General features: G+C 35.1%; 3 protein-coding genes across 4 annotated transcripts; all 3 read left to right on the top strand.

Annotated features, from left to right (window-relative positions):
• The first annotated feature begins 41828 nt into the window (after window positions 1-41828).
• On the top strand, window positions 41829-48863 carry LOC112720537 (protein MRG1). 2 transcript variants are annotated; one of them, XM_025771502.3, is made up of 11 exons: window positions 41911-42328; window positions 42992-43045; window positions 43249-43262; window positions 43735-43880; window positions 45076-45111; window positions 46168-46208; window positions 46565-46666; window positions 47142-47221; window positions 47337-47506; window positions 47949-48033; window positions 48609-48863. In XM_025771502.3, exons 1-11 carry the CDS (start codon window positions 42191-42193, stop codon window positions 48697-48699), a joined length of 957 nt encoding a protein of 318 aa, XP_025627287.1. In that variant the 5' UTR covers window positions 41911-42190; the 3' UTR covers window positions 48700-48863. The 2 variants fall into 2 exon arrangements, with proteins under 2 accessions (XP_072062691.1, XP_025627287.1); XM_072206590.1 differs by lacking the exon at window positions 43249-43262 and having other exon boundaries at window positions 41829-42328.
• Window positions 48864-58657: 9794 nt separating this feature from the next.
• LOC112720535 (probable cadmium/zinc-transporting ATPase HMA1, chloroplastic) lies at window positions 58658-68329 on the top strand. The gene is made up of 13 exons (XM_025771500.2): window positions 58658-59508; window positions 59602-59752; window positions 59866-60050; window positions 60807-60953; window positions 61882-62077; window positions 63439-63551; window positions 64962-65203; window positions 65545-65650; window positions 66346-66510; window positions 66668-66884; window positions 67324-67511; window positions 67599-67685; window positions 67939-68329. The coding sequence occupies exons 1-13, from the start codon at window positions 58987-58989 to the stop codon at window positions 68116-68118; spliced, it is 2499 nt and encodes an 832-aa protein (XP_025627285.1). The 5' UTR covers window positions 58658-58986; the 3' UTR covers window positions 68119-68329.
• Window positions 68330-71212: 2883 nt separating this feature from the next.
• On the top strand, window positions 71213-72034 carry LOC112721133 (uncharacterized). The gene has a single exon (XM_025772203.1). The coding sequence runs from the start codon at window positions 71213-71215 to the stop codon at window positions 72032-72034; it is 822 nt and encodes a 273-aa protein (XP_025627988.1).
• Window positions 72035-72089: the final 55 nt, after the last annotated feature.

The following is a 72089-nucleotide window of genomic DNA, read 5'->3' as shown; positions in this document are numbered from 1 at the left end:
AATTAAAAATAAAAAAGAGATTAACAAAATCAATTAACAAAATTCTTATCTTAGGTCACCAGATCATTTAAAAAATCAATTAACAAAGTTTTTATATTGCTACATTTGTTGTGTGTCGAACTAATAATTAATAAAAATAATATTATCCAATGTAAAATAGATTACAAATAAAAAAAAAGAAGTAAACAAAATATGTGTGAGAATTTTTCATTCTACTGATAGGTGTAGGCTTTTTTTTATCTGTTATATGTTAATTATGTGACAAACAAATAATATAAAATTAACTAATTTTTTTGCAATACAATTTAGAAAATTAATAAATGTCAACCATAGTACTCTATATAATTAAATATCAAATCCAGTACTCTACATAATTAATAGCTTAGATAGTTTAGAAAATTAACATATTAATGTTTTTAACGAATCTTTCATGGGTGCGAATTTTCTTGCGTCCTATATATATATATATATATATGCCAATCATATAACTTAGCCAATATGCAAAATAAATAATATTATGGTAGACAAAATTAATAATTTAATTTATTTTCAAAGTAAATATTTATGTATTCAAATTTTGAACATAATATTCTACATAATTAATATTTTAAAAAGTTTAAAAAATATTATTACAAAGTAATTTAAAAAAAATAAGTTAACAAAATATTTATGAAACTCTTTCATTCAATTAGTGATAGGTAAGGACATATAAAAAATAGAAAACACATATCAAATAAAAAGAAACTGTTTTCTTTCTGCATCAAATTGATAAGACAAAAAAAATATTTCTTTCTACATTAAATGGATAAAAAAAAAGACATAGTAATATTTTCATACGTCAAAAGTTGAGAATAAATTAAAAAGGTAGAGGAATGATTGAAAATATAGATTAGATAAGTAAACTAAAGAGAAGAAAAGATATAAGTGGATGTTATATGTGAAAGTAGTAACCGCTGTAAAACTGAATGAAATTAACAACTGCAGTTGATGAAGGCAATAAAAGAAGACGAAGGCGAGAGTGTTGAAGAAAGGAGAATAACAGAATAGAAAGAAAAATACAAAAAAATAAAAACTAAACTACTGAAAGGATAACGTACTCAAAACAAAAGGATATAAATTAAAATTAATATAAAATTAAACAAAATATGAACATGATAAAGAATGCGAAGACATTGACAGAACAAACTATATAAACTAAAACTAACATAGAATTAAACAAAGCATGAAGATATTGATAGAACAAACGATATAAACTAAAACTAACGTAGAATTAAACAAAGCATGAAGATGATGAAGAATGTGAAGATATTGATATTCATATCAGTTCATTTTCTTTTTATTTATTAGCAATTTGCAGACTGTCTTACATTTTTTAAAACTGTCATTTTAGTAGGAAGTTATTGGATTTTTCAAAACAAATTTTATGTCTATTTTGTCCTTATAATTTAGTTTCCAAAATAGTTTATTGTAGGATTAATATAGTCCAAAAAATTAGACACCAAAATCATAGTCAATTCTCTGTATTGACTCTATATATTGTTGTTAGATGTATAATATATATGAAAAATAATAAATTAAAACTTACATGGCTCATGAGATAGAAAAATAAAGAGAAGAAAATAATCATAAAGATTAAAACAATAAAAAATGTATAACATAGTTCTTATCTTGCCACATTTAAATGTTATATATCAATCTAATAAATTGATAAAAATAAAAAGAGATACAGTACTGTTTTCATACGTCAAAAGTTGGGAATAAATTAAAAAAGCAGAGAAATAACTGAAAATATAGATTAGATAAGTAAACTAAAGAGAAGAAGAGATATAAATGAATGTTATGCGTAAAAGTAGTAACTGAATAAAATTTGTAACTGCAGTGGATGAATGCAATGGAAGAGGATGGAGGCGAGAGTGTTGAAGGAAGGAGAGGAACCAAACAGCAAGAAAAATATAGAAAAGTAAAATCCAAACTGCAGTGGATGGAGGCAATAGAAGATGTGTTGTTATATTTATAGAAGTAACAGAACTGTTTTCATTTTAGTGGGAAGTTAATAGAAGTAACAAAACTGTTTTCATTTTAGTGGGTAGTTATTTGACTTTTTTGTGGGTTAATGATTTTTAATTAAAAACAAAAATGTATTTTTACTATTTTGTCCATAATTTTAGTTTGTAAAATAAATTATTTGAGGGTAAATGATGTCTATCAAAATTGGACACCAAACTCTGGTATTGCCTTTATATATTGGTATAGATATATAATAATTATCAAGTACGTCGGTAAAAAAATCACTAAGCGGCAAAAGGGAGATTCTCAAAGTCTCTCTAATCTAATTCCGTTCCATCTTACAATAATTCGTATAAAACTTATTTCACTTATATTTACAGATAATAAAAAGTTAAACTTTAATCTGTTTTTGCATATATCCATTCTGCTTCTATCCATCTCTATAATTATTAAAATTCAATAAATAAAATAAAATTTTAAAATTTATATAACTATCATTATATATATAATATAAATTAAAATAAAAATTTAAATATAATATAATATTATTAATTATTTTACTAATTATTTTATATATATTATATATATACCGAGATTGGTAAAAATAAATATTATCTAAATTCGATTTCGTTTAAGATTTTGCCTTATAAAAAACCTATTTTAAATGAATAGAAATGGAATAAATATTTGTGAGTTTGAATAGTGTTGTCATCCTTACTATTATGCAGGGAGGATGCAAGAAAGCTTGCGTGATAAGTTTTAAGATTTTGTTGGTTAATTATTTTATTATCACTAGTGAGTGTTAACATCATCATGGACCTATAATAAATTGGATTTTATTTTCTTTTTAGATAAAAATATGTATTTTCATTTAAGGCAATAAAGGTTTCTATTTGTTATATACCCATTGTTAATAAACGAATAAATATATTGTTTTATTGTTGTAATATTTTATTCTTAAGAAAAAAAAATTCAGAATTCAGCACCACCTGTAACACCCTACCATACAGAGACTTATGCTTAAGTCATAAGTCAGAGATGGCAAGGTATTACGACCTCTAAAACAAAAATTTAGTACGTATAGTAGTATGAATGATTGATTATAACTAGGAGCCTTGTAGAAAAAGGGGTAAACAAAAACCGCAACTCGAAAGCGCAACACTCCGATCACTAACACAACGAGCAAAGGATAAGCTAACGCAAGATCATATATATAAAGAGTGTCAAAAACGGGAATATCAAGACTCGAAATCCGGCTGCGAAGATAACCGGTCCGAGCATAATAATATATACATATAATAAAATAAGGAAACCCCAAAGGAAACCCAAAGGGACACAAATACATACAACCTATTCTCCAAAATCCCCTCTAGAAGGAGTCATCACAGTTTGTATTATTTAATGGAGATAAAAGTATCTAAACAAGATATATAAACCAAAACAGAGTCCCAAGAACAAAGGATCTTCGCTAATCCAGAAGTCTCCAGCATGCCTCAACGAGAAGCCTCGCGTCCTGCATCTGAAAACCACAAAATCCGCATGGGTGAGAACCAGAGGTCCCCAGCACGGTAACAGCTTTCCACATATATAATACATAATAATAGAGAAAAGCCGAAGGCAATCCTAGAACTTCCTCCAGATAATATCAAAGCTTATAAACAAGCTAAACCGTAAGTGGCAACTGACTAAAGATCCTTCAGTCTAACTAATACTTCCCTTTCCAATTCCTTCAGACCTCCCAACCACCAGCAGGAGTATAATATAGCAAACACAGTTATATCAGACAAGAGATATACAAATAAGAACAATTAAGGCATTTAGACAAATAGCAAGTAATATGCAGTCAAATAGGCAATCTCAAACAATTCATGTAGTATGCTTATGATGCATGCCTGTCCCTAGTGGCTAATGATATCATCTGTCGGTTATAGAGCCAACCCGACAAGTCCTGGTAGCTAACCATTGGACTGTCCCTCTGTCGTGCATCCCCAACTCGAGTTATACTCATCAAAAACTTGATCATAATCATGATCCATATCCATCACCCTCACTGGTGAATATTTATCCATCACCATCACTGGTGAATATTTACGGGGGCGAGCTCATCCGGGCCTTTCACAGTGCCCGGCCACACTTACGACATAGGGTCAAAAGAGCTTCGAGTCTCAACCTGGAGCACATGGTGGCTAGCCATTGCTACTACCCAGGGAAACCCTCATCTCCAATGGTGGAAGTGCAAACCTTCACAATTCAATCAACATCATATATGCATTTATACTTGGCCATAAACATGGCTCCGCCGTAACACGGCAATAATCTAGCCATCCGGCTCACGGTTAAATCCATAACCAGCCAATTCATTAACAATTACGGCCCTTCGGCCCATGGCACAACAAGCACTTCCACCGCCATTCTCCGCATCTCACATAATCATCTTTGATCCTCAATGATCATTCATTTTTTCCCTTGCTTCACTCGCAAGTTACCACATTCACTAGCCCTTTTTCTCATGCTAGGCATATCATAATGATTTAAGACATAAGTGGTGAGATCGGAGGCTTAGAAGTATGAAATTTGGCTTTTAAAACTCAAAAATCAACTTTGGGATGAAAACAGGTCCACGCGTACGCGCACTCCACGCGCACGCGTGGATGGCGCTTTCTCGAAGAACGGCGCGTACGCACCAAGTGCGCCTATGCGCGAGGGGTCATTCTGCTAAAAATTTTCTAAGTTAAAAGCTGCAGAATTTACAGATTCAAACCCCAATCTTCCGACGGACATAACTTCCTCATTTTAAATCGTTTTTCACTCGTTCTTCGAACGGCATGGACATCCTGGATCCAATTTCATTTCTAAACAGATTTGGCACAAATCAGAGATCCGTAGTCCAAGTTATGTCCCGTCAAAGTATGCCCAAAAACCATGTTTTCATACAAAACCACAAGGTGCCATTTTCAAAACAAGCCACTTTCAACTCTTTTCAAAATCAATCAAACATGCCAATTTCAATCCTTCTCTTTGAAATCATTCAAAATGTACCAAAATCAACAACAAGCCATCCTCAACTCACACATTGACACTTTACCAAGGTTTCCAAAACCACATCCAACCATTTTAACACTTCTCAATCAAATGGCTAAAGGACAAACACAATATCATGTCATACATCCTTTCTCATCCCAATTTCCAATAATACCATTTCCAATTAACCATCATTATACATAATCAACATCATACTCACCATCAACATGGTACCACCCATCAATTCAACCTCAATCATCCATCAAGCATATATCACAACATGCATTTCTCATATTTCACACAATCAAGGCATCAATATTCATAATCACATATATGAACACATCATATATTTCAACCATTCAACAACACCAACAATTCAATGCCTATCTTAGGGCCTCTAGCCTAAGTATTTCCTACCACATTACATATTAGATACGGGAAACTAAAACCATACCTTAGCCGATTCCCCAAGCTCAACCGGAGCACTTCCAAACCACTTGTCCACAAGCTCTCAAGGTATCAACACCTCCAAGAACAGATTTTATCACACAAAACCCTCTTCCAAGCTTTCCAAAATCACCAATCAAGCTCCAATATTCACATATACACAACCTAAGCCACAATCATCATACCCATACACAACATCTCAAAACCCAAACATCATAGAACAACAAAATCACACTAGGGTTGAGAATCTTACCACACCCAAGGTCCAAGGAGACAACATTAACCTTCTCCTTCAAGAGAGTTGGGTCCTATAACATCAAAGAACCCAAAATCTCAACATTTTACCCATGAAACTCGAAAATAAGGGCTGGAATTTCGAACAGAAACACGTGGCTTACCTCAAGATTAGTTGTATGGGTTTTGTAGAGCTCTCCGCGGTGAACGCGTGGCCGCAAACGGAGCGGCAATCGGAGCTCTAGATCAAAAGTTATGGTGGTTTGAAGATCAAGTGAGAGAAAGAACTCGAGAGAGTGTTCTTCCTCCCCTCTCTTCAATTTCAGCGTGTTTGAGTGTGTTGTGAGGAGAGAGAGTGCTGAAAACTAGGGTTTTGGTTTAGTTATGTTGGGCCAAGGGCCCACTTTGGGTCCGGTTGGCCCAGTTTGGCCCGTTCGGTCCAATCTTGGTCCGAATTCTATAAAATTGGTACCGAAATTCTCGTCTCAATTTCCTCTATCATATTAAGCCATAAAAATATCATTTTTGGCTTTCTAGAATAAATTCTCATATATGGGTTAATTAGCCGTTAATTAACCGGGTCTTACACCACCAACTACTGTAGCATCTTCCCAACACAGTAACATCTCGTATATGAACTAAAAATCGACTATATAAATTCAAGTGAATATTTGTATTTGCTAACAATAATAATATTTGTAGGAATATTTAATTTCTGATAATTAAAATATTAAAATATTATTATAATGATATAATATTTTTTCGATAATTGTTTCTATATTATTGAATTTGAAAATAACAATAATGAAATATTCAATCTCAATCGGAGATTAAAAAAAAAAAAACAGAATTAAATAGTAATGCTATTGATGAAAGAAATCATATATTGCGTAATTTAGGTATTGAAATGAATTTTTTTAAAAGTAAATATTGGTATATGGTTGTCATATATTTTTCTTTTCTATCTTCCTATATTTTTCTTAACTTATTTGCAGATTCGGTTAGAATCATATTTTTTAGCATTGTGATCGTGTAATTTATATTTTTCTGTCGTGTTATTTATCTAAAAAAAAAGGACAAAACAACATGAAAATGTTAAAATCAGTGAAAAGACAACAATATTCATTATTCTAGAATTAGAGTTATTTGATTATTTTAAAGAATAAGATTTATATTTGAATTTAGTAAAATAATAATACCTCTTTCGAAGATTAATTCTAATGTTCTAAAATATCCATTTAAAGAGTAATTTAGAAGACAAAAAAAAATCTTAAATTATGTTAAAAAAAATTTGGTTGCCATCAATTTCTGTATGTATAAAATAGAATTCAAATCTTTAATATTTATTTAAGCATACTAATAACTAGTGAATTAACTATTAGACCAATCCAAATTAATTAAACGATATTAAAATTATTTCTGTGAATCTAATATTTATTTATTTATTAATATAGAAACAATTATAAATAAATATTATATAATTATAATAATATTCTAATATTTTAATTATCAGAAATATTATTCATACGAATATTATTATTGTTAGCAAATACAAATATTCACCTGAATTTATATAAATTTTTAATTCATATACGAGATGCTACTGTGTTGGGAAGAGGCTACAGTACTCGGTGGTGCTGGGTTTTGGATTGTTTTTCTTAAGAAAAAATATTATAATTAACAATAAACAATATATTTATTCGTTTATTAACAATTGAGTATATGACAAATAGAAACCTTTATTGCCTTAAACAAAAATTATATAAAAGAGTCAGGTTAAAATTATAATTAAAATAAAATGTTAAATTTAAATAAAAATTTTAATAAAAATTAAGAGTAAAAGTAAAAAATATTGTAATCAAACTAATAAGAAAACTAATCTAAGGGCGAAATAGTCTTTTATTTATTAAGGGTAAAAGTGACATTAATTAAAAGTGTTAGAAATAAATTGGTAAAAGAAGAGTTATAGGGTTAGTTTGATAATTTTGTCTCTAAACAAGACTAAAAAGTAATATTTAAAACATTTAAAGATATAATAATAATTTTAAAATAAAGTAAATATAAAAATAATTAATTAACTTTATATAAAAAGATTTTTGTGAAAAACTATGATAGTATAATAGTAAATTAGTAACTATAAGGGTAAAAGTGTCATTATAAATCTAAGGAGAGAAGTTAAAGAAAAAGTTAGTGTAAAAAAGAAAATATGAGAATCTTGTAAAAAGACTAAGGGCAAAAAGGTCTCTTAGTAAAGAAGAGAGCACCATTGTAGTTATATTGAAAGATTGAGAGAAAAAGGATCCCATGCTGAGAATGAAACAATGTATTATAAGAAGAAAGGGTTAAAAACTTTAAGATTTCAGAATGTACATCTTTTCAGACTGTATGCTTGGCAAGGATAGCGGTTGCGTCTCCCTAATCCACTACTAGATTGAGATTGATGGTAGGAACACCCATTAGAATGCACATTGTTTCTCCAACTGTTAGTATACTATGGCGTCGAGCTCTGCGACGATTGTCAGTTGCTAGAATGTATGTGTCTTTAAACATTACGCACGTATGCAGAACGTACATATGCAGTTGGAACCAATAGGGAGTGTCCTAAACCTAACTCACAGTTGATGAAACTCTAAGGAGTGTCGTACTCTCTTGCGGTGAATGGTAGATGATAGTGAATGATAAAAGAAAGGGATTGGAATTTAGTGGTGGTGACGGTGAATGGTGGTAGTAGAGAGGGGGGTGAATGGTTAATGACAATGAATGAAAAAAGAAAGGGATTGGATTTTAGTGGTGGTGACGGTGAATGGTGGCAGTAAAGAGGGGGATGGGAGGCAATGATAATCAGAAAAGGTGCTAGTGGTGGTTAGAATTGTGAAAGTTTGAAATTTGGAAAAGAAGATAAAAGGTGGAAGTAATTTGAGAATTTTATTAAAAAGTAAAAAAAAAAAGTCGGATTTAGGTACTTTTGTCATATGGAACCCATCTTTTATGGATATAAGGTTAATTTCCTTGTTTAATGGGTATTTTTGTCAGTATTCATAAAATTCATGAGTACAAATGGTAGTTTTCAGTTGGACACTTGTGCATGGTAGACCCACGTGGTTCAGGAGTCTGAATTGCCCATCTGCGACCGGTTCAGTGAAAAATCTCCCAATTTTGACCAATATTGACCGAGTTGGACCAGTTCTTTAGCATAAACGATCCTAGACTTGGACAACTATGCTTGGAACAACACAATAGTTCGATTCACGACAAAGAAACCTCAACAATTATATCAAATTTTTTGAAAGACGACCAATCATTCACCCAAGGTATCTCAAACTATAGTTTTTGCCAAGTAAGAGATATCATGTTTTACAACAAATTATAGAACAACAACATTTAACTGTCTTGGTTGAGATTAAAGAGGATTTTTATCCAAATCTTCTTGTTATTGTCTATACTTCATTAATTTATGACTTATAATCATAATCCAAGAATTAAGTTTAAATTGGCTAGAATCACTAATAAGATTTAGTTCAGTTAGCTAAAATTTAGGAATCAACGTACAAAGGGGCATTTTGAAGGTAATTTTAAGGTTGATCATTATTGGAGATGTTAGGATCTTTAAGTAGGACTAAAGGCTAATCAACTTAGTCCTCAAATTAGCGCAAAATTTTTCTACATTTAGGGATGCCAATGCTATCCGAACCCGCGGGTATCCACTCTGCTCCTACCCGCTTGGGACGGGTAATTATCCGTTCTGATACGAGGCATTTTTTAGTGGGGCGGGTCTTGGACGGAGTCAGGTTTAGGGTACTACTTGCTTTTACCCGTCTTGGTGTGTATATATATATATATATATATATATATATATATATATATATATATATATATATATATATATATATATATGGTGAATTCTACTATATTATCTCTAAAATAATATGTAACTTACCCTCTATGATATGTTTTAATTTTTGATTGGTTAATATTTTAACAACCTCCCCCAAGTCTTCTCCGTTCAAACTTCAAACAAAAAGAAAGGAAGAAAACTCATAGTGTTATTTTTTCTCTCAACATAACAGTTATTATTCTGCGTGGATTGAATTTCTCATTTTTACTGGCATAGATCATTGTTCACCCTAACATACATATGTCTTTTACACTTTAAACCTTCCAGTGTTTTCATGTTTATTACTTTCTTAATATTAAAATCAAAAGGTCTTCCATCAGTTTTTCATTCTTTTTTTTTGTTTCACTGGTAATTTATTTCATTCTTAAAAGAAAAAAGTCCACACAAAAAATATTATAATGTAAGTCATAGAAGAGCCAGTTACTTTCTTTCATCCCTTTCTTACTATTGAGGTTTATGTTTGAATTCTGATTTTGGATTCAATCTTCTCCATCACTTGTAATTAATTGAATATTTATCATGATTATGTTTTTTGTTTTGTTCGACAGAAAAAAGATTTGAAAAAGAGAGGTTTGTTTATTAATACTTTTAAAAATATATGATGATCTATTATAATAAGTTAATTACAAACTAATTTTATTATAGTTAAAATATTAATTCTAGTTAAATTTAAGCAACTCAAGTTACTAATATAGTCGATAACTAAATTAAAATATCAACTAATCCGAAATTAGCACATCACATAGAGTAAATTACATGTTATTTTAGAGAGGATTGGGTAGAATTTACCTATATATAAATATATAATTTTAATATAAAATATATGTAATATATAAAATAATTAGTAAAATGATTATATTGTATCATATTTAAGTTTTTACTTTAATTTATGTTATGTATGTGATAATGGTTATATAAGTTTTGAAATTTAATTTTATTTGTTAGATTTTAATAATTATAGGGGCGGGTAGGATACTCGCAAAAACGAGTTAGAGTTCAACTTTTTGCTACCCGTAAGTAAGAACATGATGGATTCTATGTGGATTATTGTAAGACAGGACGGGGATTAGGGCAAAAACTTGTAACACCCTTACTACGAGAATGTCACGCTTCCCGCTGCGCCACTCTAATAGTAAGAATATTACAACAACTTATTTATTTATATATATATATATATATATATATAAAATAAGTAGGAGCCTTTAACGAAAAACCTTATCGACTTTTCTTTGAAAAAACCGAAAATACTTTTTTTATTCGTACATACATACATACAAATATATATACACAACACTATTACATTCACATTCAAACGTAATATATATATATATACACAAAGCCATATCATAAATCACAACTCCTATACCACTTTACAAAATATAAATATCAATAACAAGGGCGAGAGAAAAATATCTAAGATAATACAACAAATAAAGCACAACCAAATACACAGTAATCTTTTCATAAGTTTTCTCGTTCGTTTCTTAAAAAAGATAGGATTGTAGGGGGTAAGAACCTAACCATATGGTCTCACCAGAGAGATTTCAGAATTGTTATAGAAGGATATATATATATATATAATAAAAATTCTTTTAACGGCAGTGATCATTGCTCGTCTTATGAATCTTTTCTCTAATTTAATTATTTTATTCTTAAAGCCATCCAATCCCTTACTCATTAATTCACCAGAACTTCAATCTTTATTTCAAAGTCATGTGATTATCCATCCAAAATCAAAATCATCAAAATTGCAATCTCAACAATATTTCGTAACATTTCACTACATACTAAAGAAACAATTTCACCAAACTTACCAAGGCATATAACTTACCTAGTCACGGCCTTCAGCCCAAATAATCATGGTCTCCAGCCCAAACAGTCACCACAACTCATCAAGAAATACAACTCAAATTAAACACGGCCTCCAGCCCATAATGCGTCCAGCATTCAAACCATCATAAAGTCAATCAATCACGGCCTCCGGCCCATAATACCTCAACACAACTACCATAAATTCGGACCAACAATTCACAATCACAAGTAATCAAACAATCACACATAGAGAATAATTATGACAAGTAGTACAATTAGCAGTTACACAAATTATCAATTAGGCAAACCAAATCAAATATGTACACCCAAACAATTACAAACAAATGTAGTATGATGCATGCTTGTACTACTGGCCATGAGCTCATTTGTCGGTTAAATTACCAGAACCCGACACATCCAGTAACTAACCCGGATATTGTCTCTCGGTTATGCATCCCCAGGAAGAACATAAACGAAGGAGAGTGCCTTTCCACCTTCTTCTGGAGAAATTACGAAGGAGTGTGCCTTTCCACATTCGAAGGAGTGTGCCTTTCCACGATATCTACCTTTCTCAGAAGCGTAAAACTAGCAAGGTGTATCTTTCTGCTTTTGTAAGGTATACAATGAAAGGGGATGTTCTGAAGGCTATCACAGAGATGAATCACAAAAGGTTACGAGGTAAGATTATTTCTATAAGAGAGGCTAAATATAAAAGAAAACTGGAAGAAAAGGTAAAAAGGGTGTATGTGGAAGAAAGAGCAATGCATGTTGTTGAGAATATGGATTCTCAACATTGGAATGTTATGGTAATGTCTCAAGAAGTGGAAGCGACGAGGAAGGGTACCCCTGCTAAGGACCTACATGGAAATGGGTGGACAAAGAAGATTGATGTGTTAGTCGCAAACGAGAATATGGATTGGTTGGTGTGGAGCTTAGTAGGGGGACACGACGATGGCCATCGAATTCCAATCGTTAAAAGAGAAATTCGCAAGAATTTTTCTCAGGTTGTTGAAGTAAGGGAATTAGGAGCTTATAAGGCCCTTTTGACTTTTTATACTGTGAAGAATGCAGAAGAGATATTTACTTTCAAAATGAATAGCATCTTGCAATTTTTTTCATAGTGTATGGAGATGGGAGGAGTCAGAATGATGTGAGACTTAAAGAGTCTGGTTAGAGTGCTACGGTGTGCCATTACATGTCTGGTCAACAGAAACATTCAAAACAATAGGTGGACAATGGAGAGAAGTAGTCAGGTGTGATGTAGTGATGCCGGCAGGATTATCATTAAGTTTTGGACGTGTTCAAATTGATACATGCGTATTTAATGTCATTAGAGAGTGGATTCATATTGGTACTAGTGGGTTTGATGTTTTTGTGAAGGTGGGACCGAAGGTATATAGTGCAGAGAGTATGTTGGAAGGCCAAGTAGAATGTAGTCAACGTATATGATCGAGAACCCTACTTCATGTGATAGAAATACGAAGAAGATGGCTGCACAATGGGATCCGATAGTAGAGTCACGGGAGTATTTTGACGAAAATGGTAGAATGGTAATTCAAGATGTCATTTTGAGGAGTTTTTGAAACCAAATAATCATGCAAATAAGGTAATTTCCAATTGAATTCATTGAGGTAAATGGGAAGCCAAATTGTAGGGGATATGATTTGCATGAGGATATGGGTTCGGGAAGAACAATTCCTCAAGAAAATGAAGTGTGTGGAAGGGGAGCACATCAAGGGGTATAAAAAAGGAATAAAATGGTCCTACTTTTTCACAATAAAATGGAAAATAAAAAAATAAGGAGTGATGGGTGTTTTTTGGGCTTTCATATAGGTGGCCCAATACAAAAAGAAATGGAAGCTGGGCCTATAGATGAAGGGGTTCATTAAGTGCTGAGTTTGGATGAAGATGTGGATGAATTGGGTCAGACAGGAGCTTCGCAGGTCGAGAACAGACCTAACATGGAAGGCTTGCGCAGCAATAGGGGCGTCTGTACAATGCTCACATCATCGACCGAAAAGCGCCGACGACATACATGACGGCACGATGAGACGTGGTCCGAGTGAACAGGGGCCAACAATAGGTGTTATTGCTTGTGGTTGTTGTGATACGCCAATGAGTGAGCAAGTCGCGAACATGGGCGGCGATGGTGCAGGAGCTCTGGTGACACGGCAGGCAATGGAGGAGGAGGGTCGTGTGGCGAGGATGACGCATGATTGGCTCGTAACAGATGGCCACCGAGAGGTTTGTGTATCACGCTGGAGCTATTTTGAAGAACATGCAGGGATAGGAGTGGATGAACGGGGATCGAAATTAGGCAAAGTGGTAGATATGAAGAATCAAGAGGGAACAGATAGGGACACAAGAAGTGGTACGGAGGATGCTAGATCAGAGACGGAGCTAGAGTGTCAGATCAGGGGGTGATAATGGATTAACAACAGAGCAACAGACAAAAGAAAATAAGGAAACTTGGAAACTAGCAGTAGAATCTGGTGCAGTTTCGTACGATGAAAAAGAGGATATTATGGCAATACTACAAGCTCAAAATGTAGATATTGCAATGAAAAGAAGGATGGCGAAGCAAAAAGAAAAAGCAAGAGGAGCCGACCTAAGAATCACAATAAGGTGTGTAAAAATATGTTTGAATGATTTATAGCTGTTGAAATATTAGGGAGTTGCAGGGGATAAAAAATTGAGTATGGTGAAAAATATGAAGAAAAATTGTAAGTTAAACATGGTAGGGTTAATTGAAACTAAGAGGGAGATGATGACTAAATTTGATGTAGCATGAATTTGGGGGAGTAATACAGTAGGATGGGAATATGTGGAATCTACATGTGCTTATGGGGATTACTGTTAATTTGAGATGAAATGATGTTTAAAATTAGTAATTGTTATAAATGAGAAAAATGGCTGTGTGTTGAAGGAGTATTGACAACAAGTAATTTTAATTGTGCATTTTATTTGGTGTATGGAGCGCATGAGCGAGACGAAAAAATTGCAATGTGGAAGGGGTTGAGCTATATTGTAGGGTTATGCCAGGTCCCTTTTTGTTTCTTGGAAGATTTTAATGATATACTGCAGGTGGAGGAACGAAAAGGTGAGAGTAGGTTATCAGTGTCTGCAGAAGAGTTTAAGAGTTGGGTACAGAATGTGTAGTCAGTGAACTTACCTCTTAGTGGTATGAAATTCACGTAGTTCAGGAGTAGATCGTGCAATCATATAAACAGGGTATGCGAAAATAAAAAAATTAATCTATCTTATTTTTGCTGGCTATAATTGCTTGTATTTTTTTAGTATTTGTTTTCTCATTTATTAACTACGAAAATGAGACTAAATGTACAAATAGATAAATTTATGTATCCAAAATTAAATTAGTAAATAAAATGTATCTAAAGTTAAATTAGTAAATAAAATTTTTCTTTGTTTAAATTTAAAAAAAAAAAAGCCGAACTTGCAATGATATGGCATGAATTTGATTTTTTTTTTTTTTTTAATGAATGTCTTGCAGAATAGGTTTGGTACACCTAAAAGACATTTCTAGTTGAAAAGCTTTTATTCGTATAATTTGCTTGGGGTGTTTAAGTTATGCTTAAATATGCTTATAATCTCTATTTTATTTTTCATAATGCCTAAAGGAGGGAAATGCTTTTATTAAGGATGTTATTCATGCTATGATACCAAAAATAATTGTTTTGAAATTTTGATGAATGAAGATGACTATGAATATGAACATGATATGTTTTGCTTTTTTTTTTAAGGATTAATTAGCATGTTTCTTGCTTCTGCTTTTAATATATGAAAATTGTGATTGAAAAATCTGATTTTCATATGTACATTTTCAGGGGAATTGTGCATAGTTTTAGGCAAAATTATTGTAATTTTTTTTTCAAAATTTATTTACTAAATTGCATATGAAATTGTTTATTAATAGTTGCTTTCAAATTTTGTTAGTACTACTAAAAAGGGAAAAATGTAAATACATATGTAGACATGAATTCAAGGTTTTATTTTGATGGATGACAACTATAGGCATTTTAAGAATTTGAGCAACAACACGAAAAACAAGAAGAAGAAATAAGAAATTAAGTTCAAGGAAATAAGTATAGTACATTAGCACTTAGGTAATGTTTCTTGTTAGGACTTAGGAGCCAAAACCACAAATATCTCTCTCTTGTTAAATTGCTTTAAAGATATCCATTTAAAAAAAAAAGTTTCAAAATATGGTTTGAATCAAAGTTTTTTTTTTTTTTTTTTTTTATAAATTCTAGTCTAAACGTTTTTAAAACTTAGAGAATATCAAAAATACTTTGCAATCTCTCTATCCTTTATTTGTATGTCATTTAATTCTATTATATATATTTAATTTACTCCATTTGTCTTTCTTTAATGTTGCGAAAATTTGTCTTAAATTGTTAATACTTTTCCTAATACTTTATTTACCTCTTGCGTATCTTGCTTTTGTTAACTACCACTTTCTTTTTTCTTTCTTTTTTTCTTTCTTGTACTTTTAAAAATTTTATCGAGAAGACGACGAAGAAATAAAGAAGAGAAATAGAAAGAAAAATTGGATAAGAAACAAAAAAAAAAAAACACAAAAATTATTTTATGATAAACACATGAAATTTATAATGATAAATTAAACATAAAACCTTTTTAAGATGAATACACAAATTTTTTAAGTAAAAGAAAGGAAGCAAACAATTTTTTTTATGATAATTACAGAAATATTAAAAAGAAATAGAGAAAAATACAATTTTTTAACAATAAATGTATAATTTTATGACAATAAACATAGAATTTTTTAAGGTAAACGTAAATTTTTAAATAAAAAAAAAAGCAACATATAGATTTTTTTTTATGATAAACACACAAATTTTGTGATGTAAATACTAAATACTGAAACTTTTTAAAAAGTAAACACACAAATTTTTTAAAAGAAACAAAGAAAGCATTCACATAAATTTATGAGTAAACTACCATTTCTATCCATGAAAGTTCAGAACGCTGATAAATCTATCCACGAATAAGCAAAACTACCATTTTTACCCATGAAAGATGGACTTTTGCTAACAAAACTACCCGAATCCTAAAAAATTATTTGAAATCCCCAAAATACCCTCTAATATAATCTAACTCTAACTTCTCTTTTTTCTCCACAGTACTATTCTCACCCAAATCCTCCCTCACCGCCACTCTCATCCCCAACCACTACCACCACTAACGTTATCACCATCAAAACCATCCCTTTCTCCTTTTATGCTGTCCTATACACCAGCGAACTCAACGACATTTCTCGCCGTTCATCTTCATGCCGCAACGGTGCCATTTGCTGCTTCGAATTCGAAGAAGATGATTATGTTCGAACCTTGCCTCTTTTCTCACAAACCTTCCATGTTGATTGCATCGATGCTTGGCTTTGTTCCCACACAAGCTGCCCTCTCTGCCGCGTTGGGGTTCTCTCTGCTGCTTTGCTGTTTCCTCCCATGTTCGCCGCCAGGATCCGACCAAGTCTTGACGCCGACGAATATGGCTCGAAATCAGCAGGGGAAGTAAGGAATTGGACCCAGTTGCAAGGAGAAGAATTCAATTCGGTCGAACGGGAGTGGAGCGCGGTAGATTTCGATAGATTTTCATAGGAACGGGAAAACCTAGAATGAATGAAAAGAGAATTGTGAGGTTGAGGATGAGGCACTTGAAGTGGGATTTGGTTGTTCGTACGGTTTTAGGGTTGGGAATAGATTTCTGCATCTGAGATTGTAGAGTTTCTTCTTCTGCAGGCTCTGGGTTTAATGAAAAATTGGATATCTCCACCATTGTTACACCAATTGAGGCATGTGCTTAAGTTGGCTGAACTGGGTGTTTCATGATGGGGTGAAGTTTTGAGCTTATAGATGAAGGTTGGAAACCAGTCCGGGAGTAGTAGAGGTGGTGGTAGCGGTGGTGGTGACGGCGGTAATGGTGGTGAAGAAGAGTTTGAGTAGTGGTGGAATTTGAGATTAGAAAAGTGGCGGTGAATATAAGGATAATTTAGGAATTTTAAGTGATTTGTTAGTGTTTGGATAATTTTATTGTGCGAAATCCATATTTCATGGGTACAAATGGTAATTTCCTTTTTTTATGGATAAATATGTCAGCGTCTTCAATTTTCATGGGTACAAATGGTAATTTACTCTAAATTTATTAACGGTTAATACAGAAAAGTTGTGATGATAAACATAGAAATATGTTTTTTACGTAAAAACATTCTTTTTACGATAAACATAGAGATTTTTTAAGAAAAACACAAAAATAGGACACAATTTTTTTCACCTAATCAGAGAAATATTTTACCTAAATAGGAATTTGTTTTTATGATAATCACATAAATTCTTTAAAAAATACAAGAAGAAAACACATAATTTTTTTCCATCAAAGTACATAAATTTTTTTTATCTAAACACAGAAATTTTATTCTTTTTTTTGGTTTACTACTTCACTTATCTTCATCGTTAATTATAAACAAATAAAATACTTCATCTTTTTTGTTTTGATACCCCTGATAAAGCAAAATTAGGTATATATATATATTTACTAGCCTTCATTTTCGATTTGATCCTCGACAATTGGGTAGAATATGTCAAAAATTGGCATTCAATTACAAAATTCAACCATTCAAATAAGAAATAATACTTTATTTAGTCTCTTAATTTATACACAAATTTTAATTTAATATCTAAAATTTTAATTATTTCTATTTAGTTTATAAATTTAGCGAATATACTGATTTATATTAATCGCTAAAATAATTTTTTATACACTATGTTAACAGAATATTGATCTAGACAATCAAATATCATGTTAGAGATTTGGTAAAGTTTTAAATATCTCTTTTTGGTTTTAACACTTAAATAATCTAAAAACAACATCATAAGTGATGTTTATTAAAATTTTTCCTTCTAAAGTAAGTGATACGACGTCTTTTTTACTTTTTAGACTATTTAAACGTTAAAACTGAAATTGTATCATTTTATAAGTTTTAGCGTGGTATCTAATTGTTTATGTCAGTATTTTATTAATGTTTATGTCCTGAAAATTATTTCAGAAATTAATGTAAATTACATTTGTAAATTTTAGAGGCTAAATAGAGATAATTGAAATTTTAAAAATTGAATTAAAATTTGGGTACAAATTAAAAAAAAAAAAACAAAAAGAGTAGAAGAAAAGTAAAAGATGATACCAATGCCAATGTTAATTAATGACCCCAACAAAAAAAAAGGAGTAGAATATATATAAGATGAAAAAGGCAATAGAAGAAGATGATGATGAAAAAGAATGCATGCAATAATAAAAATATGCATGATTCACATGAACGTTTGTGTGGGTAATTTTTATTAGAAATAGTTTTAAAAAAATAAATTGATGGTTATCAGTGGCGAAGAGAATGAGGGTTGAATCTTGGACCCTTTTTTTTCTCGTATAAACTAGCTTTCTGTTATTCAAATATAGGAGATATTTTGGTTTCGTCTCTTAACTCGATAGGAGATACTTTTGTTTTGTCTCCTATAGTACAAAATCAGAAATAGAGATGAGAGTAGAGATTGATACACAGATGTATCCTGGTTCAGCTATCTAGTGCAATGTAGCCTACATCCAGTCTCCATCACAACAGTGATGGAATTTCACTATCTTTTCAATAGATTACAATCACCAATTCTCCCTAGAATTCTACCCAATCCTATCTAGGACAAGTCCAGTTTCTAACCTAAACCGAACATGACTAGGACTCAGACCTATCTTTCAATAGCAAAGTGCTAACCTAACTTGCAAGGGAATCCCTATAGAAACATGACACAAAACAGAAAAATATACAAAGAATTTCTGAAATAACTATGACTTTTTCTCCAACTCTAGCTCACTTTCTTTTTCCACTCATTGACTTTTTCTTACAAACCTCACCATGTTTGCCTTTTTCAATGAGACTCAGACAAACTAAACTGAGAAAAAGAAATACAACATAGTAACCATCAAGGAGAAGAACTTAGAACAACTTAGGAAGCTATGAGAACCGAACCAAGTATTCTATTCTACTCTCTTGCGCAACCCTTGGTTGTTCACCCTTATTATAGAAGAGTGAAGCCTCCAAGGTTTGAACCAAGTTCAACACTTGGGTTGTCTTCTTCATCCTTTATCAAAGCTTGCAGCGGCGTTGTCAGTAGAGAGAGAGAAGGCCGAATCTTTGACATTCAACAAACCTTTCTCTTTCATCCTTTTTCTTTATATCCCTTTGATCTTGACCGTGAATCTTTTCTTTGTCTCCAAGTTTGGTTTTGGACCGTGGATTCAAGGCACAGCACCATTGACTTCTTATTTTCTATGGTTGCTTGATTTGTGCTTGAGGCTCAGCAGATTTCTTCACGCTTTGTTGTTGAAGCACGAATTGGAAAATTAAATTTTGAAAATACTCTATCCGAATGGAATTTGCTTCTCTGTTGTAGCCCTTTTTCTTGCTTGAAATTGGAAACAAGCTTTTGGTTCTTCACCGAGCCCTATCTTCAAATCTTTTCTCTTTCTTCTTTCTTGGTTCAATGACTTGATGTGATAGGGAAGGAAAAGAAGAGAGAGAAGAGAGAAAGATTGTGTTCGGCAGAAGTGAAACAAAATTCAATTGAATTTTGAGTTATTTACCCGGTTGGATACTAGGTTGAGGAGAGATGAGTTTGAGTGTCTCCACTGAATTGGGCTTGGATCTTTATTTGGACTAGGTTTGATTTCTTTCTTTCTTATGGTCCAGCTTGTCCCAGCCTTCATGGATCAAGATTTAATTGAATGGAATGATATGGTTGAAATATGTGTTTGGCCAATATGTTTTTGTTTGTAGGCTTGATCTTTTGCTTCTTGGATCGGCTTTGATTAAATTATTTTCCTGCACACTTAAACAAAAACATCACACAACCAATTGATAAAAAATAATAATGTTTGATCATCACTTTAATCAAGTTTTAGTTTTTCAATTGATAAAAACCAATAATGTTTGACTCGGCCCCTTTCTGTGCTGAGGAAGCCCTAGGGTGAATGATTTTTCTTGCCATGGATTTCGTCGGTGATTGAGGTTGCTTTGAATGAGGGGGGTTGCGAGGAGGAATATAGGTGCCAGTGCCTCTTCTAGTAGCAACCTTCTTTCTCATAATGAAGAAGAGAAGAATGAGTAGAAGGGAGAGAGAACGGCATAGTGGAGGAATAGAGAAGAGAGAGATTTTCTTGATTAAGAAACTGTCTTTAATGATCAATGAAAACTTCTCTAAAAAACATGAATTTAATTAATAAAACAGGTTTTAAAGAGAATTTTGAAATTAAAAAAATATGCAGTTTTTGAAATGACATAGCGAGATGAATTTGAAAGATAAATGACTATATGGCTTGAAATAAAGAAAAAAGAGAAAAAGAAACAAAATTTTTTTTTCATAATTTAATGATCAAAGTAAGTATGAGGCCCATTTCATTAAACAAAGTTTATCTCACTTAGGCCCAACGGTGATGAAGGATCACTCGTGACCATTTTGATTCTTATTTCAAGCTCATGTCTCATAAGATTTCTGGGCCTTGTTCAAGCCTTAAAGAGGAGTTCATCATTTACCCAGTTTTATCTCCCTACTACCTATAAGACAAAAATAACTGGAAAAACATTAGACACATTTATTGCACAGATTTGATATCGATCATTCTTAGAGCAGTTCTTAGTTTGCAGAACCTATCTTCACACAAAGGTTTTGTGAAGATGTCAGCCAATTGATCCTCCGATTTTACAAATTGAATATCAATAGTTCCTTTATGCACATGTTTTCTTATAGAATGAAATTTAACCTCAATGTGCTTAGTTCTTGAGTGCAGCACAGGATTTTTAGAGATATTTATGGCACTCATGTTGTCACAAAGTAAAAGAATACTATTAACTTTCAGTTTTTAATCGGCAAGATGAGTTTTGAGCCAAATTAATTGTAAACAGCATGAGGAGGCTGATATGTATTCGGCTTCAATAGTGGATAAAGCAACAGTAACTTGCTTTTTACTTGACCAAATATTTAAGGATTGCCTAAGAAAGTAACGCATCCCCAAAGTGCTTCTTCTATCCACACGGTCACCCGCAAAATCTACATCACAGTACCTAATTACACAAAAATTATTAGTTCTAGGATACCATAAACCAATGTCAGATATACCTTTTATGTATCTAATGATCCGTTTTACAGCTGAAAGATGTGATTCCTTAGAGTGAGATTGAAAATGAGAACACACACCCACCGGCCTAGAGGATGTTAGATACATATGTGATCTAATCATACCTCTATACCGAGTCTCATCAATATTTTTCCCATTTTTATCTTGGTCAAGTTTATTATTAGGATGCATTGGTGTACTCATGAGCTTAGAACTTTCTAAACCGAATTTCTTTACCAATTCATTGGCATATTTACCTTGGTGCACAAAAATGTCTCTAGGAGTTTATTTGATTTGCAAACCAAGGAAGAATATGAGTTCTCCCATCATGCTCATATCAAATTCACTAGTCATTAGTTTTCCAAATTCTTTACACAAGGATTCATTTGCTAATCCGAACACAATATCATCCACATACACTTGAACAAGTATGAAATGATCATTAGATTCTTTTATGAAGAGAGTAGTATCCGTAGTACCCCTTTGAAAATCATTTTGTAACAAGAAGGAACTAAGTCTTTCATACCAAACTCTAAGAGCTTGTCTCAAACCATAAAGTGTTTTTGCAAGTTTAAAAACATGGTTTGGAAGTTCTTTGTTCTCAAAACCAGGGGGTTTAGTTACGTATACATCTCTATCAATGAAACCATTTAAAAAAGCACATTTGACATCTACTTGAAACAGTTTAAAACTTTTGTGGGTAGCATAGGCAAGCAATAATCTTATTGCTTTTATTCTAGCCACCGGAGCAAATGACTCATCAAAGTCAATTCCCTCTTCTTGATCGTACCCTTGGGCCACTAATCTAGCCTTGTTTCAAATCACACTACCATCCTCTCCTAATTTGTTTCAAAAGATCCATTTGGTGCCGGTTATCTTTTTGCCATTTGGGTAGGGTACAAGAGTCCAAACCTCATTCTTTTCAAATTGGCCTAACTCTTCTTCCATAGCTTTAACCCAAGAAGGGTCTTCAAGTACTTATTTCACCGTTTGTGGCTCCAATTGAGATAGCAAAGTAAGGTTGTTGATTTCGGCTTTCTTTTTGCTTGAGGATCTAGTGGTGACTCCATGGGACAGATCTTCAATGATGAACTCATGAGGGTAGTTCTTCAAGAATTTTCACTCTCTAAACCTTTGTAATGAGATTTCAATTTGGCTTTGACTTGGTTTAGCAATACTCACAATTCTAGAATCTCCTATTTCATTAGGAGACAAAACCAAATTGTCTCTTACATTCTGAACTGCAGGGCCAGAACTAGGATTTTCCATAGATAGGACTGGTTTATCATTTCCTTGATTCTCTTTTGGATTCAACTCAGTTTTAGTTCCTGCATCATCCTCTATGACAGAACTTGGAATAGTGTTAGTATCACAAAAAGAGATATGTATGGATTTCTCTATGGTTCTATGTTCTTTGAGATAAATCCTATATGCTTTACTAGTGGTTGAGTATCCTACAAACATACCCTCACATGACTTTGGATCAAATTTTCCAAGATTGTCTTTATTATTTAACACAAAGCATTTGCATCCAACTATGTGAAAGTACTTGAGATTTGGTGGTGTCCCTTTCCATAGCTCATAAGGAGTTTTCTTTAACCCTTTTCTAATGATAGTTCTATTTAGAATATAGCAAGTTGTGTTCACAGCCTCTGCCCAAAGAAATTTTGGAACTTCATTTTCACAAAGCATTGCCCTATTCATTTCTTGGAGACTTCTATTTCTCCTTTCAATAACCCCATTTTTTTGAAGAGTTCTAGGACATAAAAATGATGAGAAATTCCAAATTCATCACAAAAATTTTTAAAATCTTGATTCTCAAACTCTTTTCCATTATCACTTCTTCTACAAGCAATTTTTTAAATCCATTTCATTTTGAATCTTTTTGCAAAGAGAAGAGAAAGCAATGAACGCATCATTGTTATGAGCTAAGAAAAGAACCCACCCAAATCTAGTGAAGTCATCAACTATACTACTAAACCATAACGTTTTTCTCCCAAATTTTGTGTTCTAGTAGGACCAAAAAGATCAATGTATAGTATTTCTAATGGCCTTTTGGTAGAGATTCTATCCTTGGGCTTAAAAGAAGATTTGGTTTGTTTGTCCATTTGACAAGCATCACAAGTGATGTCTTTGTCAAACTTTATGTTAGGAAGGCCTCTAACCAAATTTTTCTTTACAAGTTTAGAAATTTGGAACATGCTAGCATGTCCTAATTTCTTATGCCTTAGCCATTTTTTAGATTCCATGGAGGTGAAACATGCCACATTTTGTTCTTTTAGTTCCTCTAGAGTAATTCCATACACATTATTGCACCTTTTTGCTTCAAACAAAATTTCACCTGATTTTTCACAAATGACTAAGCAATCCAATTTCCTAAAGACAAACAGGTATCTTAGGTCGCATATGGCTAATGCTCAGTAAGTTGTGTTTCAATTCATCAACAAGAAAAAAATTATTAATGAAAGAAGATAAGATTTTATCTACTTTACCTATTGTGTAATGCCCTAACTTTTAGCACCTCATGATCGTACTAAAAGTTCGAGTGCTACTTACCTTTAAACCTTTTTACTATAGACTTATTCACATAGCAATATATACATAGACTTATTCAAATAATCTCAATTACAAGTCCTACCCCTCTAAAATAAAAAATAATATTTGACGAGTAGAAAATAAATTCTAACAACTCAACTCGTGAATATAATATTCTATACTCCTGTAGCTCTGGACTAAACTTTCGCACTTGTAGCTGAAAGGAGTGGAAATAGGGGGTAAGAACTGGAGAGTTCTTAGTAGGGTCGGGGTTAGAAGTTAAGTTCGTTTCATTCTGTTCTCAGTCCATAGCAACAGTCAACAAAGTATAATCCAACTTAGCAATTACAAAACATAGAATCCACTCACAAGCACACACAATCATAAAAAACACAATCACAAACAAATATACGCAAACAAGTATGATGCATGTCTAGTCCTATACAGGCCATGAGCTCATGTGTCGGTGTTGTCCGATTCCCGACACTAGTCCTGAGATAAGCGTTTCGTACCGCTGTCCTTATCTCTGCCAACGTTCCCTCCATGAGCGTTACGCATCGCCGTCCTCATGGGAGAACCTTCCTTTCGGTCTCATGTGAGCGTTACGCATTGCCGTCCTCACTGAGCCGTCCCTATAGTATCAAGTGAGCGTTACGCATCGCCGTCCCCACTAAACACTTGGCACTAAGGCCCAAACAACACTCAATTTCTTTTTAATCTTTGCTCTCTACTTTACTATGGCAGAGATCCCTTTAATTAATACTTTCTTTTCTATTTGCTCTACTGTGGTAGACATTCATTAAAATCTTTTCAGTCACTGCTCTCTACTCTTTTGTGGCAGAGATCCTTTTACTTAATATATCCTTCTCTTTTTGTTCTTTTTCTTTTCTTTTCTTTCTCATTTTCTCTTTTATTTTCTTACTTCTTTTCTTTCTCACTTCTTTTCTTCAATCTTTTAATTCTTTATCATAATTCAACCTTACATTTTTTCCTCGCCTTTTTCTAATGTCTTATAAGAAAAGAATAAAAAATTCTTAATTTATATTTGTCTTTCTAAAACTTTTAGGACAATTCTCTACTTACCCTTTGAGTATATTATAAATAAAATAATATCTTTTAAATAAAATACTAATATATAATATATTTCAAAAATACATTGATAATAATCTTAATAAATTTATAACAATAATAGTGATTTTCTTTATTACCCAAACCTTATTAACTTGAACTTTAAATATTCTCGTTACTCAAAACTTATTAACTTAAGCTTTATTATTAACCTCTTATAAATTATTCTGCATCTTTGATCTTTCTAAAATATTTATATTTTTACCCCAACATATTTTATAATTTATTAAAATATTCTTACATATAATATAATTATCAAAATAATCTTGCATCTTTTATAAAATACCCATTTTACTCCTGAACTTCTTAATTATTACCCAAAATACCCCAAAACCTATATAATTATAAAACTAACTTCAATTTTTATTAAATTACTATTTCAGTCTCAAATATAAATCTTAATTCCTTGATTATAACTTTATCAAAGGACCGAATCTCATTTCCAAAATTCTTTAAGTTTTCAGCTTGAGTTTTAAGTCTACTTTTAAGCTTTACTATTACTAATTTTTCACCGCTTTTCATTTAATCTCTCGGCCATCAAACCTCATCAATTTTAATTAATAACTCTCATTCACAATAGCCCCAAAATCATCAAAATAACTCTAACTGGGTTGTTCTTCATGGCCGAACCATAATTCACAAGCAACAACAATAATTTAACAAAATTTCAACAAAAAACTCAATCAAACCAACATTCACTTATCAAATTCACATTTAATTATTATAAAATTACCAAACCCTATCTCCGTACAGAAACCACAATAATGAAAACTCCAGAGAAACTTTTTGACCAAGCCGCTGAAGAAGAAAACGTCAGAAATTGTCTGTGCCTCCTAAAACTCCAATTGGCCGAACTCAAGGGGATGAGGAGCTATATCACCGCAACTTCTACCAGACAAAAGTAACACCAAAGTGTAGAGGAGGAGGATACGAACACTGTTATCGGATTATATTTTTTATTGGAGTTACGGATTTCAAGAAATCGAAGCCGAAATCTCAGAGGTTCCATGGAAATCTTTCTCTCACCCATTGTCCTTTTCTCTTTCTTTTTTCCAAAAAATGAACACTGATGATGATAATGAATAATGAAAATTTAGCTTGCTTAATGTTTGGATGACATGGGGGGTAAGTGTCACTCATTTATGCTGCTGAGTCAGCAATTCAAGTTATAAATATCATAAACGGATAATTATGAAAGTTGGATATATTAAAACACAAGTGATAATATATATGAGTTACTAATATAAATGATATTAGCAACACAATAATAAAAGATATAAGGTGAAGCATTAGCAAAGCTAAGTTCACCGAAGAATACCGATATTTACCCACACCGGCGGTATCTAGCTCGATAATAAATTATTAACTAAACTTTATTTTTAAATTAAGTTAAAAATATCAATTACTCAAATTAAAATATATATAATTTTCATTATTTATAAATTACTAAAATTATAGTTTTAATTATGTAAAATATTTCATCATAATAAAAATATATATAAGAATCTGGATTTAATCGAACTCAAATAGTTATAAAATTAATTTAATTATTTTTAATAAAATAATTTCTAAAAATAAGGAACTACAATTAATAAAATAAATAACTCATTTATATTTACATTTTTCAAAAATGCGGGTCGTTACATATGACCACTATCTTTCCTTTACCATTATCGCCGAAAGTTACGAAGCCTCCATCATACTTGTCTAGCTTGATGAAGAACGTAGACTTTCCGGTCATATGCCTAGAGCACTCGCTGTCTAAGTAACACATGTTGATCCTTCTTTTTGTATGCTAGGCAAAACTCATCAGTTTTGTGATGGTCGGCCATGAGACAGACTTGAGAACTTTCTTTTAAATTCTCGTCTTCTTCTTAATCATTTTCTAGATCTTTCCAAGAGGCCATAAGCCCATTCTTCTTGTCTTTGTGAGTTTTGTCTTTCTTCTTCAGTTTAGGACAGTCAAAATTGTAGTGTCCTGCTTCTTTAAAGTTGTGGCAGATGATTTTACTTAATTCCTTCTTTGATTTTCTTGAACTGCTTCCCTTGCTCTTTCCTCTCAGTTTCATCATTCTCCTAAGTTTTCTGGTAAAAAACACAAATTCGTCATCTGATAAATCATCACTGAATTCATCACCCAGTGATTCAGTAAATGATTTTAAAGCCACTCCTTTCTTTTTCGCATCATTTTTTAAGTGAGTGATTTCAAAAGCAAGTAATTTTCCTCTTAGTTCATCATAAGTCATTTGACTAATGTTACCACTCTCAGCTATAACTATAGCCTTTGTTTCTCCCTCTTTTGTGAGACTTCTTAGGACTTTCCTTATAAGAACTGGTTCAGAATGTGTAATCCCCATAGCATCTAAGCCGTTGATGGTGATAGAGAATCTTTTCAACATATCATCAATGAATTCTCCTTCCTTCATATAGAACATCTCGTATTCTTTACACAGCATGTCTATTCTGGTCTGCTTCACTTGGATAGTGCCTTCGTGTGTGACTTGGAGCTTATCCCAGATCTCCTTTGTTATTTTGCACCTTGATACCTTTCGGTATTCCTCGAAGCTGATTGCATAGTTAAGCATATTGATAGCTTTAGCGTTGAGTTCTATTTTCTTCTTGTCTTCATCATTCTATTCGGCTTCTGTCTTGGGAATAACTATACCATATGCTCCTGTTTTGGTAGGGACTTGGGGACTAGTCATGATGATCTTCCATATGTTGTAGTTCACCGATTGAACAAATATCTTCATTATTTCCTTTCAATAGTTGTAGTTCTTTCCATTGAAGAATGGATGTCTATTGTTTGATTGCCCTTCCGTCAGAGTGTATGCCACTATGTTGGAACCATTGTTGCTTGCCATCAAGATCTTTCCTCCAAGCTACAAAGCTTGATCCCTTTGAGACCAAGCTCTAATACCAATTGATGGTTATCAGTGGCTAAAGAAAGGGGGTTGAATCTTGGCCCCTTTTTCTCTCGTGTAAACTAGCTTTCTATTATTCAAATATAGGAGATATTTTAGTTTTTGTCTCTTAACTCGGTAGGAGGTAATTTTGTTTTGTCTCCTATAGTACAGAATCAGAAATAGAGATAAGAGTAGAGATTGATACACAGATGTATCCTGGTTCAGCTATCTAGTGCAATTTAGCCTACATCCAGTCTCCATCACAACAGTGATGGAATTTCACTATCTTTTCAATAGATTACAATCACCAATTCTCCCTAGGATTCTACCCAATCCTATCTAGGATAAGTCCAGTTTCTAACCTAAACCGAACATGACTAGGACTCAGACCTATCTTTCAATAGCAAAGTGCTAACCCAACTTGCAAGGGAATCCCTATAGGAACATGACACAAAACAGAAAAATATACAAAGAATTTCTGAGATAACTATGACTTTTTCTCCAACTCTAGCTCACTTTCTTTGTTCACTCATTGACTTTTTCTTACAAACCTCACCATGTTTACCTTTTTCAATGAGATTCAGACAGACTAAACTGAGAAAAAGAAATACAACATAGTAACCATCAAGGAGAAGAACTTAGAACAACTTAGGAAGCTATAAGAACCGAACCAAGTACTCTATTCTACTCTCTTGCGCAACCCTTGGTTGTTCACCATTATTATAGAAGAGTGAAGCCTCCAAGGTTTGAACCAAGTTCAACACTTGGGTTGTCTTCTTCATTCTTTATCAGAGCTTGCAGCGGCGTGGTCAGTAGAGAGAGAGAAGGCCGAATCTTTGACATGCAACAAACCTTTCTCTTTCATCCTTTTTCTTCATGTTCCTTTGATCTTGACCGTGAATCTTTTCTTTGTCTCCAAGTTTGGTTTTGGACCGTGGATTCAAGGCACAGCACCATTGACTTTTTATTTTCTATGGTTTCTTGATTTGTGCTTGAGGCTCAGCAGATTTCTTCACGCTTTGTTGTTGAAGCACGAATTGGAAAATTAACTTTTGAAGATACTCTATCCGAATGGAATTTGCTTCTCTGTTGTAGCCCTTCTTCTTGCTTGAAATTGGAAACAAGCTTTTGGTTCTTCACCGAGCCCTATCTTCAAATCTTTTCTCTTTCTTCTTTCTTAGTTCAATGACTTGATGTGATAGGGAAGGAAAAGAAGAGAGAGAAGAGAGAAAGATTATGTTCGGTGGAAGTGAAACAAAATTCAATTGAATTTTGAGTTATTTACCTGGTTAGATACTAGGTTGAGGAGAGAGGGTTTGAGTGTCTCCATCACCGAATTGGGCTTGGATCTTTATTTGGGCTAGGTTTGATTTCTTTTTTTTCTTATGGTTCAGCTTGTCCCAGCATTCATGGATCAAAATTTGAGTGAATAGAGTGATATGGTTGAAATATATGTTTGGCCAATATGTTTGTGTTTGTGGGCTTGATCTTTTTCTTTTTGGGCCGGCTTTGATTAAATTATTTTCCTGCACACTTAAACAAAAACATCACACAACTATTTGATAAAAATCAATAATGTTTGATCATCACTTTAATCAAATTTTAGGTTTTCAAACTCAATATAAATTATTAAACTAATTTTATTGAACTGAATTATAAAGTAGACTTATTCATATAACCTTACTAATTTTATAAAACAATTAACATTTTTCTAAATGTTATATGATAATTTATTCTTTTAGAAATTATCTTGTTAAATTTTTACGTCTTTTTAAATATCATGGATTAGCTTCAGTTTTTAGAAACTCTTTTTTTTTTTTAGTAACAAAACCTTTTGAATGTTACTTATTTTAATTGTTCATCCTATGTTTATTATTAAGCTATGTTTTTTCTTAAGAATAAACCTGAAAATTCCTCTTTAATAAACTTTTTTACTATTTAAATTAGTCTTTTGAAAAGAATTAAAGAATTAGAATTTAATTTTTAAAATGTCTAGCATATTAATTATTAATAAAATAAATAAATAAATTATTCTTTAATATTTTAAAAATGACAATTTAATTTTTAGTTTTCTTTAGAACTAATTTAGTTAATGAACTAATTATTAAAAAGACTAAACTACCAAAACTAATCTTGAAAGATTTATACACTGACAAATCTGACTATAGAAGAAGGAAATCTAAGTTGTAACTCTGAATAATTTATTCCGTTTGTCGAAACTAACTAAACGTCAAATGAGAATGGATGATGTTAATGATTCAGTCTAAGTGTTATGTTAGTGAGTACGTGTCACTTGTGACATGGATATTCGAATTTAAAATTGAATTAAAAAATGAAATGATGATTTAAAATTTGAGGCAGTTGTTACCGTTACACACAAAACCAATTTTCTCTCACATTGAAAATCCTAGATGTTGACATCGTTTCTGTTCATACCTTAATCCAAAATGAAGCTGGCCCAAAAAGGAATAAAAGTCCACCCAACGAAAGTGGCCTCATATGCTCTACCCAACCTCATAGAGGTCGGGTGCGACGATGGCAATTCAACCTTACTTATATAAGTAACTAACTCTCAAGATATCTCATACCCATCTAGAAGGGAGATCTAAACAAATTTCCTAGAAAAGGGAAACAGCCGTTCACCATTCAAGGTTGAACTACTCTAAAAGGTGGTTATCTTTTCTACTATAAATACACTGACACACTCAGGTATATTCAGAACTCAATCTACTAAAAAAAACCTGCTTTGAACCATTGCTAACTTAATTATCGGAGTCCCTTGCAAGTACCACCCCACCTCCTCACGAGGAGCTCAGACGGTGGCACCTCGGCTCCAATACAAGTCGGATGTTGTCACAGAAGGAACCTGGACCTCACGTTCAAGCCCAAATACAATCCAGTTTCAAGTAGCCTTCGGAACATTGGCGTTGTTGCTGGGGACCTGGAAATTTACACCCAACCATGGTGGATGAACAGTTTGAAGACGGATACACTGCGTCCGAATCTGAACCGAAGCCTCATAACGATGACCGAGTCCTTGTGATACCCCCACAACAAGAAGGAAAAAGTAATCCCAATGGGGAAGGAACATCACAAAATTCTCAAAATCGACGACTACAGTCAGAGGTACATCCATGAGAATGAAGAGCCTCCACACCCAACCGAGATCATAGAACTCGTACACAAACATCAAGGCTGGTTGGAGCAACTCGAACAAGAGATCGAGTGACAAAGAGAAGCTGAAGGAAATCTGCGAAGGGAGGTACGATGTAGAAGAAAACTCGAGGAAAAGCTTCTAAAATTAGAAGCTGATCTACAAAATCAGCCCAACAATGCTGAACAAGAAGTAAGCCCTTTTGGGGGAGAGGATCCATTCATGGAAGAGACATTGAGAGCTATGGTCCCAAGAAATTTTAAAACCCTCGACATGGATCTTTATGATGGCACGACTGACCCAAGACATCATCTCAGCAATTTTAAAAGTAGGATGTATCTAGCCGACGCGTCTGATGCAATGCATTGCAAGGCTTTTCCGACAAACATTAACCAAAGCAGCAATGAAGTGGTTCGATAGCTTACCCCCAGGTCGGTGACTTGCTTTAATGACCTGACAAGGAAGTTTCTTACCCAATTTTCAATACAGAAGGACAAATTCAAACATGCTTCAAGTCGTTTAGAGGTAAAACAAGAAGTTGGAGAGACTCTCCAAGCTTATATGGAAAGGTTCAACAAAGCCTGCTTAGAGATACAAAATTTACCTCCCAAAGCAATAATAATGGGGTTAGTTAATGGCCTTAGAGAAGGGTCATTTTCTCAATCCATATCAACAGCATCCGACCTCTTTATATGAGGTACAAGAATGTGCAGAGAAGTATATCAACATGGAGGAGAATTTCCAACTTAGAGATCCATTCCCAAGGTCAAACCCCCTACCAATCTCGGGATAAGGATAAGGAGACAAAGAAAAAAGAGGAATATAGCTTGAAAAATCCTTAGAGATACTACAATTACACCCCACTCCGAGTTTTTCTTGTTGATATCTATAGGGAGATCTGTCACACTGAAAAACTTCTGCGTCCCCGTCCCATTAAACACAAAAAGGCTGGAAGTCAAACGGAATACTGCGAGTATCACAAACTATATGGGCATTCTACTAATGATTATTATTATCTGAAAAATGTTATAGAAATGTTGGCTAGAGAAGGTCGGCTAGATAGGTACCTCGCTGAAAGGTCAGACGATCCAGGAAAAAGGAAGAGAGGTGATGAAGATGGAGGACGGCGAGATTGGCCACCACAAACCCCTGTTAGGCACATACACATGATAAATAGAGGATTTGCAGGAGGGAGAATTACTAAGTCCTCACATAAAAGGCATTTTAAGGAAGTATATCAAGTTAGGGAATATTGCGGATTTCCCGATTTACCCACAATCTCATTCACTAAAGAAGATGCTCAAGGGGTGACACCTGGTCATGACGACCCCGTAGTAATCACAATGATCCTTTCTAATGCAAACCTCCGTAGAACTTTGGTGGATCAGGGGAGCTCGGCCGAGATATTATTCAAATCTGCTTTTGATAAACTCGGGTTAGAAGAAAAGGAACTGACGGCTTATCCAGATAACCTTTTTGGGTTATGAGATACACCGATCCGACCTCTTAGTTTCATCTCGTTATATACAACTTTTGGTAAGGGACTGAAAACAAGAACCATCAATGTTAAAAGGAGATGACAAGTCGGGCACGATGACTATATCCAACCAAAGCCTATGATTGATGACCCCTATAATTGAATATCTTAAATTCAATATCATTCCGGGAGAAGAAAGAGAAGCAAGAAGGCTCATAAGGGAAGCACAAAACTATACCCTAGTCCACAATGTTCTGTACAAAAGAGGAGTATCTACACCTCTATTGAAGTGTGTCCCGACCTCCAAGACTAAGGAGGTGTTAGCAGAAGTTCATAGAGGCATATGTGAAAATCACTTAGGAGCATGATCACTAGCCAAAAAAGTTATCCAAGTCGGCTTTTTTTGGCCGACCATGCAGAGGGAGGCGACCGACTTCATCAAAAAGTGTTCACCTTGTAAAAAACATACCAACTTCCAAGTAGCACCTCCAGAAGAACTCATTAGCGTCACTTCACCCTAGCTATTTGCAAAATAGGGTCTAGACCTCCTCGACCCTTTTCCATAGGGACCCGGGCAGGTAAAGTACCTTATAGTTAGGATTGATTATTTTACCAAGTGGATTGAAGTAGAACCTTTGGCAACCATCACATCTTAACGAAGTCGAAAGTTCCTTTACAAGAACATTGTTATCCAGTTTGGAGTCCCACACTCCATTACCATGGACAATGGAACTCAGTTTATCGACTCAGTTTTTAAAAGCTTAGTGGCAAACCTCAAAATTAAGCATCAGTTCACGTCAATAGAATACCCCCAAGCCAATGGTCAAGCATAAGCTTCAAATAAAGTCATACTAGCCGGGGTGGAATGCTGACTACAAGACGCAAAGTGAGCGTAGGCAAACGAGCTCCCTCAAGTTTTGTGGGCATATCAAACAACTCCCCACTCAACAATTGGGGAATCACCTTTCCGACTTGCTTACAACATTAAAGCCATGATTCCTATAGAAGTCACCGAAGAATCTCCAAGGATTATATTTTATGACGAAGTGGACAATGTCCAAGCACAAAAGGAAGAACTTAACCTCCTCTCAGAAGTCTGAGAACAAGCACGAATAAAATAAGAAGCATTGAAACAAAGAATGACCTTGAGATACAACAAGAAAGTCATCAAAAGAAGTTTCGCACAAACGACCTCATATTAATCTGGAATGACATTGGAGTTCAAAAGTCGGGCGAGGAAAAGCTGGCGGCAAACTGGAAAGAACCTTATAAGGTCACTAAAGTTTTAGGAAAATGTTACTATAAAGTGTCCGACCTAAAGGGGAACGAACTCCCAAGGTCGTGGCACGCATGTAACTTAAAGAGGTACTACAGTTAGAAAGCGCATGTTTCTCCTTGGTGTACTCTTTTTTCCAACTTCATGATTTTTTCAGAGAAAAATTTTCTTGAAGGGGGTTTTAACGAGGCACCATAGCAAGGGATAAGGGTAAAAAGAAATATCCTTAGTAGCAAGCAGACTTATGTAAATCTTTTCTTTTTATTAATGATAATCCATTTTTCTACTAATTTTTTCATTCAAACATATTAATTTAAACTCGACAAACCACAAAAATCATTGCCCGACTTGAATGGTCGACAAGATGGAGCAATGATGTATAAATTAGTGTAAGAGGTTACGTAAGCAATTTGTGGTCCGACCTTAAAAGAGTTTGACCTAAAATGAAATGCAAGAGTAACTTGATAAGCCCGACTACCCAAAGTTGGAGTTCAAATAACTAAGGAAAAATAAAATTTACAATCAAAAGGTTCAAAAATGTCCGACTTAATTTGCCAACTTCTTTTCCAACTTAGCGAAAGTAGCTTCAAAAGCTACTAGTGACTTGATAAAAATTTTTAAGTCATAAAGGGCTAACAGAAATAGCTACAATAACTAAGTAAAGGATGATAAAAAAAATACTCATTCATGCAAAAAATACTCATTAAAGCCACCTTTCTTTTTCTTATCTTCTCTGTAAAAGATCTGAAACAGAATAGAAATTATCTAACCAAACACAAAATTTCAATCAAAACAAGAGGAAACAATAAAAAAAAAACAAAATTTAATGTTAAAAATCAACAATCTCTAGTCAAATTCTAACAAGAACTATGATGATCATGATAAAAAAAATGGATACCATATAATTGAAGCTACCTGATCAAGCAAAAATAAATAATCAAACTTAAAATTAAAAATAAATAATAAAAAATAACTGAAGATCGGTATAGAGGTGAATTGAAGAATAAATCAATCAAGAACTTCCAAAAAAAACACAGAGAGCATAATGTGAGAGAAAGGGGGTATTCAGATTCAAACATTCAGTGCAGATTTTTTCACACACTCATAATGTGAGACAGAGACAGGGGAAACTTACCAGTTACCAGAGGAGGAAGACGACGACAAAGAGCGCAACGCAGCATAGCAACGACTCGGTAATGGGCTCGTCAAGATGGCAGCGCAGCGACGACAACGACGACTAAGCGAGGGCTTCGGCAGTGCAGCGACAATGACTCGGCGAGGGGCTCGACAGGACGACAGCGTAGCGACAGCGACAAGCTTGGGCGCAGTGACAGCGACCAGAATTGAGCTTGACTGTGGAGAAGAAGAAGTGACTTTGGAGAAGAAGTGACTTTGGTTCTCTCTTCTCTGCTAGGGTTGGGGTCTGAAGCTTGAAGGTATAAGTTAATGAGTATGAGGGCATGAGGCTGTGAGGGAACCCTAAAATCTTAAAAGTGTGTGTGTGTGTGTGTGTGTGTGTGTGTGTGTGTGTGTGTGTGCGTGCGTGCGCGCGCCCCGGGATGGGTAGGGGCGGGTTTACCTCAACCCTGTCCCCCTTCCCCCCGCTCAACCACCCGTCTCGATTGGAACCTGTCCTGAATTGATAGGGGCGGATCGGGTACCCATGGATTCGGGTACTCCTGCCACCGCTAGGCCCAAGTCATCGCATCAAAGCCTTGCTCATAGACACCCACTAATTCGATGGTTTTCCATTTTTTAGACTTCAGTTCGGGATTAGGGGGTGGAAGAAGATCTGTTTGCTTTACCGAGATAAAGGGAAGGGGAGTTGGTTGAGGAGGCGGGTCAGAAATTATTTTTACTGAGGCAGACGCTCTTGAGTTTGACTTGGAAGGGGAGGAGAGATCAGCAGATTTACCGACTTCTTTTAGTTGTATATTCTGGGCGACAACGTGCTTCTTAGCTGTCTGAAGAGTTTTTATAGCAGCCTTAGGAGCCATCTTATCTACATGACATGAAAGTCGGGTTAAATTTACCATCCACAAAATAATCAAACAAAAAAGGATCTACAAAAATTAAGTAAAGGCTACCTAGCTTGGATTGAAGTTGGCTTGGATTTTCTAAAAATCTCTTAGTATCCAAATAAGGAGCTTGACCCCTAATACTCCTGGAACAAAGCCACTACACTCTCTTTGACCTCATCTAGGTCATCTAAGTTATATTTCAATATTGCAGGGCTCTCCTCCCAATACAAAGGGGAAAAGGGGTTTATCTCTCTCACTCAGAAAGAAAGGTCAGGTACCCTCCACAGCTCGGATCTTAAAAAAGTAATTTTTAAAGTTATGAAAGAAATCATCAAAAATGACAAAGACTTTCCTCCTATGAACAGTTCGAAAGGAGATCCAGCCTTGTTTTTTGGAACTAAAAGGTTTGGTGAGAAGAAGAGGTAAAAGAAGACCTTTAGAGAAGGAGGGACGTCAAGTTCCCGACAAAGAAGCTGGAAAATTTTTAAGAAACCCCAGGAATTAGGATGAAGTTGGGAAGGGGCCACGTTAAAAAACCTAAGAACTTCAACTTCAAAGTCGAAAAAGGGAAGACTAACACCTTGCTTTGTAAAAAAGGAATCGTATACGAAGATAAAGTGATGTTATGACCTATCAAAACGGGAAAAAAAAACTCTCTCTTTAGGGTCAACTATTACAGTCTCATAATTTCTCTCATCCTCCTAACTTAAGCATAGCCTATGATGTCTACGAAACGTCTCGGCATACTCTTTATCAATAATAGGGACATGAGTAAGAACATATATATCTATCCAAGTCAGGTCGGAAGGTACTTTAGAGGACATGTTGTAAATTACTAAACGAGACATCAAAAACTATACCTACAATCCAACAAACAAAAGGAAATCGTCATAACAAGTCGGATATATTAAAGCAACTGCAACAATCATAAGAAGTCGGATCATCGTCAACAACACCAACAAACACTTATAGAAACTCATACACCCAACATCTACATTCACATTACCAAAAACAGAAATAGCGTCATCTTCAATAGCTAAGGTTGTTTGGGGGCAACACAGCATAAAAAAAATCCCGCACTTAAGACTTACGGTAACAATAAAAAGTCCATATTCAATAAAGAAAAGAAGAAAGTTTTCAGAACTTCTCCAAAAAATAAAGCAACAACACCACTCATAGTACAAGAAAACAAAGATAAAAATTCAAAAAGATAAGAAATGCTAACCTTGAAGGAACGCAAATCAGAACAGAGCGCTTGAACAACAAAGACATGAACATTCCACTCCATGAACGTAGATAAAATCCTTTCTCTTCAAGATAAACAAAAATTTGGATTCAAGAACGGATGCAAAAATGAAGTTGAAGAAATTTTTGAAAGAAAGAAAATGGGCAAACGTTTCAGAAGAAGAAGCAAAAAAGGAGAAAGAGAAAGAATTTGGATATTTATAAGATACAAGGGGCAAAAGAGTAAATCCACATAGCCTCATTAATGACATACGCAGTTCCCAAGGTAACCGCAAAAGTAACATGTGTCGTACCATAAAGGGACGCAACATTTCGAAATTTTTCAAAAACACGTCGAGTATCCGATCTACCAAAGACAGTATACCCAACATGGGAGGCTAAATCTACAAATGTTCGAGCCCGACCTTATAAAAGCCCGGGCTCAAGTAAGGGCATTGTTCATACCCTAACCCAAAATAAAGCTAGACCCAAAAGGAATAAAAGCCCACCCAACGAAGGTGGCCTCATCTACTCCTACCCGATCTCATAAAGGTTGGGCACGACGACGGAAGTTTAGCCTTACTTATATAAATAACTAACTCCCAAGACATCTCCTACCCATCTAGAAGGGAGATCTAAATAAATTTCCTAGAAAAGGGGAACGGTTATCCACCATTCAAGGCGGAACTACTCTAAGGGGTGGTTATCTTTTCTACTATAAATACACTGGTACACTCAGGTATATTTAGAACTCAATCAAGTAAAAAAAAAAACTGCTTTGAACCTTTGTTAACTTAAGCATCGGAGTCCCTTGCAGGTACCACCCCCCACTTCTCATGAGGACTCAGACGGCGGCTGATAAACTACTATTTTATGGTTTATCTTGTGCTCATTTGAGTGGTTTTTATCAAGTTCTTACCCACTTGTTCGTACTATTTGCATGGTTTTATATTTTCCTTCCTGATTTTGTGCTATGATTGAAAACATGCTTTCTATGGTCTTAATTTGCTAATATTAATCTTCTCTTATTACCATTAGATGCATTGATATGTGTGTTAAGTGATTTCAGAGTTTATAGGGCAGGAATGGCTCAGAGGATGGAAAGGAAGCATGCAAAAGTGGAAAGAATACAAGAAGTTGGAGAAACTGCTAAGCTGTCCAGCCTGACCTCTTCGCACTCAAACGGCTATAACTTTAGCTACAGAGATCCAAACGACGCATTTTCAGTTGCGTTGGAAAGCTAACGTCTGGGGCTTCAATTTGATATATAATATGCCATAGTTTCCCTGATGCTAGGCAACACGACCGCGTGACCCATGTGACCGCATCGCAGTGACGAAAATCAGCGTGTTTGAATTCGCAACCAGCGAATTCTGGGCTGTTTCTGACCCAGTTTGCGGCCCAGAAAACACAGATTAGAGGCTATAAAGTGGGGAATGCATCCATTCATGATCAAGCTCACATTCACAATTTTAGCAGTAGATGTAGTTTTTAGAGAGAGAGGTTCTCTCCTCTCTCTTAGGATTAGAATTTAGGACTTCTCTTAGTTTTTAAGAGTAACTCTCGATCCAGGTTTAGTATTTATTTTAATTTATGTTTCTATGCTACTTTTACTTTAATGCTTTTATTCGTATCTATAAATATTGCCAATTTGGCTTATGAACCCTTTCCATGTTATGATTTGAATTAATGATTATTTGAGGTATTTCAGTTATTGATTGCTTTCTCTTTAATTTGTGTTACCATTGCTTTCCATCTAAGGACATTTTTATTCCAGCAATTTTACTTTTTCCCCTTTTGGTCTTGGTTAAGAAATCAGTAACTCAACATTATCAAACTCAACATAACTGATAATCGCTATCTTGCTAATTGAACTGAACTTCAATAATCCCAACTTTTTCTTAGGAAATAAATAGGATTGGAAGGTCAAACTAATTATTCCCTTGACTTTCCTTTGCTTTAGTAAAGGTTAACTAAGTGGAATTAAGATTCAACTTTCATTATTGTTGAGAGAGATAACTAAGTTGGACTTCCAATTTCTCTTACCTTGCCAAAAGTTTGCTTTACAGTATTTATTTATTTTAATTGCCATTTAAATTATTTGTCATATTTATTCTTCACTCTCAACCCCGATTTTACAACCTTCATAACCAATAATAAGAACATACTTCCCTGCAATTCCTTGAGAAGACGACCCGAGGTTTAAATACTCGGTTATCAATTTTAAAAGGGGTTTGTTACTTGTGACAACCAAAACGTTTGTATGAAAGGACTTTTGAAGGTTTAGAAACTATACTTGCAACGAGGATTTATCCGCAAAATTCTAGACCACGCAAAAGTTCCTCTCATTAGCGGCACCTCGGTTCTAATACAAGTCGAACCGCTGTCATAGAAGGAGCTTGGACCTCACGTTCAGACCCAAATACAACCCAATTTCAGATAACCCTTAGAACAGTTCCCAATGTTGAAGATAAAGCGAAAAAGAAAAATTCAAGGCGTAAATTAAAGTATACACAATCGAACGGTAGCAACAGTACTTTTGGCTTTGCAAGTTCATGGATGATTGATGAGAGCAAAGTTGATGGCAAATGCAACGTGGTATGGACATGTGGTTGTACTCGAGTCTAGCCCAGTTACTAATCCAGAAAAATGGTTTATTCATTTCCTGCAAATGGAAGGTACGTACGAGGTTAATCTATGTTGTTCATGGTTCTATAATTTTCTTGATACCTAGGGTTTATTTTATTTTCACTTGTAGACAAAAGATTGTCAGTAATTTATATGAGTTGATGAAATTGAAGGAAAATGGATGGGGTTGGTCAAAACTCTAAGTGGGACAAAGAAAGATGACATCCATGGTACTGAAAATGCAAATATGATTTAAGGAGCAAATAATGAGAACAAGGATATGAAAATTGTGATGAAGCTAGATAGTGTTACAGGAAAAATATGTTCCATTGGAATGAGGCTTGCATTACTATCGGTGGGATTTTTCTTGAGTTTTACAAATCATGGTTCTTAGTTTTTAGGATGTAGTTGAGGCTTTCTAGGTTTAGACATGAATGTTCTTGGTTTTTTTTTTTTTTTTTTTTTTTGCCTCAGTTGAAGATTGAGTAGGTGTTGTTAGTGGATTTAGATGAGAGTTTATTTTAATATATGTAATCTTATTCGATTTTAACATTGACAATTGTAGAATTAAATGATATTAAATGTTCTTATTTATAACCCTCTTTTAATTGTGATTATAACAAAATTAATGATGCAGTAATAATGATTTAACCTAAAAACATAAATATAAATAGCTTAATGATAGCTAGAATCAATATAAACTTCAATACATAAACCATAATTAAAATCTAATATCATAATCTAACTGAAACCTAATAGTAGTCATTATATATCAAATATCTTAATCAAAAGAGCTAGTTTTTAAATTGAGTATACCTATGAAACAACAAAATTGAAATTGTATCAATAAAATATGGGTTTTGTATAACAAAACTATTCAAAATCCTAAAAAATAATTCTAAATTACTTTTTTTTAGCCTAATCTATCACATTCTAATCTTTAACTCCCTTTATGGATTTATCACCACTAAAATTCTTTTTCTCTAACTCTCATCCACATCTACAACAATCGTCAGTGTTACTGTCATCACAACCATCACTGCTGTCGCCTCCTTCTCCTTACCACCACCATCCTCCCAACAAACAACCAGATTTAGAGGTTAAAAATTAGATAGAACCATAGCAACACCATAAAACCATAACCAAATCCACCACCACCATATCTACGACCTCTTCCACTTTTAAAGCCATGGCCATCACTTCCGCAATCGCCATGGTACTGACGCTCGTTGATAGTGATGTTGTGGCCGTCAAGGTTAGAGCCATTAGCAAGGACAGTGCCTCTAGCGATAAGCTTCGTCGATAGTAACAGCAGGTACAGTGGTGGCGGAACAATTCCTCCTCCATCTATCACTCTAGCTAACCTGAGCTCTCTCTCTCTCTCTTCGTTCTCTGTGCCTCCAACTACGACGGCAACGACAAAATCCTCCTCCGGTGGCAGCTCTAATAGCAGCGACTCCGAGGAAAGCTTCGGCGGCGACAACATACCCTTTCTTTTCTCTCGTTGCATTTTGTCGTTCTCTCTCACTTTCTCGGTTTCAGGCTTCTCTCACTCTTCTTTCCTTGCTCGATGGCAATAGCAACGGTCACTCCCAATACGACTTCCTTCAATCTTCTATGATATTAGGAATTAATTGTTTTGCTTACCATATTTGCAATGGGAATAGAGATTGGGAATAAGGGATGGGAAAAATTAATATTAGAAGAAGGATAATTTAAAATTTTTAAATAATTTTTAGAATTTAAATAATTTTATCGTATAAAATCTATTTTTTATGAATATAATTTCTATTATTTTATAGATAAATCTATCAGCATTTAAATTTTTTATAGATAAAAATAATAGTTTACTCAAATTTAATGATTAAACTATCAATTTCATTTCGTTAGAAAAACAAATTTATCAGAAATAAAAGTTATAAAGCCGACGGGAACAAATTTGGTGTTTAGGTCCTTTTGAAAAATAACCACATGCATCCCTACGAATTCTACGATTACGAAATAATGTTTCACTAGCGTTGCTACTTGCTAGCTAGGAACAAGTGATCCAAACCAAAGTGAAGACAAAGGCAAAAAGAAAATGAAGTGAAAAAAAAGGAAAACAAAAAAACCCTTCAACCAAGACTAAAACTGCCTTATTAATCAATTGGTCGAGCGAGTGGTTTTGTTCTGTAATAGTGCGTCTCTTCCCGCCCAGTTACTTGCCCTTCTCTCTCCGCACTCCGACGATGGGAAATTCGTCCAAGGACGATTCCGCCACCTCCGGCGACGCCTCCGCCGGCGACGTTCAGCCCGCAAATTCCAGCCTTTACTCCGAGGGCGAGAGAGTCCTCGCCTACCATGGCCCTCGAATCTACGAAGCCAAGGCACTTCAAACTTTTCATTTCATCCTCTTTTATTTTATTTTATTTTATTGGTGAATTTCCAATTTCAAATACGCTGTCGTTTTTCTCGATTTCCGTTTTCTTTTCCTTTTGTCGTTTTTCTGGTTTTTGGAATTTGCTCATTCCCGTGACTGTTAAATTAAAAAAAAAAAAAAAAGAAAGAAACAGGACTTTGTTGTCGCTCACTGCTTATATTTCCGCACAAGGCTTTTTTCACCGTTGGGGATTTGTTTGTTGTGTCTGTAAAATGGTCCATTCTCATTGCCTTCACTGAATTGTGAATTACACTTTTTTTTTCTCTTGAAGGATAAAGCTTCTTCTAAGGTCTTGGCGGTTTTGCATTTATAATTTATGAAGTTCTAGTGGCGATTTTATCACCATCATAATTGTATAGTAGTAATAATGTTTTAGTAAGTATTTTTTTAATGTTTAATTGTAAATGTTTGCTGCTGGTAACGGATAAGTATTCTCACTTCTCTTTTTCATTTGAGACTAGAGAATACGACATTGCATTAAGATGCTGAATTGTGAGTTAATTTAGGGTTTCTTTGAGTTGATGTCTTGTCTTTCTACACTCTACATGCATGCACTTAATGCAAAGATTTTGGTCATTTTGACATAATTTAGTGCATGTTTGACCATCAGGTGCAAAAGACTGAGATCCGAAAGAAGGAATGGAGATACTTTGTTCACTACCTTGTAAGTTCTGTTACATCTTGGTTTCAGTACTCGTCATTTTCGTATGAATTACTTCACTTCATGAGTATGAATAGCTTTGCTTTTTAAAGATGTTGTTTAACTTGGCAAATTTGAAATCTTAAATAACTTAAAATGTGAAAGTTTAAAGTGATACCTTGATTTGCTATTGACTTTTGGTTGCATTACTGTTTTCTATTTTGCAGGGATGGAATAAAAAGTGAGTATCCTATCTTTCTTTTGTTTCATTTTAAGTTCAGAGTTAAAAAAATAGAGGTACAAGTGGCATCAATGATGATGCTCCAAAGTTTCAGTACACAATGTGTTTTAAATCATTATCTTTGTTCATGTTTTTCTAATATGATAAACTAGTAACAAATTATTAAGAAGTGCTAGCTGACTCCTGCTAAGGCTCTGATGTTGTATTAAGTAAGAAGCATTAGTTGACATTTGCCAATTTTTCAAAGTTGGCTTAAGTCTAAATGAAAGTGGTGTATAAGGTACTTGTTAGTTAATAAAAGTTATTTGACAATCTATATGTAGGGCCTTTGTAATGATTGATCTATAGGTGTTAAACACAGCTTTCTTGATTGTTGCTTGTTTCCCCATAAATGCTTGCTAAAAATGAGAATTATGGCTTTTAAGAAGTTAACATACTCATTATTATGACGCTCTCAATATATTTCCAACAGTTGGGACGAATGGGTAGGTGAGGATCGTTTGATGAAACACACTGAAGAGAATGTCCAGAAACAGCAAGCTCTAGACAAAAAACAAAGCATAGACAAGAATGTTAAGTCTGGTCGTTCAAATCAAGCAAAGGCCAAAAGTTCTATGGGTAAGTAATTGTCTCTTTGAAATGGCATTGATTTATTGTGACAGTTTCCTGGAGCTTTTGTTTGCCTTTGTGATGAATCTCTTTTAGCAAGTAGGTCTGACATCCCCATATTCTGAAAATATGGAATTATGTGTTCATTTTTTGAATATCATTTCATTTAAGGCTCCTTTATTGCATCTAACACATAAGCTACAAAGGTGTACTGGGCACCTTAAGGCATTTATTTTCCCTTTTGTTTGTATTTTTTGGTAGTTTGGATTGCAAGAGAAGGCAGGCTAGGTATTGTCTTGACTCTTGAATTCCTTTTTCATATTTATTGAAAAAGAAATTTTATTAAGGACTAAGGAGAAGAAAATGTACAAAAGATGATAAAATATAGAACAGCACATGCCAATCCCTTTGAATATCAACTAGAGGAACATCCTTAAGTAAACCCTAAACCTTATTGGGTAGTCCTATCCCAAATAAAATCAATAGTGGAAAAGGAATCATTAAAAAAACCCTAAACTTCCTGTCCTATCAAATGCATCAAACTACTACAGAAACCAAGAATTGCCATAGAATCTTTGTTTCTATGGTCAAGCCAAACTGCTAAGCTTGGTGGCTAGAAAGTCAAAACTAGTACATCAAACTCAACATTATCTGAAGATACCAAAAGCCTGATCCAAAATGTTAGAATTTTTCCATTAGTTTTGAAAAGGTTCTTAAGTAGTTATGAATAATATGGTTCTCATATATATATGGGATATTGTCAACTGATTTCTGGAAATATTAGTCAATTATATTTTTTTGAACACAACTGGGTTTTTATTCGGAAATGGTTATGAAGCTTTAAAAATGAAGAGTTTGAGAAAATGGGTCAGTCAGATACTAGCACGTAAGAAGCAAGTGGGAAATGGGAATCATATTAGCATGTTCTGAATATGCAAAGAGTGAATTTGGCTTTGTTATAAGCACCAAATCACTTTTCTTTTTTAAACAAGATTTTGAAATTGATATGGAAGACTTAAATAATATGTTATTCTATTTGTTGATGTCAAACCTTTTATAGATACTTCACAAGATGTGTACACAATTTCACAGGCACCAGATCATTATTCTGCTCATTTACCTCAACTCTTGGACTTGGAAATATTATATCTCGATACTTCATATTGTTAGCATGATAATTTTGCATTTAATTTGGATTCTGTAGATGCAAAAGTGGATAAAGAAGACATCAAGAATAACGGTATTATTCATTAACCTTAACCTTAACTCTTCATTTTGTTTTAATTTATTTTTTAGCATATCTGTTCGTTTCTAAATTATTATTATTATTATAACTAAGGTCTAAGGCTCAATTCTTACTGTGCCTTGGAGATAAGATATTAGTGCTAGTTTGGATTGGCTTTTTTGAATTAAAAAAGTACTTTTCTTAAAAAATAAAGTACTTTTATTCAATTTAAAACCTGTTTGGATACATCTTTTAAAAAAAGTACTTTTATTAGAAAAAAAAAACAAATTATTTGCTTTTTCTAAAAGCTAATGATACCTTGCTTTTAAAAAAAACAGAAGCAAAAGACGTTTTTAATACTTGAAAATTCTTTTTAAAAAACCTATCCAAATGTAAAATAATTTTTGTCTGTAAAAAAAAATATCTTTTTTAAAAAGATGAAAAATTTAAGCACTGTCTTCAAAAGCCAATCCAAACTGACCCTAGATTAGATTCCATAAATACTAAATAAGCATTGTTTCATGAAATAAACTTGGAGCATTTTCGGCAAAAATGTAGTTTCAGGGTTTCTTTTATTTATTTATTTATTTTAATTTTACTTTAAAGTTCTACTCTGTTTTTGAATATAATATATATATATATATATATATATATATATATATATATCCTACTGCAAAAAGAAAACCTGATTCAGTTTTCTTTCTTGTTATATACTACATGAATAATCTAATCTGTTGATAGAAATTAAACCAATAATTAATAGCCATTAGTAGAGTGGAATTATAGTTAGCTAGTTAGTAGGAAAAATTATTATAGCCTATAGGATGGTTAGAAGAGGGCTATGACAGCCTGTTTAGGAGACAAGTTTGTTTATAATAAAGCACAACACAATAAGCACCTTTGTAGTCTTCATTTTTATTGATATCTGCTTTGAAACTGGTAATAACAAACAAGTTGAGTCTCTAATATTCTCTCCTTGTTTGAACACATTGTTGTTGATTTGTTGAATTTAAGGCTAGTCTTATTTCTGCTTGCATGACTAATATATCTTATATGTCAAATTCTGTGCAGTACCAAAAGGGAAGAAACGAAAAACTGATTCAGGAGCTGAGGTCTGGTGTATATTTTGGTGTAATTGCATTGATTGCATTGCTTGCATGTTCTTTTATTCTAATATCCTGGAATTTCCACAATTCTACAAATTAGATGTTCCTTGCTAATTCATTTTATATTGCATATGGAAAGACAAAATAGCACAATAAATTTAATGTGTTTCCATGGTGCAAGGCTGAAACAAAAAGTAGTATAAGTGGGAAGAAATTCAGATTTCGTGTTTTACTCTTCATTTCTTTGATATTTATCTTCTTGTTTGTTTGGTGTTTAATTGGATTATTGGAATTTCTTTTGTCACTTTCTCTTTAAGTCTTAATTGAAAATCTTCTGCTAAGCTTGGTTTTCTAATCAATAGAAGGGAAGCGTGACAGTTGAAAAGCTTGTCAAGATTCAAATTCCTGCAACATTGAAGAAACAACTTGTTGATGATTGGGAGTATGTTACTCAGCAGGATAAGGTATATGGAAACATCTAAAATACACTTCAGCCGGGTTAGATTTAATGCATCTTCCTTGTGAAGTTTATTACTACTAGTACAAATCTGCTTTCAATTTTTCAGGATTCATTACCCCAATATTCCAATCTGATTGGTTCTCGAGTCTTTTTCTATGATGCTTTTTTATTCAACATTTCAACGAAAATAATATGATTTATTAGATTTCTGTGCAAATAGCTAAATAAGAGGATTATTACACTGAAATTTTAAGGTTGCATTATAATGAGATATATTTACACCTCTTAAATCCTCTATCTTGCATTTTTGAGCTTTTGTTTTCATCTTATGTAATTGATGGCATTGTTTTTGTTGTAATACTGTGTTTAGAATTTTGTCTAAATACTTATTGCTTACTTATCACTTTCAATATATAACCTGTTTTAAAACGCTTGAACTAGTACACCAAGTGTTGATTTACTGATGCCTGTCCCTGCAGCTTGTAAAACTCCCCCGTTCGCCAACTGTGGATGAGATTCTAACAAAGTTCCTTGAATACAAGACAAAGAAGGATGGCATGTAAGAGATTAGTTATTAATAGAAAATTTATACTAATCCTCTGTGAATAGCTGTAAACTTTCGACGTGCTATATATTAATGATGAAGTCATGTACAATATGTCTCTGTGATACAGGGGGGCTGATTCTATTGGTGAAATTTTGAAAGGAATAAGGTGTTATTTCGATAAATCTTTGCCTACAATGCTCTTATACAAAAGAGAACGCAAGCAATATAGTGAAGTTGTTGCAAATGAGGTCTCTCCGTCAACCATATATGGAGCTGAACATTTATTGCGCCTCTTTGGTATGTTTTACTTTACGCATAATTTATGCTGGAAAAGGAGGACACAATGTACACACACGCTAGAATTCTTTTCATGTTTTGGGACACTTCCCTTTAATGAGTTCTTTCAATTTAGTAATAGATGAATGCTTGAGATTTATTTATGAACATCTCTTGAAGGTTAGGGCCTCCTGCATAGGTGCAAGAATATAATCTAGATTTGTTATATGCTTACTAACCATTGGATTTCCTTGTGATCTGAACTTTGATGTTGCAAGATATTTCTATGTTATTGTTATTATTTCCAGCCATTGCAATGATGGAATATTGGTAGGAGGCCTTTTTTGCTGTAGCATTTGACCCCTGTACCTGACCTGTGACTATGATCAACAAACCCTGATGAAATATTTTATCCTTTGTTCTGCAAAGTGAAAGACGATCATATATTTTGTGATGCTTGCAGTTAAGTTACCTGAGCTTTTGGCGTATGTGAACATTGAAGAGGAAACGATGACTCGCTTGCAGCAGAAACTACTCGACTTTCTCAAGTATAAACTGAAACCTACCTCATTTTGCTCATATTCTAGATAATATTGTTCCGAATCCTTAATTCTTTATTGATATCTCTCATTGAAGTGTTCTCAATAATTCATAGCACACTATTGTTCCAGTGCTCCTAGAGTAAAAGTGAATATGATATAGAATAGAACACTACAATGTAATTTGATTTATTTAGTCAAGCTCACTTTGTGGGATAAGGGATAAGGTTTCTGCTTTATATTGCTCCTAGCGTAAACAATGACAACCAGTTACACTTTTGTCGTCTTTACCTTTCTTAGAAGCTTGTGATGATTGTGCTATGAAAAAGTGAATTTCTGCGCAAAAAATAGAGTCGATTTCAATTTCTATTTGTTAAATGTGCACCTTGGTATTTTTGTTTTTGGCACCAGGGGTCTCTTGCCGTTATACTTGAAAATTTGTTGTTGCAAATGTTCCAATTATTTCGTTATGGTTCCACTACTTTTTTGTAACTTGCAAAAGTTCCACTACTTCCAATTATACATGGAGATCCAAATTATGTATGCTTCTATCTTTAGTTTTGGCCTGATTAAATTCGTTGCAGGTTTTTGCAAAAGAATCAGAGTACTTTCTTTCTGTCAGCATATGATGGTGCCAAAGTATCCGAAGGAAAAGGCAAAGGCAAGGATGACTGAGAAGCTTTTTGCTAAGTTAAATTGAAGTCTTTCTCATCTGTTGTAATATGAATGATCAATTGGCATATACAAATAGCATATTTTCCCTGAAAAATCCTTGGGAGAAACTCGATTGTTGTTGTAACAATATTGACTAGAGTCTAATCCATTCTTTGATTATTCAAGCTTACAATGTGTTAATGAACTATCGATGGCTCACGTCTTGTGAAACTTATGACCTCATTATCTTCGTTTTTTGTTCGGTTGGTTAAGTGATAAATCCCTTTAGTCTTTAGAATGGTTACTTTATATTTGTGTCCCGTAAAAGATAAAATGGAGTAAATACAGAAAATCTTGCCGACAAAATTTAAACACCAATCCAAAAAAATAAATAAATAAATAAAAACGACAAAAACCATTTTTAAGAAATCGGAGGTGGAGATCCCCTGGGTGGTTGCATGAGGGATTTTCAGACCCACCGCCGCGTCCACTTGGGATTGGGTGGAGGAGTTGCTTGGAGATAAAAGGGGGTGGCAAGGTGGAGGAGTTGCTTGGAGATAAGAGGGGGTGGCAAAATAAGTCGAATTCGTTAAATCGAACCCACCGAACCCACCAATAAAGGCAAGCGAGCTAGGACTTTGAACCCTTCAAAAGAGAAAAACCTGTCAAACCCACTCTGCTGCGGGTTTTGGTGGGCGGGTAGACCAACTGCCAGGTTAAATATTATTATTTTTTTTTTAAATAAAAGAGTGATTAGTACTATAAAAATTAATAATCATATAATTTTTAAATATATTTGTTTTATTTTATATTATTTTTTTTAAAATTAACTTTATTTATTTTATTTTAGACTCTAATATAATACTCAAATGATATAACTTCTTTCTTAAAATAAAATAATTTTATTGATGGATATTGTTTTGTATAATTATATTCAAGTAACAAATTTAGAAGATAGTAAAAAATTGTATTATAATTTAATTTTTTTATTTATTTTTTAATTATTATTTTTTATTATTTTAATTAATATTTTTAAGATTTAAACCAGGCTAGCCTGCCAACTTGCCAATCTATCACAAAACGAAGCGGGTTAGTATTTTAAGTCCAATCACAAACTAGGAAGGAGGTTTTTCTATCAAGCTTACATGGCTTAGGTAGAAGATACAACACACTCCTGATGTAGATCTTGAGACACTGTGTTAGTACACATGAAAATATTATGATGTTGATCGAGGGATACTTGATAACGGACAAGTTGAATAGCCTTGCCCATATTTAATAACTTCCTCTGGCAGGTTTTGATAGTTTCATGCAGTTGTCATGGGATTGGTCATGCCATCATGGACCTACAGATCTCTATATAGTGTGACTTAGCAGGATACTATAGACATCGCCAGAGGCATCCTTTTTATAAGAATATGAGGATAAACAAGAAGACAATGATTGAAATTGAATGAAAAGATAAATTAAAATTGAAAATTGAAAATAGAAGAGATAGATCGAGGTTAAATACAAAAGAAATCACTCTACCTTCTATATAAATTTTTTGATGTAACAACAAAGAGACTCACTCAATCTCACCTATCCACATCATTGTTTGGAATAAATTGAAATTGAACGGAAGGAAATTACTCTACCTTCTATGTACGAGAGAGACTTGTTCAACCTCACTCGTCTATACCAAGATTTTATCACGAAACCAAAAAGTGATTTTTACTCCATTTAATTTCTGTCTGCCGGCTACAGTCATGTCACGATTTGAAGCACGTATCATTATGACAAAAAGCTAATGATAAACAAGAAGGATAAACACTAAATCAAAAACATAAAATCTAATATAAAATGATATGAAACTGATGATAAACAAAAAGACAAGGATTGAAATTAAATGAAAAAGATAAACTGAAATTGAAAATATAAAACAAGACATAGATTGAAATTAAATACAAAAGAAACTACTCTATCATCTATATAATTTATTGATGTAACAAGAAATGGACTCATTCAACCTCACTTGTCCACACCATAGTTTCAGATAAATTAAAATTGAATGAATGAAAATCACTTTATCTTCTATCCATTTTCAATTTGAATTTATTGTCTTCTTATTTTATCTATCCACTTTATCACTTTTTCTCACCAATTAGATATACCACAAATTAGATATACCATAGGTTTCCTAAGTGGAGACCTAGTGGGAGAGATATCCCTGCCTTTCCATTAATGTATGTATCACACTTGCCTACACAACCCATACCATTTCTTCTAATGCTCAACTAGATCCATCTCATTCCTAACCCTTATGGATATCAGTTTGTCCTTGATTGATCGTGGCATGGATGGATTAAGTCGTAGCTATTTGCCATGCCACTCTGGCTATAACTTCTTATCCAGAGTTGGTGAAAACTCCACATCATACACCTTGAACACAGATTCTATCATATATACAAGGTTAACATACTTACCCCACTCAATGCTCGTCACTGCACATGCAGAAATTACAGGTCGATATGAAAAATGCAATGCTTGGAATAGACCATAGTCATACACTCAAGAATTGAGGCGAACACAGTATAAAGTATTACTCGAGCCCTCAAGTAGTTCAAGATCTTCCACACTAAATACCAACAATCTCCAATCATAGTGTGTCACTTGCATTTTAGGTCGTGATTCAATACTCTTCTCCACGACTGCGAGGAGGCATTGTGAAAACTGATGGCTGATTGCAAGTTAGGCTTGTGCCTCCTAACCCTTTCGAATCTACAATTGTTGCAATTTCTCATAAGTGGCTTGCATGATCGCTACAACAGGTAGGTATCAAGTTCTCTCAAAACGGTGTTGATACACTCAATCAAGTTGGTGGTCATGTGACCATACATTCTGCCAACATCGCAATGCTATAGCCAAAGCGCTCATGTACCGTTCTCCCTAGTTTGGCTTGGAGAGGTTTATGAAATTGGACACCATGTGACAGATACAATACAATGGTGAGCACTTAGTGGACATCATCTGCTATCTTTAGCATTAAGAGTGCACGAATAGCCTGAGACCTGTGAGAGATTACAAGTAGGCCTTGTTGTGGGGTAACTTATTACCTCAAATTCTTCAGGGAAAAGACCAAGACTCAGTTGATACAAACTCCACAATCACGAATCTAATCGGGGTAAATGTTCCAATTACCATCTTGTGCAATGGTCATTAGCAAAGGCTTTTCATATTTTCCATACAAATGAGTGTTGCCGACAAAGACAAAGTGTTTGTAGTGCTTGAAAGTCTTAACACATGACAGGAATGTCAAAAAACCTTATCAAATTGGTTTGAATCGCGGTCCACCAAATCTCCATCAAAGGGGATAGCCTAGATATCAGCAATTGTCCCTAAGTGGCATTGCTACAAGGCTTGCAACAACTTAGGGAGCATGTTATACGTCTCTTCTTAGTTGTTGTGTATCTTTGTAATTGCCTTATGATTTTTCATCCATATTTTTCGGTAAGAAGGCTTGAAATAATAACTCTATTATATGAAATTTTGTAACATCGGAATGAAAACAAAAAGATTAGCTTGGATAAAAGGCATAATCATGCCACTTATCACCGTGATATCCTAGGTTACAATCCTCCATTCCATCCCCAATGCCACACAGTGGATCCTCCTGCATTACATCAAGATCCAATGTGTGATAGTGGCAAGGGATAGTAGATAGGTTTAATACGAAAAGTGGTGCGGGTAAAAGAAACCTGCATTCCAATGGTCTCTCGATAACAAACTCGTCCTTTGTCGAAATGCTGGTGGAAGCATCTGTCAGTGATGTAATCCTCATCTGACTCAGAATCCTCCTTCATATGTTCACTTGAAGTAGTGTAATACAAAGGAGGTGCTGCTATTGGTGGATTTAGCTGTGCAAAAGTGGATGGGCCAGCACCACTGCCACCAATCTCGTTGGCCTCAGTGTACAACTCCAGGCTAGGATTTTTCCATATTAATGGCAGTCTCCTATTCTACAGCAACTAACTATATTATCACATTGTTATCTCCTTGTAAATAGCTTTATCTTGTTGTATATTAGTTTACTTAGTTCCTTAACTATAGCTCTTGTATAGCTTTGACCGCATGCATATCTCCTACTTTGTTGCATTCTGGTGTAATACCAAGGCTGTATAAATTCTGATCACATCAATGAGAAATGCAACCTTTCCAAACTTGATATGGTATCAGAGCCCTATTGGCTAACCCCCAACAGATCCAAACAACATGTCGTTGAATAATCTTCTTCTCTCTGCATCAAACAATTCTACCTCAATGAATTTTCCCACCCTTCCTATTAAACTCAACCATGAAAATTACTACCTCTGGTGCAAAACAATGCTTCCTGCTCTCGAAGGTTTTGATCTTGACTCATTAATTTACCAAGACACAATCCCTCCCACCCACATAATCCCTGCACCAACGACTGAAAAACCTTCCCCCACACCTGTTCCAAACCCTGCGCATGCTACATGGAAGAAACAGGACAAACTTGTTCTCCTTTGGCTTCATTCGCACAGCTCAGAGAATGTTCTTGCTTATGTCATTGCCTGTGAAACCTCTCGCAGCACTTGGATTGCTCTAGAGGAGTTGTTTGATGCTCAATCAAGTGCTAGAGCTGATTATCTCAAAATCTCTCTTCAAGATTTGCAAAAAGGATCATTAACCATGATTGATTATATTGCACAAAAGAGAAAGCTAGCCGATTCCCTTGCTGAATGTGGCTACATAGTTCAAGAAGAATTTCATCCTTAAAGGCCTTGCCTCGTCCTATAATAATTTTTGAACCTCCTATGGCCTGCTCCAATTTTCTCTCCCTCTCACCAAATTTATTGCAACCCTTTTGCGTGAAGAGACTACCCTGGGTCATTCCCACTCTGGCCTTCTTCCTTTACCCTCCCCATCCGCCAATATTACTCAATCCTTCTCATCTCTGAACCTTAATCCTAACTCTCAACCTCAGCCTTCTCAATCTGCCACCACTCCTCCGATATTGTTTTGCCAGATTTGTGAAAAACTGGGGCACATTGGAAGGGACTGCTACAACCGTGGCAACTTCAACTTGTATCCCTCTCGTAGCAAGCCTCGTAGCAACAACAACAGGCGCAACAACAACAACAGCTCTAACCACAACTCTCGCAACACCAGCAACTACCACAACAACAAGAAACCAGAAGCCCTATTTGCATCTCCCTCCAGCATCGTTGATCCGGATTGGTTTCTTGACTCGGGGGTAAGTCACCACGTCATTAACCAAGTTCAAAATCTATCCAGCCATGATGACTATGATGGCAACGACTCCCTCACAGCAGGGAATGGTATGTCTCTTCCCATCAGTCATTTTAGGTCTTGTATTTTGCCTGCTTCTCCTTCCCCTCTAAAATTGTTTAATGTCCTTGTCGTGCCCCACATTACAAAGAATCTTCTTAGCATTTCCCAATTGACCAAAGAAAATGACATATTTGTTGAATTCCATCCTGACCGTTGTATTGTTAAGACCCCACAAGGTCAAACCCTTCTCCCAGGTCACGTGGATAATGGGCTATACCGTCTCTCCATCACTTCCTCTTCATCTCCTCAAGCTTACCTTGGAGAAAAGACATCACTGGAAGGATGGCATAAGCGTCTGGCTCACCTTCACTTTGCCCTTCTTCAGTAATTAGTTCATGATTTTCAACTTCCTGTTTCAAATAAATGTATTCCAGATGTTTGTGAGCTTTGTCAATTTAGCAAGAGCCACAGAACCCCTCTCCAAGTTTGTCATGTTGCTAGTGCAAAGCCATTTGAATTAATTTATTTTGATGTTTGGTCATCTCCTACTCTCTCTAATTCTTGTTGTCGATACTTTGTTCTCTTTCTAGATGATCATATAAAATACTTATGGATCTACTTTTTATCATCCAAATCACAAGTATTCTCTATCTTTGAGAAATTCAAAAAGATGATCGAAACACAATTTGACACTAAAATAAAAAAAACTACAAACTGATTGGGGAGGTGAATATAGAAATGTGTCTACATTTGTTGAAAATTTAGGAATAATCCATCGTGTCTCATGCCCACACACTCAGGCCCAAAATGGTGCAATTGAACGTCGAAATCGCACCATGGTTGAAAAGGGTCTCACCCTACTTGCTCAAGCTTCTTTAGCTCTCTCCTTTTGGGAAGAAGCCTTTCACACCGCTGTCTATTTGTCTAATCATACCATCACCCCCACATTACAAAATAAATCAACATACCAACTTCTCTACCACAAAATTCCAGATTATAAATTCCTCAAAACCTTCGGGTGTTTGTGTTATTCTTATATCCGACCCTACAATAACAATAAATTAGAATTCAGGTATCTTCCTTATCTCTTTGTGGGTTACAGCTCCAAGCACAAGGGGTATTGTTGCCTACACATCTCTTCTTCTCGGCTATATATTACTAGACACGTGATCTTCAATGAGAGTGTTTTTTCTCACTCCGCTGCCCTCACCTCCTCTACTTTACCTACTACCTCCACCTCCACACCCTCATGCATTCTCCTCCCTTATGTCATTGACCTTATGACTGCTCCTTACTCCCCTACCCCGTCAGCTCCCCCTTCACCCTTTGCGCAACACAGCCCTACTCTTACTCCCTCACCTACTCCATCTTCCCCCTCTATGACTACCTCAGACCAGCCATCTTCTCCCACTTCCGCATCTCCTACCTCGTTATTAGCATCATCATATTCACCCTCCCCTTTTCCTCTGCCACCTCCTCCACCATCTTATTATCGCTCTTCCTCCACCTCTACTCACTCTATGACTACTCGTGCCAAAACCAACTCACTCAAACCTAAACTCTTCACCGCCACAAAAAGTCCTCCTCTTCACCTTCCCTCATCCCTTCTTGAGCCCAAAATATTCGCTCATGCCTCAAAATATCCTCATTGGCAAACCGCTATGCAGCCTGAATATAATGCTCTTATGATTAATGGGACATGAACTCTTGTTCCAAAGTCCGGTAATACTAATGTTGTCAGCTGTAAGTGGGTCTACATGGTCAAACAAAAATCTGATGGATCTATTGAACGGTACAAAGCTCGGCTTATTTTCAGATGTTTTCATCAAGAGGAAGGTGTGGACTTCTTTGACACTTTTAGTCCTATGGTCTGTCAAACTACTGCTTGCCTGGTTCTTAGTATTGCCCTGTTTCATGGATGGTCCCTTCGACAACTATACATTAATAATGCTTTCTTGAATAGTGATCTTGGTGAAGTTGTTTACATGGAGCAACCAAATGATTTTGTTGATCCTACCCACCTACTACATGTCTGTAAACTACACAAGGCTCTCTATGGCCTCAAACAGGCTCCCCGGGCTTGGTTCAATAAGCTGAAAGGCTTTCTACTTACTCATGGCTTCCGTTCTTGCTACTCCGATACCTCTCTCTTTGTCTATCACCTCAATGGAATCACTACTTATATTCTTGTCTATGTTGATGATCTCATTATCACAGGAAACTCTCCCTCTTTCATCACCACTTTCATTTCCAACCTCAATCAAACCTTCTCCCTCAAAGATCTAGGTGATCTTTATTACTTTCTTGGTATTGAAGTCACTAGATCTCCTACCTCTCTTTTCCTCTCCAAACCAAATATATCCGTGACATTCTCGACCGCTCCAAGATGACCACAGCCAACTCCATCTCCTCCCCAGCTGAACCCGGCTCACGACTTACTCAGATTGGTGATCTTCTTGGTGACCCTCACTTGTATCGTAGTATTGTTGGTGCTCTTCAGTATGCACTATTTCCCGTCCTGAAATTTATTATGTTGTTAACTGTGTTTGTCAGTTCATGCATTCTCCTACTGAAATTCATTGGAAACCAATTAAAAGGATTCTAAGATACTTAAGTGGTACTCTTGACTATGGTCTCACTCTTTATCCTTCCAAGGATCATCATCTTGTTCCTTTTTTCGATGTCGGGTAGGCTAGTGACATTGCTGATTGCAAGTCTCAACATGGCTTTGCTATTTTTCTTGGTGGTAATCTCATCAGTTGGTCCTCCCGAAAACAGAAAGTGGTTGCCCGTTCTAGCACTGAAGCTGAGTACCGTGCCATAGCTTTTGCTACCACTGAATTGGATTGGCTTCGTGAGCTTCTGCGTGAACTTCATCTCTCTACTGCTACAGCTCCTATGTTACTCTGTGACAATATTAGTGCCATTTTTCTCAGCTCTAATCCGGTCATCCACAATAAGTCCAAGCATATAAAAATAGATTATCACTTTGTGAAGGACCAAGTTGATGCAGGTGATATTGTTATTCGTTATGTGCACTCAGCTGATCAACGAGCCGATATTTTTACTAAAGCCATAGGAACATCACGGTTTTGCGAGCTCCGATCCAAGCTGCATGTTCTTCCACGACCATGAGCTTGTAGGGGGTATTAACGGCAGTCTCCTATTCTACAGCAACTAAATATATTATCACATTGTTATCTCCTTGTAAATAGCTTTATCTTGTTGTATATCAGTTTACTTAGTTCCTTAACTATAGCTCTTGTATAGCTTTGACCGCATGTATATCTCCTACTCTGTTGCATTCTGGTGTAATACCAAGGCTGTATAAATTCTGATTACATCAATGAGAAATGCAACCTTTCCAAACTTGATATTTCATGTACATCGAATATCGTGTGCACATAATTATTTATCACTTACAAGCTAGAAAATCTTAATTCTAAATTATCAGTTGTCCAATACTGCAAGAAGCTTGTACCTAAGATTCCTAATCTATTTCTGATCGAATGATCCTATATTTATCAATATTAAGTTCTTCAGCACGTGAAGGGTATCAAAATGTCGAGTCTAAAACAATATCGGGTTGGGGCATTCAAATAGAACCCTTTTTCATTTTTTTCCTAGAGTTGAATTTGGATAAACACTCACAACAATATACTCATCAGTAGTCCCTTCGAGGATATCCAACAAAAAAAATTATACTCACCAGTAGCCATTTTAAAAGAATATTACAAGAGAATAAAAAGATAGTGCAAACAAGATACGTTCATAAACTTTAAACCTTAAACGCGCATTACAACGAGATACGTTTAAAATAATTTATACTCATATTTCAAGAGCAAATGATATATTTGTATAAAATTTTGTTACTTATTTGATTGACATTGTAAGCGAAACATGTTTATATTATATCATTTGCACTTATAATAAGATAAATAATAGAGAAAGACTCGACTCATTTTTTTGGATATGCAAACTGTGTGTGTGTTGTGCATGGGTATGGAGGTGGGATGGTGCTAGACATGAATGTGGGATAATTTTTTTTTGAATCATAAAGTGAAGAAATCGGACTGTCCGATTTCATTTCTTTGTTAAAAAAATTATGAACACAAATCGGATGGTCCGATTTGTGTGGGAAGGAAAATCAGAGGGTCCGATTTGTACTTTTAATTTTTTTTTATTTTGAAAACAAAAATCGGATGGTCCGATTTCATTATTAAATTTTTTTTAATTGTTTAAAATACAAATCGGACGGTCCGATTTGTGTAATGCAATTTTTTTTTATTTTTTAAACACAAATCGGAGGGTCCGATTTGCTCTTGACACCATAACTGCGTAAAGCACCCATACACTTCATAACGATGTCTTACACCATTCTTCCTTCCATATCTAAATTAAAAAGTGGAAAGACTCTATATGTATTCATAAATATTATATTTATTTTATGAATAATGTTATGAAAATAATTCTTTTTAATTAATATCAGCTAATTTTTTAAAATAATTTTATTTATCTTAAATTTAAACTTTACATTATAAATTTGTAATCATAAATTTAGATTATAAATTTATTTTATTTTTTAAATAAAAGTTTTTAGAATTAGAAAAAAAAAAAAAGAAATTAACTTATGATTAACTAAAAATGAGTTCTTTATATATTTTTAAAAAAAATCCCACATCTTAGTGCTCGTGGTAAAAAAGGGCACCCCCTACGGCCCTGCCCAAACCACAAAGAGACAAATTTAGCTCCGACGGCCCCACGAGGCGCGTGCCGGGCGTCTTGGAATGGGCACACTATGTGGTGAGGATGGCATTGGCATGACGACGAACTGAATGGTTCATTTTCACTCACATCCACCCACCACTGCACTACCCCTCAATTCTGAAGGCCCAAACCACCACCACCAACAACAACAAACTAACAATCACTCCGCCATAAACCACTCCCCAGTCCCTTCGAACCCCCTCGATGGCCTGAACTTCCTCTAGTTTCCAAGTTCCCTAGCACAACATGGAATCAATTCCTTACACGATCCCTTCTTCCAAGCTCCAATCACTACTTTCTTACAAAACACCCACCAGAACTCGATCCTCCAAGCTCCTCCCTCTTCACCCTCCCCCACTTCCAATCAAACCCTTCTATTATTCACCTAAATGCCTCCCTCTCCGTCACCATCGCCTCCGCTGCCTCGCTCACTCCAACGCTAACCACCACCATCACAGCCACAGCGATCATAACCACCACGAGCACGAGCACGAGCACGACCATCACCATCACCACCACCACCACCACCACCACGCGCATCATGCCATCGACAGCGCTAACCTCACGGGACCACAACGAGCGATCATCGGGTTCGCGAAAGCCACGAGGTGGATGGACTTGGCCGATTTCTTAAGGGAGCACTTGCATCTTTGCTGCTTCTCCACAGCTTTATTCGTGGCAGCTGCCATTTGCCCTCACACTTTGCCAAAGCCTCTCGTTAAGCGCTTCCAACACTCCCTCATCATCCTTGGATTTCCTTTGGTTGGGGTACGCAACAATCAACCAAAATCCTCTCACTCCGTTTTCTTTCTCTTCTCTTTTCCCTGTTTAATTCTTTCTTGTCTTTCTTTCTTTCTTTAGGTTTCGGCTTCCCTGGATGCTCTAATTGAACTTAGCAGTGGAAAAGTGAACATCCATGTACTAATGGCGATGGCTGCTTTTGCGTCTGTTTTTATGGGGAACTCTTTGGAAGGAGGGTTGCTTCTTGCCATGTTCAATCTCGCGCATATAGGTGAGCTATTTTGGAAATTCGAACTAACATTATATGCTCAAACTTGTTTTTCGGAAGTGAGATTTGGTTACTATGGAACGAGATTGATTTGTTTGAGTGAATTGTTTCTTCAGCTGAGGAGTACTTCACGGGACGGTCGATGATCGATGTTAAAGAGTTGAAAGAGAATCATCCTGAGTTTGCGCTTGTTCTTGACACCAGTGGTGATAAGCTTCCTAATACATTCAACTTGGCGTACAAGAGTGTTCCTGTGCATGATGTAACTGTAGGATCATATATCCTTGTTGGTGCTGGTGAGGTAAGTTATGATAGAATCTATTGCTTACCTGCCTTGCATTAATTTTGAAGTTTGAATTGGAAAATATAATTATACCTGCAACCAACGGCTGGAGTTCTTAAGAATTTCTGGGATTTTAATATATAGTGAAACCTGGTGTGTTTGGTTTTTTACTTAATAAGCCCAAACTGAATTAATAATGTAACAATACAGTTGATATCCAAAGATAGAAGAATTAAAGAGTGAACGGAGTTAAAACTTAATTGCCTTCAGCTTATCTTTCTCTACAGTAACAAGTGTACCTATAAGTGTGTGTTTTACTGTTCTTCAAATTAAGAGGCATAAATAATTTTGGGTAGGATGAATGGCTTTAATGGCCTTAATAGTTAGTCTAAGGACATTACTATCATTCAAACAGCATGTGGATGATTATGAAGGTTTTTATTTTTATTTTTTATTTAAATATCACACATATTATTATTATATGAAAAATACAGTAGATTATCCATATATATTTTATTTTGGAAGGGTCTTTTTCAAAATTTACTCATAGAGAACAGTAATTCTGTTAGTCCTTTGCAATTTCTTGTCTCGCTCTTCTCTGTTTTTCTTTTATAGAGAACATTTCCGGTCCCGCTGTTAGTCCATTAGTATTTTCATACAAACATCAAGGAGAACATTTTTCATGCATGATACAGACTCATTCATGCACAATTTGGAGTCTCAAGTCTTATACATCAGACTATTGAAGTATAATGGGGATGGTATTGTGATTAGTCTGTGCCTGTAGATTGTGAAGTTTTCCAAGGCAATGCTACAATTACCATCGAGCACTTGACAGGGGAAATCAAACCATTGGAGGCCAAAATTGGAGACAGGATACCTGGTGGTGCAAGGAACTTAGATGGGAGGATAATTGTAAAGGTATGTTCAATTTTTTATGATAATGTTGCATATTTCAGTAGGTTTATATATATATACAAGGTAGTGAAGGGAAGCCTTGGAACAACTGTTGAGTTGTCTCCATGTAACTTCAATGTCACTGATTCAAGTTGTCGAATCAGCTTCTGATTCAATTATCAGTTAACCTGCCTAATTACACTGTTTGGGTGTTACTGTTCCTCGGATCCTGTGATGCTTGTGCACCGGGCTGCCTTTTTTTAATATATACAAGTTAGTGGCTGTAGCAGTAGCTTGGGCTGGGTGATGGTACTTTTGGTGGGTGACTGGGAATGATCATGATGGATATCAAAGGTGTGACAAGAAGGTCAAACTGGTAGATTAATGAATTAATGGGTGGGAATCTGCGGTAACAAGAAGGTGGCTGTGGTTGTAAATATCTTAGTCTTTTCTTTCAGTGAAAAGAAAATATTTTAGTTTTCTTACAAGTTATAATGTTTGTTTACTTTTTCTTAATAGAAAATAATCTTTATAGTTCATCTTGAGAAGCTAACTGTAATGTTCTGGTAGACCGCTAGTTATGAAGTAGCCAGGTGGCACTAGGGACTAGAGGAGTTAGTGGTGGAGGTTTGTCAGGCAGTTATTAAGGATTGCAATATGTTGAACGTGGAACTTGATTCCTTTATTATTAGTAGTACAATGGATATTTTGGTGATCTAGTGTTGAGTTTGACATGATTGAGCTTAAGGATAGCGTGATCAATCTAGTTCATCTAATCTTATCCATGAATTCAACTGTTAAGACATTGTGAAGTTAGTTTGCAAGTGTTAGCTTGTTAGTAATCACAATTTAAGCAAGATTCAGCATGTTTCTGAATTGTTACCTCCTGTCTATGCTTTTTAAAAATGTGCTTTTGTTGGGAGCTTACCACAAAATACAAAATTGATCACAGGTAACAAAGACATGGAACGAATCAACCCTAAACCGAATTGTGCAATTGACTGAAGAAGCACAGTTGAATAAACCAAAACTTCAAAGATGGTTGGATGAATTTGGTGAACGTTACAGCAAAGTAGTTGTGGTATTATCAGTTGCAATTGCCGTTATTGGGCCAATTTTATTTAAGTGGCCTTTCATTAGCACACCAGGTAAGTTCTTAATTCATTTATTCTAAATTCCAATTTCGATTTTGGAATCGAGATTTACTTTAAACTTTTATTTTTATTTTTAGGTTCACAAAATAATAACTTCACGAATTGCAACTTTTTGTTCAATTTATTTTACTTTATTTAAATATATGATTGAAAATTAAAATTAATAAAATACTAAAAATGCAATTTTGTACTATAAATGCAATTTATTATGAAAAGTAATAAATTAAATTTTAGATTTTTTTTATATCATAGTTTTATTTGTAAAAATAAAATATTTTAATAAATATGATAGATAGATATCATAGTAGATGAAATTGATAGAGCCATTATTAAGAGAGGATAAGCAAAAGATTTGAGAAAAGGCTAGACCAAAAGAGGAGTCTTGAATCCATTATTCCTCCCTATAGTTTTAATGAGCCGTTACCTGCCTTCAAGGTCAAGGAAGCAAGGTCAAGGATGACTAACCATAGGAAATGAATTTCTTGGGCGTTAAATGATTAGTCTGTGAAGCTTTATACATCCCATCTATTTGTGTCCTGGTCATACTTGCTTCTGATAACCTAATGCATAAAAATACAATTCTCACCATTGCCATTCAGCTTAAAGGCGATATTTTTAGAACTGAAATTTCTGAGCCACCTTCCTTTTTAGGATGACAATACACCTCCCAGCCAATTAGAGTGATCACAACTTGTATCTAAGCACTTAACCAAGGAAATTTTCTCACTATCTTCCCATTTGGATGAGCTTCTCCCACGGGCATTTTTTTGGTAATTATAGAAAAGGTATCAACATGCAAAAGACAAGGATGGAGAAAGTTGAAAAGGCCAACATCAGCCAAAAATATGACATATGATCAGCCATAACATCAAAGAAAAACCCCTGCTAGCACCTATTCAATATCACTGGACCCCCATAACCCTATATCTCTTTCCTGGAACGTCATCATTAAACCACACACCAAAAGTCTAACATAATTATTCTCCAATGTTAAACTTAACATATAAGTAGTGACGAGAGGGATATTTTGTTTTAACGAATTCAATGATAGCAAGGTGATGTAATGTGTCATTGTGACTTGTGAGAGCCTTGTGATATAAAATATTATTTGCTTAGATAAATGTTTTGACATAGGGTTTACGGAACTGTAGAATTTTGAGACAAAAAGAGTCGTAAATTCTAATAACCATCGCTCACGGAAAGTTAGCTGTTGTTGGAGTTTATAACATAAGATAGTTATAGTTCGCAGCATGGGCTTATCTAGTGGCTTGTCACCGCACCTAGTAGGATAGGCTTTGTTCTTGTTGTTGTATATATGGCTTATCTTTCAGCTTATTTATCTCTGTCTGATGTAGCATGCAGAGGTTCAGTTTACAGAGCCCTAGGGCTCATGGTTGCAGCATCTCCATGTGCTTTGGCTGTGGCCCCATTAGCATATGCAACAGCAATTAGTTCCTGCGCAAGAAAGGTATTAATTAGCTTCGTATGGGTACATCTGTTCACTATTTCAGATCCAAATTGTTGGTTTATATTTTAAATTCAATCATACAACATATGAAATTCCATATTGAAACTTCCTTTTTTTTTTGTGCTTGTGACTGAATCAAGTGTTGTCAGTGTTTTTTCCCCTTTTTCTCGGGGAGAAAGAGAAGAAAGGGGGGGGGGGGGGTTTAAAGTGTTATCGGTGTTTTATTTATGCCATAATTTTCCGCTGTCAATATTCTGTTATCTAATTTTTGTGTTCATTTTTCTTTCATGAATTTTTAAACTCACCTTCATTATTTTAATTCCGCTAGTTCATAATAATCCCACATATTAACTACTGTATAGTAATATCATTTGCTTAATTATGATTTTCTGAACCTTACCAATAATATCCCTATTAATAGTGTCCTTAAATAGAAGTTATGGAGCAATTAGAATTTAACTCCCATTCATCCATTTGAAGAGGAAATGTTTTTTTATTTGTAGTCATGCGTAGAATAATGTTTTTAAGCCTTCTATGTGTTTGACTTTCTCTAAACAATTTTCTGACCTTCATTGCCTCACACTCTCAATAACAATTTTAAGCAGCAAATGTGAACTTGAAACTTGATCCGACTACCTTTTGAAGAAAAACTAACCCATTAACATGCTTGATGCTTCCAACATGGACACAAGCATTGCCTACTAAAATGTTACAGATATTTCTTATTGGGTCATGAAAGGTTCCTAGTTGGGTCCATCTATATGCAACACCGAATAGCATAATTATATGTTAAGAACAGCTCCTAAATCAATGGACCCTAAATGTAATGCTGTGAGTGGGAGACACAGAAATGGATGTTTGTCTGTGATGACTTGTGCTGCAATGTGATTGTCGTAACAGAAAGTTTGGTGGGTGAGTTAGGCTAGAATTACAACTCTTGGTAGAGACAAGCCTCTCTAATGCTCAGCATTCAGGACTTCTCTTTCTCTTCTTCCTTGGTTGATCATAAACTGATCTTATCTCAAAGGTGTGAATAATACATCATATTCACATTTCCTCATTTTCTGGCTCCTATTTGTGGTTTCGATAATTGTACAATTGTGTTCTCATCGATTACATTATTGTAATTTCTAAGTCTGTCTCAAACGGTTCATATCTGTTGGTCTGAATCAATTGGAAGTTATTCAAACTATTACAATAGATTACTTTTGGATTGTTCTTATTTAAGGTTGTGACAATTACCTCAACTGAATGGTGTACTGCATAACCTTGTTCATTTCAATGACATTGTTTTATGTCCCTGTTTACTCCTTTTATGTTTATTGCCCAAGAAAGTCATTAAACTGTTCAAAAATTTGAATCTCTAGATATTCATTTTATTATTGTTGTGATGGCTACCTCATTTTGCAGGGGATATTACTCAAAGGTGGACATGTGTTAGATGCTCTAGCTTCTTGTCATACTATTGCATTTGATAAAACAGGAACATTAACCACAGGAGGACTTCTATTCAAGGCAATTGAGCCCATTTATGGTCATAATGTCAGAAAGAATGAGTCAAACATTTCTTCCTGTTGCATCCCTACCTGTGAGAAAGAAGCTCTTGCTGTTGCTGCAGCTATGGAAAAGGGTACTACTCATCCCATTGGAAGGTATCATCTGGAACATAATCCATTCATATCATCTTTGGATCCTCCTCCATAGTTTTGGTTTTCATTAAATCTATACGTCATTCCTTTATTATCTCTAAGAAAAAGAATAATACCTTTTCTTTGGGTCTGTTATGTGTAAAGCAGACATCGATACAAACACTTGACGTACATAATAATATAAAAATACATTAACTCACCACTTAGTTGGTTTCCTTGTACTTTCTATGTTTGGATTAGCATAATAATTCGTCAGTCTATTGTGTGCATTGTATGAACTATTCAAAAGACCAAACATGATAATTTTCAACTTTATGAAATACTTTCTGTGAAACATATTGCAGGGCTGTTGTTGACCATAGCGAAGGCAAAGACCTCCCATCTGTTTCTGTTGAAAGTTTTGAGTACTTCCCTGGAAGGGGCCTTATTGCTACTGTTAACAGCATTGAGGTACCATATTTTCGTGTAAACAACCCGTGGCAAATTATACTCTTGTTGACAAAGCAAAGGATCACAATATATGCTACCATATTTGCAGAATCCCAAGCACACAGTTTATTTAGAATTCCAATTAATCCCGTATACATCACAAATATTTGTGCCTTTTTTATCATTTTATTTCTTAATGCAATTATTTTCCACACACACACACTAATGCAAGTGCATGTCTGGGGATGCTTAATATCTCAAACAACCCCCAGACCTCCTTTCTGTTTTTTCTTTACACTTGATTTTTAGGTTATTTCAAAAGCATTAATAGGTTGCCTTTTTTCTTACTTCAATTCAATAGCTCTTCTAATTTCCCTTGGATAAATAAAATAAAATAAAAATTTCAATTCTAATTAACTCGTATCTTTTGTTAATTTAATACATAAAAAGGATTTTTATTACATAATCCAAACAAGATAGTTTATATTAAAAGTCAGGGGTGAATTAACATATCCGAACATAAATTAAACTTTGCATGATTGGAATATTGATTATTTGCATAATTTTTAGCACAAATTTCACAACTAACTAAAACACCATAACAGTATATTATGATTGGATAAATAAGGTGACAAAATTGACCTCTAATATTTGTTTTTCCTCATTTTGTGTGAATAATAAGTAAAATGACTTAATTTGTTTCTTGTGCTGTATAGTCAGGAACTGGAAGTGCTAAGCTATTGAAAGCATCACTTGGGTCTGTAGATTTCATCACTTCATTTTGTCATTCTGAAGAGGAGTCAGAAAAGATCAAGGAAGCTGTTAATACATCTTCCTATGGAAGTGAATTTGTTCATGCTGCTCTTTCGGTTAATAAGAAGGTGGTGAACTTTTCATGGGCTATTTCTTTGAAAATACCTTTTACCCATTTCCCCCCATCCCCTTGAAGGTGTAGAACACATTGAGGTTCATTATATGAATGATATGATATGCTACAATGTCCGATTCTCATCAGTGTTCAAACCAAACTTGCTGCAGGTGACACTTATTCACCTAGAAGATAGGCCTCGTCCTGGGGTTTTTAATGTTATTCAAGAATTGCAGAATGAAGCGATGTTACGGGTGATAATGTTAACTGGTGATCATGAGTGTAGTGCAAGGAGGGTTGCAACTGCTGTGGGCATCAGCGAGTTTCATTGCAACCTGAAACCTGAAGATAAACTGAGTCATGTAAAAGACACATCAAGAGATACAGGTAAGTTCTGTAAATAGAGTTTTTTCTTTTTTAAATTTGGTATCTTTAATCTTTGTTAACAATGATATTTCACTTGTTCTTTGGACTTTGATTTGGGCTGATATCTGTACTAGATACATGTTTATTGATTTCACTTTTGTTGTGACATACTGGTGTTTTTGATAAAGAAGTTAGGTAATAGGTAATAATTGTTTCTTTTGCACCCAATTGGGTGTATCTAACTTAAATTGAACAAATAAATTTTGCAGAGATTAAAAGCCCATCTCTACGTGAATTCACATCTATGTTGTCTTCTTTTAGCTGTGCCAGTCAGTTTTACAACTGAAGTTGTCATATTTTGAGACTAATTTAATCAGCTTTCCACAAATTTTGCAAAATTCTATGGTGTCTTGTTCACATGCATTCTTTCATTCCATTTCTTCAAAAACTTTTGTGACAGGAGGAGGCTTAATTATGGTTGGTGAAGGAATCAATGATGCCCCTGCACTTGCTGCTGCAACTGTAGGGATTGTGCTTGCTCATCGTGCTAGTGCAACTGCTATAGCTGTTGCTGATGTGTTATTGCTTCGTGAAAATATTTCTGCAGTGCCATTTTGTATCGCCAAGTCTCGCCAAACAACAACACTGGTATTTAATATTTTTACATATATGCTGTTATCGGATAATATTTCTTCACTTTTGGATGCTATTGGCTTATATTCAAATGCACTGCAGATTAAACAAAATGTGGCTCTGGCATTGTTCTGCATTACCATGGCTTCTCTTCCATCAGTTTTGGGATTTCTGCCATTGTGGTTAACGGTATGAAAATTCAATTTTATGCTGGATTATATTCCTATTTGTCAGATGTCTATTGTCAACGAGCAAAGATGAATTTGATCCTTCTGGAAAACATCTGTTTATCTTGCCACTATGAAATCGTTGAATAAGCTTATTTAGATGATTGTGAAATGATGCCCCTATCTGTTGCCTAGAACTTTAAAATCCAGTGACCTCTCGTACTTTACCTTTTCCTATGGTTTGCTCTTTAGTGAAATCTCTTACATGCATGCAGGTTCTTTTACATGAAGGTGGAACCCTGCTTGTTTGTCTCAATTCTATTCGTGCCTTAAACGAACCATCTTGGTCATGGAAGCAGGATTTGTTACATTTGATTGGCGAGGTTAAATCTAGGCTTCTTTCTCTTGGGACAAATATTAAGGGCTCAAGCAACATTACAACGGCGAGTTTATAACGTGGTTTTATTTGAATGTATTGTGTTTATTGACAAACGTCAATATCCCCATTTCATTATTTGCCGTTAGTTTTCCTTTCTTGAGCCCTCGTTTCCCCCTTTCTAATGGAATAAGGAAAATGGTATATTAAGGTAGACTATGCATGAACAATTCTCGAAGTCAATCAGAGAATTAATGAATTACTAATGTGAATAAATATTGACGCCAAAATACAGCACGCTAAGTCCTGAGGTTGATTTTTACTGTTAGTACCTAGTTGAATTGATTTAGAATTGGTCAAATATTTTGCCCTTTTCAATCAGTTATAGCTTCCAACTACATTTGAGAGGGTGTGTATTCTCACATCTGCCCAGAACCTCTTCCAAAATAAGAATAAAAAAGAACGATGTAAGGAAGAACATGACTGCGTAAAGAACCTTGATAAACTGCCCTAGGTAAGGTTTACAAGAGTTGATCAGCTACAGGCCCCCAAAAGGCCTAATATTTGACTTTTCCAAAATAAAAATAAAAGAACGTGAAGCATTTTTTACAATAAGGATCTGAACTCCAATTAGTTGGTATTGCATGTACAATGTACAAGACAATTTAAATTCCTAACATTTCTTTAAAAGGATTAATGAATTACTACTTGACCAACCCAATTAGTTAGCCACGACTTTTTTTTTTGGACAGAGACCTGGGCCATCAGATCAGCCCAGGCCAAAAACAAAGAACCCTTGCCCCCAAAATGACCCGGTACCCACTTAATCTACCCATCTGTTACACTAGAGAAGCGGCTAAATTTTACATGTTCAAAAACATCTTCTTCTTCGCAGCACCGGCGTGGGAACCAGAATTCTGTGCGGTGGTGGCGCCTAGTGGATGGCTCGGAGACTAAATTTTATGGAGCCTCCAGTGTAACCTATCTAGTTACTGCCCCAACAGTTGGGTTGTCTCTGTCGATGTCCACCATTACCCAGAAGGTTCGATTCACAACGCCCAGGAGCCCCTGCCTGTTTTACCGCAGCCAATTCCTCCAGTATCTTCTTCTACCTCCTCGTCCTCTCCTTGTATCTCATGTTTTAATCTCTCCAACAGTGGAGCTGTTCTGCTTCGATAAGCGGAGCCATTAGTTAACCAACTTCACAAATCCAGTGCAGTTATAAAAAACAAGAAAATCATAAAGCAGATAACGAAGAAGCAACAACACAAGGAACACAAATAAACAAGGCAAGGCATGGAAGGTATCGGAAGTGCAAGTATGGACGGAGACGTTCTAGACTTGGAGGAGTCCCCAGCTCAACAAGGAGGCAACCCAGACCAGAAACTAGTCGGAAGAGTATTAACAGGAAAGGTGCTAAATACAGTCACAGTGCGTAAGACGATCCTCAACATGTGGGGAGATCCACAGGGACTAGTGATCACCAATGCAGGACCAAACTCCTTCATCTTAAACTTCAAAAACGAGGAGGAAGCAAGAAGAGCGTATGATGGAGGACCATGGAGAATAGAAGGACATATGTTGAGCTTGCAGTGGTGGAGCCCAAACCTGTCCATCGAAGAGGTAAATAACAATCAGCTTCCTATTTGGATTCAAATACATGGGCTACCTTATGATAAAATTAATATAAAGAATGCTGAAAAAATAGGAGCAATAGTAGGGAGAGTTATAAGTGTTGAGAATCCATTTGTTGAAGGGAACATGCTCAGATCCTTCTTGAGGGTCAGGGTAGAGATAAATGTTCAAACACCTCTGAAAACAGGATTTTGGCTCAAAAGAGATGATGGAAGTCATTCATGGGCTGAATTCAAATATGAAAAATTGTATGATTACTGTTACAAATGTGGAAAAATTGGGCATGACAAAAAAGCATGTATTGAAGAGTTGGCTATGTCATTAGTAAACCCAACAATTCCTAGATATGGACCAGAACTTACAACTCCGGGACTGAGATCAATAGAGAATGAGGCAAGAAAGGCAGGAATTAGGAGGAGAAAGGAAGAACATAACAACTGGGTGGAGGAGTTATGGGAGGCGCGTGAGAGAAGCTTGCAAGGGAGAGAATGGCTGAAAAGACAATCACAAAGGGAGGAAGAAGGGTCAAATCAAGGGAGTATAAGAAGTTCTCAAGCCAGTGCCTTTGCAAAATCTTGGGGCAGATTGGCAAATCCACAAGAGCAAATGGGAGGGAGACAAGTGGCAACACAGGAAGCTCAAGAACAGGATGAAGGGACTGATGATGAAGAAATGAACGGTGATGATGATAATAATATATTGAACCTAGGTGATGGGACAGCAAACCAGGAAAAAGGGAAAAAGAAAAAGGACATTCTAGAAAAGCAACAAATGAGTGAATCAGTAGCAATGGAAAACGTGAATGATGTCAGGGAATTAGGAAAGGATGGGGAGAATGGGAAAGATAGCAACAAGATTTTTAGGAGGTATATAGAGAAAGGTGGGCCAAGCAGGAGAAGAATAGACAGCACAAAAAAGATGGCATGGGCTTTCATCAACCAAAGGCCCAATAGGGATAGCCAGCAAATTAATAGTGGGCCAACTAAAAAAGGAAAGAACCCCACTATTGGACAACTACTGAAGGAATTCAACAAGAAGATGGTTGAAGAAGGAAGGAAGAGAAATATAGAAGAGGGAGTGGAAGAGGAGGCCCAAAATAGAAAAAATATGGAAGTTGATGGGACAATAAGCCAAGATCAGAATAAGGGGGAAAAGCCAGAACAGAATAACAAGCAGCTAGTCACAGAAAGCGATGGAGGGTTCTACTATGTTGAACTGGCAGAAGAAGAAGAAGAACTAGAGCAGGAGAATAACAAAGCAATTGTAGTGGCCAAGGAATATGAAATAGAACTTGCTCGAAGAATGGAGGAAAAGCTGAAACTCAAAAGAAGAAGAGGAGATGACCAGCAGGGACAGATAGGAAATTGCCTGGACGAAGAAGAGGAAGCTGCGCGGGTGTGGAGAGCTAGCAAGAAGAACAAGGTGGTCGGAGGCCTCATGGAAGGGATGGCCAATGAGGATGAAGCACAGATCAGAGGAGACAACTTGGGAAACTCAATGGCTGAGGAGGCGGGCCTACACATGCCCCCAACTCAACCATGAGTGTGATAAGTTGGAACTGCCGCGGGGTTGCGGCCCCCGCGACAGTTTCTGAACTGCACAGCATGTGCAAACAAATAAAGCCTGCAATAGTATTTCTAATAGAAACTAGAGCTAGAGAAGGAACTATTAAGAAGTTGAAAAGAAGGTTGCATTTTGAGAATGTATTTCACATAGAACCCCGGGGACTGTCCGGAGGGCTATGCCTTTTGTGGAATGAAATATATAATATTGATATTTATTTTTGGTGTGATAATCATATAAAAGCTCGGATTGACGATAGGAAAGGGAAGATATGGACATGTAATTTTATCTATGGAAACCCACGCTTTGGAAGAAGAAAGGAGCAATGGAGAGCAATTACAGAAAACAATTGTAATGAGGGAGAGCCGCAGTTATTCATAGGAGACTTTAATGACATCTTGAGTCAAGAGGAGAAAATTGGTCTACATCCAAAGCCACAAAGCCAGGTAAGAGAGTTTAGACAGTTTGTGGATATGAATTGTCTTATGGATTTAGACCTAAAAGGTGGAAGATTTACGTGGTTTAGTAATCCGAGGAATGGATTCATCACTAGGGAGAAAATAGACAGGGCGTTAGCCAATTGGGAATGGAGAGCTTTGTACCAGCATGCGTCACTCACAGCTCTACCAGCAATAAGTTCTGATCATTGTCCGATAGTTTTAAACATCAATCAAATTCAAAGAAGGGAGAAGAGTTTTAAATTCGAGGCATTTTGGGTCGATCATGATGAGTGTGAGAATGTAGTAAGGAAGGGGTGGGATAAAGGGAATATTCATGGATGCGATTGGAAAGAATAACAAGAAAAATGGAAAATTGCAAAGAGGAACTTAAGAAGTGGAGTAAGAAGACTTT

Source organism: Arachis hypogaea, chromosome 11, assembly GCF_003086295.3.
Source record: "Arachis hypogaea cultivar Tifrunner chromosome 11, arahy.Tifrunner.gnm2.J5K5, whole genome shotgun sequence".
Lineage (NCBI taxonomy): Eukaryota > Viridiplantae > Streptophyta > Magnoliopsida > Fabales > Fabaceae > Arachis > Arachis hypogaea.
Note: the sequence above shows the minus strand (reverse complement) of the source record. Positions and strands in the feature narration are given on the sequence as shown.

Bases quoted from the DNA above. Each gene is read 5' to 3' on its own strand.
- LOC112720537 (XM_025771502.3), top strand. From the start codon at position 42,191: ATGGGAAATTCGTCCAAGGACGATTCCGCCACCTCCGGCGACGCCTCC. The intron at 42,329-42,991 runs GCACTTCAAACT...TTTGACCATCAG, and splicing joins CTCGAATCTACGAAGCCAAG to GTGCAAAAGACTGAGATCCG. The intron at 45,112-46,167 runs GTATTATTCATT...AATTCTGTGCAG, and splicing joins AGAAGACATCAAGAATAACG to TACCAAAAGGGAAGAAACGA.
- LOC112720535 (XM_025771500.2), top strand. From the start codon at position 58,987: ATGGAATCAATTCCTTACACGATCCCTTCTTCCAAGCTCCAATCACTA. The intron at 59,753-59,865 runs GTGAGCTATTTT...TTGTTTCTTCAG, and splicing joins GTTCAATCTCGCGCATATAG to CTGAGGAGTACTTCACGGGA. The intron at 67,512-67,598 runs GTATTTAATATT...AATGCACTGCAG, and splicing joins CTCGCCAAACAACAACACTG to ATTAAACAAAATGTGGCTCT.
- LOC112721133 (XM_025772203.1), top strand. From the start codon at position 71,213: ATGAGTGTGATAAGTTGGAACTGCCGCGGGGTTGCGGCCCCCGCGACA.